Source organism: Vidua macroura, chromosome 2, assembly GCF_024509145.1.
Source record: "Vidua macroura isolate BioBank_ID:100142 chromosome 2, ASM2450914v1, whole genome shotgun sequence".
In the NCBI taxonomy this organism is placed as follows: Eukaryota; Metazoa; Chordata; class Aves; order Passeriformes; family Viduidae; genus Vidua; species Vidua macroura.
The window spans coordinates 70910855-70982792 of NC_071572.1; the positions used below are offsets into that span (position 1 = coordinate 70910855).

Consider the following 71938-nt stretch of genomic DNA (forward strand, 5'->3'; position numbering starts at 1 on the left):
CTTTTATAGGTAAAGAGCTGCATTTTCCTCATCCCACATTTCCCTGCTGGCTGTGTGGATGGAACAACAAAGAAATTCCCCTGTTGTTTCCTTGCCTTCAAGCTTTAGCACACCAAATGCAGCCCTCACAGCAGCGACAAAGTCGTCCTCCAACCCAGAGCCAGACAGTGCTGCCCTCTCCAACAGGATCCTGCCTCCTCCTCCCTTTGCCTGCCTTGAGTACACACCATTTCCTCCTCTGCCATCCGGGCCAACAGGCAGCCCCCTCGTGTTTCTCAGCCAAAACACCTGCTGGTGGCCATGACACTCCTCTGTCTTCCTACTACCCCTTCTAACTCCTCCTGCTGTTTTTGCTTCTGCACCTTGTCTCTTTATCTTCTTCACCTTCTTGTGCACCTGCTTATTGTTCCTCCCAGCTGTTAGCATTCCCCACTTTGCTATCCCCACAGTTGTGCTGGACTCCTGTAGAACTTCAGGGACGGAGGATAAAACACTCAGGGCTGAGAGGCACTTTATGATGTATATTTACTGCCATAAAATATTTTGCATGGCAGTGACAAGTAGGTTTTCTCAAACTGTCTGTGCACTGAGACTTTTCCTCACCCTAGCTGCCAATAGCAGTTTGACAGGTTTTATTATACTCCATTATTCACAACAAGCCAGGTCGCTGTGCCATATGCTGTCCAGTCCTGCTAAAGCTAACCATGTGCCCATGTTGGCTGCAAACCAAGGCTGGTTAAAACCTGCTCCTTTTTTGCATGCCATTTGTTTTGAAAGAATTGGAAACGGGCTTCATGTCAGATGTTCCAGTGTGTCTTATCACACACTTTGCTCACTCTCAGCAGCCTAAACACCAAAACAATTGGAAAATCAGGGATCCTGCTATAGTTTGGACCTGGGGTTCTTCTAGAAACATGCACTTTTCTGGAGCTGATGGAGTATAAGGCAGGAAAAGAGCCTTAAATATCTCTGGGGACGCTGGCAGTGTGTTCAGCTCGGAGTGCAGCTGTAGATATGGCTTCATGCACTGCTTAGTAGGACCCACAGCAAAGAAAAGTGCAATGTTTCTAAGACTAAACCTGTGCTTCATCAACACCAGCTGTTTTAGAGGCATTGCAGTTACAACAATCATTGTGTCTGCATGTGGCTGGACAGACTTCCTACTGCATTCTCCAACGCCCAGTCTGCTCCAAGCCTGCACTCACAGCTCCATGGCCCACACAACTTGCTGCTTCTTGCTTTTTAGCTGCTTTTGTTGGTCTGTTTTGTTTGAATGTTTGCTGCCTTGCCAAACCCTGCAGTTACCAACACACAGACCCATCTAGAAGAACATTTATTGCTGTCTCTCCAATCTGCCAGACTTTGGATCCCTCTCCTACTCATTGTTTGCACTGTTCCTGTTCTCAGATGGATGTTTTCCTTCCTCTTGCTGCATCCATTTAGCTGATCCTTCTTGCTGTTTCCACAGTCTTTTCTTCCCAACTCCCCATCAAGTAAGCTGATGGCAGAGGCTACTTATAAGTGCACCCATTTCTGGACATGGCTCTTGTCTCTTTGGGTGTGCTGTCTGCTGGTTCTCTTGCGTTGCCTTTGATGGTGTTCTCTGTTTTGGGAAATGAGCAAAACCTGAAAGTTTTTGCAAAGTGGTGCATTCCTTTTACCCTGCCCCATGTCCATCACCATCCTGTGATTTCTCTGATCACAATTACCAGGGACTCTTGTGGTGAGTGGCATTGTGAGGACCAAACAGAGGTCTTATCTGCCCAACACTGTGCACATAATGTCAGTATGATGTGCATGTGAATCATGGTGGCAGCCTCCAGCAGGAAATTGTATGTCTCCCATTGCTCACAGTGAAGGCAGACTTAGGTCTGTACTGATGACATGAAGTATGTTTGATTTAATTATATACCCAGATTTGCACTTGAAACCGAGTGTGAGGCCTGATGCTTGCATCTTCTCATAAGGTTCTTGATTTCCATCACATCCTTAATGTATCTCACTTTCTAAGAGTCCAGCCATTTGCAGAACTTATAATTTTTATGCTGTGTATGAACATGAATTGTAACAGACTGCATACTTCGTTTTTGTTATACAGCCAGGGACCTTTTTGCCACTGTCTTTTTCTCTTCATGTTGTCAGAAAACATCTACAGATGTTCTTCGTTGTTTTCTGGCTTTATAGTCAAGGCCAGCAAAACTCTCAGCTTCATTAGTCTCACAGATGGCACAAAGGGGTTAGGTTACTATCTAACTTTATCTTAGTGTTGAAGGGCTTTCAACTTCTTGAAGTATTTTGGTACAGAGCTAGATAAGATCTACAATAATCTCTTCATCCTCACATATGACAAGGATGTTCTGGCATTCCACCATGAGCCCATACAATAAACTGAGTACCAGCATCTCACACAGCCTTTGTTAGGCTGTCTGCCACCAGCCCAAGTTAAGCTCTGGGCACAGATGCCCAGATCTAGACTGAGCTGTACCTCTGCCTTATCCTGCCTTACTTTCTCGTTTTCCAGACCTGTGTTGTAACCAGCTTTGTCCTAGCTCTGACCCCATCTCCTACAGCTTCTAACTGAGCTCTCTGACCTCATTTCGTCTTGCCTAGGACAATCAGTGGACTGCCATTGCTCTGCCCTACTCCAGAACTGTGAGACCATGTAGGTGAAGGTGCTGTTCTGCCTATGTTGAGGTCACCCTGAGCTTCCTGCCTGCCCTCCTTAGCAGAGCAGCTCTTATGCTGCTCCTTTGACAGGTATTGTGTTGGTACTGTCAGGCACATCCTGTTTGGTCAACGCCATAGCAATAAAAAGCAGACAGCTTTCCAGGAGAATGGAAGGAGCCAACTTATCAGGAGAAATGGCCCAATGTTGTTGTGGTAGATCTAGAGAGACAATTAAGTCATCATGTCTATAACCTGCAGGGAAATGTTGGCACCCAGGTAACCTTACTTTATTACACTGCACAAATCAATACCGAAATTCTGCCTGCTGTTGTGGGTCTGCTCTTGACTCTTCTAAAGCACATTTGTTGCTTTCTTTGAATCTTTCCTGAGATCAGGATGTTTAGCTGTTTCAGGAACATAATAGGTTGCTGTTTCTTGTACAGAATAATGCATTTTCTACTATGAATTGCATTTACCTTCCACTGGCCAATGCATAATCAGCACACAGATATATTTCTCCCAGCTCATTTTCCTGCTTATCATTTTTCTTAGTATTGCATGGCAGCTGGGTCAGCAGTCCAGCAGAAATCACATTCGTCATTGATCTTAGAGCAGAGTTACTACAATGGTAGCTGAATGTCAGCCTTCAGAGATGTACCTCACATATGTGAATCTGACTGGCTCTGTTGTCACACTACAGAAATCTTTTGCACTGGAAGTCTGTGTCATGTACCTTACCATCCATTACACAGCTGTGCTTTCCTTCTGCAGAAGCGATCCCAATGGGAAGTGAAATGGTGCTTTTTCTCCAGCATCTTCCACACCTGCTCATGACCTGTATGTTATCCACCTTGTCTCTTGAATTGTTTCTGTGGGATGTGTCCTGGATTATGATTTATTATTTGGCTTCCCTGCTTAATGAAAACTGTTAGCTCTGGCAAATACACATGTTCTTCTACATCAGACATTGTTTTGATGCTACTTTTTGCTCAGTTCAGCAGCCCATGCTACACTTTCCCTGAGTTTTCTCTGGATTTGTGTCTTTGGGCAAGCTGGAGTTCTCTCAGTTCACAGGTAGGATCACTTGCAGGATCTTTAGTGAGGTTCACTGAGAGTTTTGTTGTTGGTGGTGTTTCTTCCTCTGCTATGTTAATTCTGCATGGTATGTTTGTATAAGCATCAAGACATTGTAACTTCCCTAAAAGCAGCTCTCTCAGTTCTTATTGCACTGGGGTTACTGTGCTCACCAAATATATTTCAGGCTTCCCTATATCATGGGAGTATGGGTGTGTTTTCCCACAACAAGTGTATCTCATTCTACTTAACCTTTTACTACGGTGAGATGTGAAAGGGATAGCTTTGATTTCTGTGTCCATGTGCCCCATAACCAATGATGGTTAAAAAATCAAAGCAGGAACACTTCCTTGCAGGCTAGGGCACATAATTTTGAGACTTGAAGCAGACTACCCTGTGGGATTCCTTAAAATTAGAATTAAAAAAATTAAATCCTTAAATCCTTTAATTTAATCCTTAAAATTAGGATGTCAAAAAACTTATAAAGTAAGTTGTAACATTAAGTTCTTTGCTGCCAGGGATGTGAGCTGCTAGCATCTTCCCATTGTCATAACCATGTAATGAGACTAATGCTAGAAAATAAACAGCTTGAGATGCGTTCCTCAGCAGTCCTGTCCCATTCGTGATTTATACATAGATCCCCAGCTGACAATACTACCCCTACACCCTTTCTGCAAGTTGCTTTCCTTCCATGTAGTCTTATTCTTGCTGTAGATCTCACAGAATTGCAGACAGTCACCCTCTTCTGTATTGCTACATGCTCTCTGGATAAGAACCAGAAAGGTTCCAGCTATAAAAGAGTAGAAATCTCCTTAGGGATTAAGACGTCTTTTTACAAATAGCATTAACATACATGTGCAAACTGACTTAGCAGTTCCTCCAATATTTCCTTCCCACTTCGACACAGACTGCTACACCAGAAAAGATGTCTTTTGCTGGATCCTCAAAATCACTCCAAATGCTGCCCAAGGAACTGTGAGCCCTCAGCCCCAAACAACAGATGGATAGGTTTCAAAGGCTGGAGTCTCCACTTTGTCTAGCAGCTATTTTATTAGTGCCAAACAGATGTGTGCGCAAATGCCTCCTGCTGGAAGCAATGCCTTTGATCCCTGATATCTAAACTACTCACTGGTGGAAGGAGTCAACAACCCAGGTTTAATAATGAGTTATTGTTACCCATTTCTTTCTTATTCCCTGGATCCTCTCCAAGATGAACCAATGGTTTTGGTAGATCACTTGATAGACAGAAATAAGACATTGGCATCTTCTACAAAATATCCCAGGCTACAGAAACTGAAATCTTCAACCTCTGCCCTTCAACCCTCAAGGAACAATGATACAACACACTATTGTAAAAGGATCTGAAGATGATCTTACCTATTAACAAATCACAGAAATGTGCCCTAAACTCTATTGATTTCTGACCTTTATCTGACCATAAATGCTGCCCCTCTTGCCCAGCCCTGGGAAACACCTTGAGGAGTGGTATGACTGACCTTCCTTGCTTATCCACCTGACATGGTGTATTTGCATGAGCTTACAGAGGATTCTCTGCACATGACACCACTTCTAGGCCAGAAAGAAATGTCTGTTGTATATTGTGTAACTCCAGAGTGGCAATTCATACTTAGGAACTCCTACCTCTGTCTTTTTTGACAAGCAATATTACAGGGTGAGCGATCCAAAGAGCTTTCTGAGTCTCACACACAGGTCAGTGCCTTTGTTTAAACATTCAACATGCTTCTTCCAACTGCCTGGCAAAAGGAATGTGTTTGGAGGTGTAAATGATTTTGACAATTCAAGTGTTGTGTGTTAATACACTGATCAAAACGCTGAGAATTTTCAGGTCAGGGCACATCTGTTCATCTCAGTGATCTTGTTAAGAGGTAAACCCTTATAGCCTGGGAGACGCTGAGGAAGCATTGCAGGATTTCTCTGTCTGGCGGGATTCCTCTCCAGTATTAACTAGTGCTGGATCTTCACCACAGAAAGATTCCTGTCAGGGCCTTAAGCACTAAACAGAGACCTGAGCAGATCAGTGTTAAACCAAATGGGACCGAAAAGGCCAGAAGTACCACCATGCTGTTTCCCAGCCTCAGCACTGACGAATGGCGAAAGTCGACAACCATTCATCAACATGGCTAAATGAATGCAAGGAGTTTAGACAATGCTAAAAGAAGGAGCAGAGTCATGGGGCCAATCTGCAGAGCTATTCTTGCTCATGTGAGCTTTGGGTCAGCTCCCTGTCTATGCTGCCAATTCATTAGATAAATCTGGGCACTTCTGAGGCTAACAGGAGGTTTCCTGTTGTCTGACAGGAGTTTGGCTTTAAACTGTCATTGCCTTCCCCGCTTAGGAAATATGGATACTTCTGCTCACTAGGGAAGCTCCTTTTGGCTTGCACGGCCTAGGATGTAACAAAAAGCTAAATTTCCCCGCCTGGGTGCAATGCAGCTTGTCTATCAAGAAATATCCCTGAGAATAAACACTTCTGTTGAGTTGCTGCACTTCATTCCTAACAAAGCAGAACAATTTGCATTACAACTCATTTGTTTCAGAAGACAATGGATGAAATCTGGAGCTTGACACTTGGCTTTCACTCAGTCTGTCTTCTGTGGGACTATCGCCAGCTAAAGAGGGGACAGAAGACAGTGTAAGATGCAGTAGTACAAACAGTGCATTTTTACAGTGCTATTTGTCCAAAGGCTTTAGAGTGAGTATAAACTAAGTATAAAGCTCAGGGAAATCAGTTGAAATCTTTGCACTGATCTTAAGTAGCTTTTAGATCAGTGACAAAATAAGGAAATGTGCAGGTTCTGGAAAATCCTAGCATGTAGGCAAGAATACTCTGGTTCCTCTTGGAGGCTATGGGGAGGAAGGGAGGCACAGAGGTGAAATGGCTTGTCTGGTGCTGCTTGGATAATCTGAGACTGACACTAGGTAAATGCATAGATCTTCGAAGTACTGAGCATGGCATGAGGATGTTCAGTTGATGTGTTGCGGCGTTATCCCAGGATGCAACAATGTGTAATGGGAGAAACTTCAAAATGCAAATTCAAATTGCTTCAAGAAACTTTTCAATCTAAAAAAAAATCCCAAAGTCTCATATGGATTTGGTATAGCATGAATTAAGGAAAAACTTCTTTTAATTGAATCTAAAGAGCTCTCTTGACTATTCTCTCTTCCATTTCTGCCTTTCCCCTGCTTTGGTGTCTTTGTAGCTGTTATGTTTTATTTACAGATGACTGGAAATGGAACATAAATGATCGCAACTGGAACTCTAAAGAAATCAGCAATTTATGAGTGTATTTAAAATAGTCTTGCTTAGAGGCATTAATGATGGATGGATGGATGGATGGATGGATGGATGGATGGATGGATGGATGGGGTGGCAAAAAGTATGTTCTGACACTTGGGGTGAAAATATCTTAGATTATATATATCTGGCCCCAGATTTTCCTGGTTTAGAGAAAAACTAAATCCCCAGATCTAAAATCTAGGAACTGACTTTCTCAAGTGTTTTGGTTTCTGTAGAAGATTGATCTGCCTCTGATCACAGCTCTCAATTGACTCAATTAACAAGTCTTTATTGACTTTCAAATAGCTGAAAATATAGATCCTTGTCTGAACTATGGAGTGTGGTTCCTTATTTTGGTATTAGAAATATAACTTAATTGATCATATATAATGTAACTGGCAATATAATTTAATTCGTCATGATGAGCCTGAAAATGACAGAGGAGGACATAGGACTCTGGCCAGATGACTAAAGTTACAGCACATTTTGAAGAAGGGGGTGTTGCTTTTTACCTCAAGTGTTACATTCCCTTTCCTGGGAGGTGTTTCATCCATGCTGGCTGATTACTAGTTTTCCTGTCCTCCCCATGGACAGATCTATGGTTCTCACCTCTTGACTATTTGCTTGTAGATTTAACAGTGCATCTGTGCCATAAAAAACCCTCTCAATTTCCATTTTTGCTTTTTCTCTCTCAGTCTACATAGACATAGATGTAACTTTTCTCACTTAACTTCTTTCTGTTGATTTCTTTATTAGCAAGTATTAAACTCTAGAGAAGTTTGTATTGAAGTCCATATGGCACATATGATAAAGTTGTTTCAAGTGGCACTGTGGACTAATCACTTCCCAACTGTTCTCCACTCACGAAGAGCAAGAGCAGCTCTGCCTGTATTCTTAGCAAATCTCTCCTTGCTTTTATTGGCAATGCTTCTGTTTTGGCAGCAACCTGTCAAGTTTAGAGCTGGCAACCACAGTTTTTTCGCATTCTCAGATGGAACGTAGGCAACATGTTTTCTATGAAAACACCCTTCCTTCTCTTCATTAGTGCTTCCAACATTATTGTTCTTGGTACAGAAAGCAAACATTGGTAGCTTTCCCTCTCCCAGCACTGTAACTTGAATGGAACAGGGCTGAATTGACATGAAGTTTTTGACTGAGAAAAAAATGTTCAGTGAAGAAACAACAAAGTCCTGCTTAGCAAGGCCAGAATGGCCAAGTCTGGTGTGCATATCAAGTCTAAGAGTTGTAAGCTGGCTTTGAATGAACTGCCAGGTCCACACTGTGCCATGCAGAGATACTCAATTCAGAGTACTGGAAATGTTACTGTGTGTTAGCTTCACTGCACCATGTTCCATTCATGTCCCATGCATGTCTTTCAGCTCCACAAACTGATCCTTAGAAACACATTTCACAGGAAGCAAAGCAAGTCAAGTCTAAGCAGTCGGGTTTCTTTTTCCACTTGGTATAAAAAGCGTGGCATACATCTGAAGCATGAACAGGATAGGATACTCTTTGATTGAGAAATGAGCTTGTCCCTACAATCTTTGTTTAAAACCCATCTGGCTCCCTGTGCATCTCACAAATTATTTGAAATCAAAATCCCTGTAGGGACTTTATTTTATCCTCCTAGATATCTGTTGTCCTAATGCGTCTACCCTTACTGTGAGTTTTCTACTGTTGGTCCCCTTCTTGCAGGAAGGTTGCCAGCCCAATCTTTGCAAAAAGACCTGGGATAGTGGCAGTCCACTTCACAGCTGTATCTGGAAAAAGATCTCATAACATCTTCCAGCACTGCTGCTGACTCCCTGTGCATCTCACAGAGCTTACAGAAATCAGCTTTGCTCATGGCCTCCATTTCCCTAAGACTCCTAAAACTGACTTTTGAATTCTTGCTCCGCTCTAGCCCCTAGGACATCTGGTAATTTAGGGTGGGATTCAGTTCCCCATACTCATACATGAGGATTTGAAAAATAAACTGGGAGGCAGAGAGGAAGTTTATCTCTGCTGAGAAGCTCAGAGCCCTTTCTCTTGCCCACCCTGGGGTTAGGATGGATATCCCAGTCTCACTGAAGAGTAATGCAGCTGTTGACACTTGTGCTTCCTTTATCCCTCCAAATGGAGCCTTTGCCCCCTTGACACAATGCATTTCAGTGACTGCAATCATTAAAGGCGTTGGAAATAGGGTTTGAGACTTATGCAAACTCCTGCCTCAGGTGTCATGACCAACGAACCGATCAAAAATGCCAGCTCCTCTTAGAATGCCATCCCTGAATTCATACCCCACGGCAGATCTGTCACACAGTAGCCAAACATGTTAATACAGCTGAAGCCTTTAGGTACACTTGTACCCTCAAAACTCAGTGGAGTTGCTGTCATTCTCCAACTGTTCAGTGGCCTAGATGAAATTAGTTAGAACTCTAAATGTAGCAGCTAATAAAGACACTGTATTTCCACCTCAGAAAAAGCAGCACCTCCCTTTGCTACCAGATATCCTCCTTGGCAGTTTGAGTCAATGAGGAGCTAAGTGATGGAGAATGAACCCAGTATCCAAGAGGAGGCCTCAAGCCCTGAATGCCAGCAGTGGAAGCTGAGGAAGGGAAATTCTCTATTGCTGCTCCCTACTGGGGCTTGGAGTTGATGTCAGTTCCTACTGATGCTGTTTGTCACCAGAATCTAATATAGTTGCTTGTGTGAACTGTCCCCTGCTCTTCTTTCCTTGGCTCCACACAGGTCTCCTGGAGATCAGTCTGGGGGTGGATCAGCAGAACAATCCCATTAAGAATTGCAGGGTCTGAGGCCAACTGACAAGTACAGCTTGCGGATAACCAGATTTTGGGGAGAAGAAATGCGTATCCTACCCTCTTTGCCTGCTTGTTACTACCAGAATGAATTAGACTGGGAGACCAAACTCAGCTGGATGGATTGTTCTCAGTCCAGAGCTCCCACAGAAGGAGGAAATTGAGCAGAAACATTGTCTGCAATCTTTTCTGAGAAGTCTGTAGATATGAAGGCTCTGCATAACTTGAATTCAGCACCACCACCACCTTTGACAGCAAAAGTGCTCTCCAGCTTTTACTTCATTTATGTCAACAGTCCTAAATCAGATTGCTCCAAACGGCCAGTTCTGGACTAAAATAAGTGCTTTGAGAGCTGGTTACAGAAAATCACACATCTAAGAACCTTTTATACACTTTCTCCCTGCATTTCCAGCTGAGGAACTTTCCCAGGTAATTCTTCCTCTGGGCACTGTCCCAAAAGAACAGCAGATGTAACAAAGTAGACAATCTCAGAGAGTTGGGGCTGTTCAGCCTAGAGAGAAAACGCTTTGGGGAGACCTTAGAGCACCTTCCAGTACCTGACGAAGGGGGTCTAAAAGAGAGCTGGAGAGGGACTTTTCACAAGGGCATGTAGTGAAAAGCTAAGGGAGAATGGATCTAGACTGAAAGAAGAGAGATTTAAATTGGATATTAGGAAGAAATTCTTTATTCTCAGGGTGGTGAGGCACAGGAACAGCTTGCCCAGAGAAGCTGTGGATGCCCCATCCCTGGAAGTTTTCAAGGTTGGGTTGGGTGAAGCTCTGAACACCCTGGTCTAGTAGAAGACCATGGTGAGGTAGTTTGGAACTAGATGCTCTCTAAGGTCCTTTTCAACCCAAACCATTCTATGATTCTGTGAAAGTTTACAGAACAACAAGTTCTGTAGTGGAAGATGCAAAATCTCCAATTTCACCAAATGAAGAACAAGGCATTGGCAGGTGGCGGGTGTCAGGATAACAACAGGAGGTCCTCTTTCAAAGAACAAGCAGTTACATGGTGGAAATCCTTGCTACAAGGCACAGTGAACAAAAGAGTGGGCAGGACTTTCAAAGGGGACTGGACAACGGAAAAGAACCTATCCAGCCATACTAGGCATGAAGGTATCAGCTGTGGCTGAACCAGCCACACATTGCAAGAAGACTGGGAAAGGGACCTGGGAAATCTTGGGGAAACTTTCCACCTTCCCTATAGTCTTACCTTGGTATCTGCAACTCATCAGTGGTAGAGACAGGAGTCATCTTTGTTGAGACACACTACAGCTACTTCTATATGAGGTGCATACTAATGACACTGGCAAGGGTCAATGGGACTAGTTAGGTCTTAGAAAAAGCTCATTTCAAAGTCAGACAGTGCACCCTGGCCAGCTTAGGTACAGTGGGCTTTCCCTGTGGCCATAAGACACTTACAGGAATTGAAGTGCAGGCCTTTGACTCTGGATTGAGGAATTCATCCAAACCTACCCTCACAGAGCTGTGCAACAGCTTTTACTGAAATCCACCCAGAACAGCAACACGACATTTTGGAGAGGCATCCACATTTCCAACAGACCTACAGAGTACAGAAACTGTCCTGGAATGAATGCAGCAGAGTCACCAAGTTTGTTCAGGGAATCACCCACAATTTTCCAGGATAGAAATACTAGTGGAAATAAGATCTCCCCCTCCTTTATCATACAAATCCAGAAAGACTGGAAATGTGGTTGCCTCTTGCTGAATGTATTTTGAATTCCTCTAGAACACGATTCAGAAGATCATGTATTTTTAATGTGGAGAAATCTTTCTCTATTTGGAGGACAAGGATGACTCTCAGATTTTAGCATCATCCAGATTTTCTAAAAAGTCTTTGAGTTTGCTGCATAAGACTTGGATTCTACCATTTCAGTTCTCTAAAAGGATTTCTCCCATTCAGCCTATGCTAACTCAAGACAAATTTGCTTCTGTGCAGTATCCCAGAGACTTAAAAATGTATAAAACTGCCACATGCATTTACCTCCAGGAATTGAGCTGATGTGATTTAGACTTGGGAAGGGTCTCATTCTGCCCTTCTCCTAGGTTTTGCTAACATAAACAAATGTTGCAGCTACTCTGTACCTGTTATGGCAATTTAAAACACCCCAGCAGTCTGGAAAACGTGACTATCATGGCCAAGAGACAATATACTGGTAAGAGTGGTACTTATCATTGCCATGTTGAGGAGGTCAACCCTTTGTAGAGTAGCTGCTGCTCTCCCCTCTGGTAGAAAAATGTTCTTTGGTTTTTGTTGTATATCACAGCTCCATGTAGGTATAATGTGATGTAGTGATGGGCACAGTGACTAATAGTCATAGCAATTAAGAACTAGAGCTTTACAAGTCTGAATGACAAATTTGCATATGTTTTGCCAGAAACATCCAACGAGACCGCTTTCATATTCTGTCAAAGATTAATCCAGGCTACAGCATCCAACCCCAGATTTCAGCCGTCCTTATTTAAATAGCACATTTAAGCAGCAAGATGTGCAAGTTGCTGTCATGCCCTATGCTTCAGGAGACACACCAAGAGGGCTTATGCTCGAGTGCCGCCCTGCATAAGCGGCTTGCAGGGAACTAATTAGCAGCGATGCGAAGCCCCGCGCAGCGCGCCGCGGCCCCTCCGCGCCCCTCCGCGGCTTCGCCCGGCGCGGCAGCGCTCGGCCGCCCCCTGCGGGCCCCCGCCGGCGCCGCAGCCGCTCTTTGTTCCCGGCGCGCAGGGAACCTCCGCCAGCTGTTCATTTATTGATGGGTTTTGTCCCGTCCTGAAAAAAGATTTAGGCATCTTCCTTGGCTCCTGCCTTCTGTTGGATGGAAGGGTTCCGCCCTCCCGTTTGTTTCACCCGCGTCGGGCCAGAGTTGAGGGCCGGGAGGGAGCCTCTGACCACAGAGGGGCTCGCTGTTGCCTTCTTCCCACCCTGCTCTTTTCCCCTAAGTGCCAGTTGCTGAGGGTGCCGAGCAGAAGCATGAGAAACGTGGCACCAGGTTAGGTTTAGATTGGATATTAGGAAAAATTTCTTCACTGGAAGGGTGGTCAGGCATTGCACCTGGCTGTGCAGGGACCTGGAAGTGTTCAAACCGTCTAGAAGCGGCACTTGGGCACATGGCCTTGTGGTGAAGACGGCAGTGCTGGGCTAATGATTGGACTCAATGATTTTAGAGGTCTCTTCCAACCATAACAATTCTATGATGCTATGAAACAGTGCTCTGTGTGTCTTTTTTTTACACATAAATGAATTGTGATGTTGGAACACAAGGATGACTTGAAACCTCCTTCTTCCTTGGGTAGCAAGGGAAGTACCTGGGATTATCTTTTTTGACTGCCTAGCGGCATAAGTTTCAAAAGTGTTCTTTGCTGCAAAACCCAGATTGCGTTACTGTCCCTTCCTGGTATTATTGAGTGAGGGTCTTCCCTTGCAGACATCTTTTGTAGATGCTCTACAAGATCACTTTGAGAACTACAGCTCTTTGGAGAAACAAAGGCCACAAGACCTTTGTGTCTTTGGAACTCTCCCAAGCTGCAAATCTGTTTGCTGGAGAAGTGCCCTACTACTACCTATAAAAAAACCCTTTGTGGAATTCTGTTTATTCACATAATGAATATGTCTAGAGCTAAATATACAGAATCCCATCATCCATGGGTGCTTCCTCTGTTTTGTGCAGAAGCCTAAGGTACATCTACATGGTTCCTTAGATCATACTTTGGATAGACCTGAGCTAGTGCCAGCCAGAGCCTGGAAGTCCATATAACACAGTCTGTGCCTACCCATCAGGTCCAACAAGCAGGTCCTCGTCAAACTTTCCATGGTGCTGCCACAGTGCTCCTAGGTCTCAAAACGTCTGATAATTTTGTCTATGAGCTTCTCCCTTATACACAGCAACACTTGCCTGGTGTCTGGCTGTCTTTACACCTTCCTTTTTGAGGGGTGCTCCTAAATTATCACACTTCTTTTGTAAGAGCGGGACAGGAACAAAAGCCTTATTTTTTCAGTTTGGAATTGCTGTTGAAAGATATGTTACTCCTGTGATAACCTGCAGCAGTGGTAATTAAGAAATTTAATGGGGGGGTCAAACATACTGAGCAGAATACCAGTACTGCACTACATGGCACACCTGGGATAGAAATAATTGCTGAAATCCATGAGGTTATCCTTACTTTTTGCATTTTGAGGGAATTGTGAAAAAGCTATCATTTTCCGAATGCCCTCTCTGCCTCCAAATCCAGAGTGCTGTTGCTTCTGCCAGACAAACCACCTGTAAGTGATTCTGCTTACTTCTGTGGGATCTTCATCAGTCTCCAGAGCAAGGCATGGTCCAAACAAGTCTTTTGCATGCTGGTGATATGGCAGAGAATGAATGGTGTAAATGTCAAGATTATGAGCAGTACTGCAGCCAAATGATGACTGCTTGGAAAGAAAAGAACCTACAGAGAACACATGGGTTCTCTCAAAGGCAGTGTGGCTCAACTGTTCAAGAGAGCCATTTAGAGGTACAAGCATTCACCTTTATGTTCAATTTTGTTATCTCTGTCCCAGTCACTGCTGGGAGGCCACAGAGGCCAATCCTGCTTCTTAAGACTACCCTGGTTTTTCTTTTTTTTAGTGTCTAAGATTTTAGTATGTTTAAGCACAGAGGTGTGCTTCATAAACTCCTTTGCTTAACCTGAAACCTCTGTCAGTGTTTGTGATGAAAGCAGAGCTCCCACCCCAGGATGGACACTGTGGGCAATGTCTAAGTGATGGGAAACTGAGCAGGATTGAGAGGATTACAGAGGCTGCTGGCCAAGAAGGTGTTGGTCACAGATGCGCACTTTTGGGCGTGACCAGGGGAAACATCCTGAGTTCAACTATCCGCTGCCAGAGATAGTGATATGTGAGCAAGCTCAGATTTCTCAGGAACCTGAACTGGATCTGTTTTGCAACAGACAACTGTCCATCTAGGAAGGGGAAGGGAATCAGCTTTTAACATCATTCACAGTTCAGACAGAAATTCAGTATCCCCAGGCCTCATCTAAAATTGAAAAGTGCCTCCAAAGGAATTGTTTGTTGCTTTGTTTGCAAAAAGTGCAAACAACACATCAGAGAAACAAAAATGCCTTGGTGGATTGTTTGGCTGCACACTTAGTCAGGGTATATTGTAATGAGCCATATGCTAGCTTTGCATAGTATTATGGGGTAAGCCAGCTGCAACGAGCAGCTGATTAGTCTGGTTGGAAAAAAATCTTCATTTTCCATAACAGGGGGCCAGCAAAGGCAAGCATTCTGGCAGATACTATCAACCCTCTGAGTGCTCCTGTCATCGTGCTGTGGACCAGATGAAGTTAAGAGATCAAGAGAACCTCTGCTTTATTTTCATCCTAAAGGAGGGACCCCTTCTTAGCTCTGGGCTTTTTTAATAGTGATGGGTTTTATGAACCACAACCCTTTTATATTCTTGTGGAAGAGATTTCCACCACTCTTCCCACAGCTGCCATTCTCACTACCATAGTCAGACTTTAGTCTTTTGCCATTCAGCGTTCAGCATTCAGCACAACTGATGTGGTGGAAACCTCCTGTGAGGTAGGGGGGTGGAGGTCACGAGGAGATGGGAACCTGATGAAGTGCAAGACCGCAAAAGTGGCAACAGGACTGCAAATGTACTTTCTGCCCCAAATGTCATCTCCTGTGTGGCCAAAAGCTAATGTCTACACAGGAGTATCACAAGAGAAGGTAAATATTTCCTTCGGATATCAGCTTTGAACAATTTGTCTCCGGGGGGCTTTTCAGAGTCAGAGGTGTTTCCTTTGTTAGATAAACCTCAGAGGAATTTTGTACTTTTTAGTACTTGTTTATCCTTCACTTAAACCCACTTATCATCTGTCATCTACAGCAGCCTGGCTACAGAGTTTCATATCTAACTCACACTATCCACCCATGGATGACCTGTAACTTCCTCCATCAGGAACTTCTTTAGGTCTCATCTGTGCCAACTGCTGAATCAACAATTTGTGTGGACACCTTTGAATGCATAAGCAATCCCCAACCAGAAGATAGGAACATCAAAAGTTCTTTTAAGGTATTTTTTAAAACTACTATTGCTTGTGTTTCCAAAGAAAAATTACTGGCCACTATCAGAATCTACTATAGATGAATATAGCAAATCTGGAAACAGAACAGCAGTGAACCAGCATGAGTTTTTAGTGCTAAAACTCTAAGATATCTGATTTTTTTTTTAATTTTTTGTTTATTTGTTTGTTTCCCAGAGAGGAACGTAGTTTAGGGTTGTCCCTTTGCATTTACATATATCTAGTGCTTTGAATGCTCTGGGTCATCATTACATAGAGACAGAACAGGGCAGAATGTATCTGGAACTATTATTTCAGAAATGCTGAAAAAGAAGCCACGCAGCTGTCTCAGTTTTGGGTTGCCCAGATGAATTTGATGTGTAAGCCTCTAATGGCAACAAACCCATGAAGCAGTAGTAACAGAGAGAGGGTTGGGAGTGATGTGGAAAAACCTAGGGGGCACTACATTTATGACTGAGTAATATGCCTGATTTGCTCTCATTAAAAGAAAAATTCCTCACAGACAGGATTATTAAGAGTATTCTTATTTGACATGGTTATTAATGAGGAGGAGGAGGGAGCAAATTGGACATTAATGAACTTCACAGACAATAATTCTCTGGGAAGATCTCAGGGCTCCAGCAAGGACAGATCATTGGCTAAATGGAGTGCAGTGCTATTGTTGACTGAAACCTCTAAACATTGCATCCAATCCTCTTCAAAACCACTAGCCTCATGGGACAGCGGCCTTTAATTGCCAGTGAGTTTTTTTTTAACTTGTCCCCACTCCCTCTTGTCCTGTTGGAAGGCAGCACTGAGAAGAGCCTGGGCTCCTCCTCTTCATTGCTTTCCATCAGGTTATTTACACTCATTGTGAAGTTCTTCCCTGAGCCTTCTTAGCTTTAGGCTAGACTGTTCCAGCTCTCAGCTTTTCCTCTCACAACAGATGCTCCAGTCCCTTAATCACCTTCATGGCTCTTTGCTGGACTCAGTTTGGGAAGCAGCAGCACAAGAGGAGACAGCTCCCCGACAGCTGTTTTTCCCCAGGCACAGGGCATTGTTGCACGGTGTTGATACATGTAAGGCCAACGCTGTAACTTCACTATGGTCGGGACTGGAAGCTGAATCAGAGGTGTTATCTCAGCAGAGGCGTGGCAGGAGCAGAGCAGAAGCATCATCTGGAAGGCAGCACCCCATGGAGGGGAATACAGAAAGCTGACAGTTCTTAATTGCTGTCCCTATAGCAGGCAGAGCCTGGAGCTTGGGTGGCTGTAAGCAGGCAGGGAGCATAGGAAAGAAAATCCCCAGGCGGGAGTGCTGGAAGTCCTAAGTGAGACAGAGATGAGAAGTGCCTGGGAAATGCAGGGTGCACACAGCAATTTGGGGGACAGTACAATCCTGACAGGGAGACACGTACCACCTCCTTCCTTAGGGTCTGTTCACCTTGGATCAAGAGTCAGGGAGGAGCTGGGTGTTGATGATAAAGCTCCCTGTTACTGGACAAGCTGGAATAAAGCTGTGGCTGCCACAAAGTGTGGCTGAATTGGCGAGAGCGGGAAGGATGCTGGGGAGATGAGTGCAGAGCTCCCAAACACAAGGACATGTCCTCCACATCTTAGCTGAGCAATAAAATGAGACAACTGCAATTGGGTGAACAGCAGAAAGGTCCTGACATTTCAGAAATCCTTTGCTGTTTTGCCTTTAATCAATCTGTACTAAGCCTCAAATATGAAAAGAAGTACTTAGGGCAAAGGTGAATTTCATTTTAAGAGTAAATTGCTTTGATGATTGTCGATTTGCCAAGATTTTTTCAGCACAGAAATGGTATTATTTCCCAAGCTCCCAGCATGGTCCTAAAGGTCACAGCTCACAACAACTCTCTTCCTTTCTATTGTTCTTACAATAAAAGCCACAAACATAAAGATGTTGCTGCTGCTTCTTGGTAGCACTAGATAAAAAACGTCTCAACAATGTAAGTTGTTTCATGTTCCTGGAGCTTTATTGTAAAGGTGTAATGAAAATGGACCATGAAAAGCTCATTGCCATTTTGCAAGATGCCTATTTCACTTGCATTTATCTCCCTTCCCTTCTCTTTGCAGTAGAGTTCATGCTCTTTCCCAAACCACTCCCATTACTTCTAAGTGAGAACTTCTACCCCATGTTCACAGTGAAGGCTCTCAAAATTCCTTTCATAAAATACACTACAACTACAGTTTTGTGGAAACTGGTGTAATGGAGAGAGGCACGTCCTCACCAGGCATTAAATCAAGAACAGTAAGATTTGTGTGGGTGCCGAACTGACCTCTAGTGACACCTACACAATAGCCTTATGTCAGATTCGGCTTTTTTTTTTTTTTTTTTTTTTTTTTTTCCCCCAACTACCGGCAGGTAGGCTATGAAGTATCATAGTATCATTACAGACTATTCCACAGCTGAGGTGTGTCAGTATTTTGGGGTCCGCTGTGAACTGACAGAACTTAAGCAGCGTACACTCTGTGGGTACAGCTTCCCACGGTGCAAACCCGCTGAGCGCACGCTGTGACTCCGCTGTGCTTTGTTGGACGAAACCGGCCGGTGGGAGCCCAGCTGCTGCATGGACAATGCCATCAAACCAGGAACACCTGGCCAGCATGGACCCGGCGCAGCCTTCTCGCCCAGCCCGCAGGGCCAGCGTGCTGCCCTGCTCTAACCAGGGTGCAGAGGCAACACCTCTGTGCCCTTTCCCCTTTCCAAGAGCTCTGCCCAGGTGAGACCTCAGGAGGCACGTCCCCCCAGTGCCGAGCCCGCTCACTGTGAGGGCCGCGGCTCGAAGCCCCTCGGCGCTGCCCCCCTGACGGCGCTGCCCCCCTGACGGCGCTCCCTCACAGCCGCTCCCCCAGCACCGCCGCTCCCCCGCCCAGCGCCCCACACGACCCCAGCCCAAACCACTGAATCCCGGCCCGTGCGCCTGCGCTGAGGCCGCGCGCGTTTCCGCTTCCACGCCGGCCGCCCGGGAAGGAGGGAGGCGGCCGCATCCCGGCTGCTCTCCCGGAGCCTGCGCATGAGCACTGCATCGCACCTCCCTCCCTTCCCTCCTCCTCCCTCTCCTCCTGCTCCAGCTCCGCGAGGGCCCGGCCGCCGCTCCGCGCCCCGCCCCGCCCCGGGAATGCGCTGCTCGGCGGCCGCTCGTAGGAGCTGCGCGGCGGGCGGGGAGCGGGATGGAGGTGGAGGAGGCGTTCCCGCTGGTGGGGCAGATGGGCCCCTATCAGGTGTACCTGTGCATCCTGCTGGCCGTGCTCCTCCAGGTGAGAGGCCACCCTTCCCGCCCGCTCTTGTCCCGAGGGGAAAGCGGTGCCGGGAGGGGGATGCTCTGGGTGCGGTGGACAGCTGTTCCCAAAGTGTTGGGTGGATGTCCCTGCGGTGAGTGCTGCCCGGTGCGAATCTGGTGTGGGAGGGCTTCTGCTGAGAGCTGCTGGTGGCACTAACAAGTCTTCCCCTCTGGGTCTGTCGTGCAGCAGCGTGCTGCGCTCCTGGAACACTTGGTGTCCTGGTGACCTCTGCCCAAAGGCAGCGCTCAGTTCTGCAGAGTGAATTTGGGGCAGGCAGCTGATGCTCTCTGTGCCGCATTTCCTGGGCGGTTACACCTTGTGCCACTCGTGGAGCACATTAGGAGCTGATCAGGTGAAGGGCTGGCTGAGGTTGAACTGAGGTTTCCGTGACCTGGGCTGGAAGACGTGGACTTCTGTAAGAGTCTCTGCTGGGAATCTTGTGCAACCTGGAGTTAATGGACTAGACTAGGAATTTCTAGGTTGCATGTGTCTTGATTGTCACTGATAAAGTGACAGGTGGCCACTGATATCTCTGTGTGCAGAAGCTCTCCTGTAACCAGTTGACAGATGATGTTTGCTTATGGTGTTTTGATTTGCCGTGCCTTAACTCTTAGAATAGAAGGGCAGTGTCTCTCCGTTAGGTATTGGATGAGGCCCTGCATTTTGGGTAGTCAGGTTTGTGAAACACAAAGCTGGAACTCTCTTAAGTTTCGTGATAAAAGTGGAGTCCAAAATAACAGTAGAGTGCTGGAAGAGAACACTCTTCTAGTCCTTTAGAATAGACAGACTCTCTCTGGAGGGAGAGTTTCAGAGACTGCATGTGCAAGTGATGTGCTCTGCAGCCATATTTGTCGCCTTTCAATTTTGCTTCATCTTTGTGCATATTGCTGTGAGGACAGGGAAGGAAGACAAGAATAATACATGTAGTGTCACAGTCAGGTGTAGGACTGAAGTACGGTATGAATCTTACAGAAGTCTGGTTTACCCCATGTTAGCATGGGTTGTTGGGTGAATTGTCATGAATTCAGCTAAGCTGACAGGTGCTGGCTTACTTCCACTGTGGAAATGTAATAATTGCAGGAAGGAAGAGTGAAACTTCAATGTCCTCCCTCCTCTGCTGACCCATATTTTGTACTAATGAAGAACTTCAATCATGGGCTGTGAGACTGAAGATGTCTTCTCCTGGCAACCCCTACGTTCCCTAGACTGACCAAAATATTCAGAAGCTTTATGAGATGACTAAAAAAAAATTGAAATGCCCAGTCCTATTGGATGGGAACTCTATATTTGGTTACAAAGTTATGATGATAAACAGCAAAAGCTTTGTAGGTTTCTATTTCCTTGTACTATTTTTTTTCCTTTCTTTTATACTGATTTAGCTGATTAATTCCTTAAAATTAGGCATTGATTGTGCTGCTGACCAGCTGGCTAGAAAATGTATATGTTCACTGAAGATGAAGAATTAAGGAAACAATAGTTCTTCCAGTACTGGTCATTTTCTGCAATGAACTGCAAACCATGACAAGTGCTCTGTGTTTCCAGAATTTTTAGTATGGGTCCTCTGTTCTGCAATGTTTGTGTTTGTTTTGTTTTAAATGGATTAACTTGGATTTCTCATGGGAGAAGTAAACAGAAGGATCTTTGCAAATCCTGGAACTAATTCAGAATAACTTAAGAAGAAACAATAGCAGGTTTGCAGGTCTGCTTTTTTTCTTCTTATGTTATCTTTAATTGTTGAGCTGTACCAATGAGTATCATCCTCTGACTGGTAGGCTTTCTTTACTTCAGATTACATTACTTCATGCAGGCACAGGAGTCTATAAAGAGTTTAGATGTGAAGCTTGTTGTCTTTCAGTTCATGAGTAGATGTGGATTTATTCATCTGGTTCCTGCTTGGGTGGTTGATTGCTTTTTGTGTTCCTTTATTGGTGCCAAGTTACATAATGTGTCACTGGGATGTGTGAGAGCAAGACTGAAGGCAGGTTCCACGACTGGTGTTAATCTTTTGTCTTGTTTATCATCCTTTGGAGAATGGACCTAAAGGTAAGTAATGTATTTGTGTGTATGTGATGTAGAATGTAGATCAAGGTAATTGTGGGCTCCTGTAGTGGATTAGATGCAGCATATGACAGCAGAATGGGAGCTCCTGGTAATCTATATCACTGGCTGTGCCATGATTATTCCATTTTGTTGCTAGTTTCCTTCTCCCTTTCCATGTGCTCCCTCAGCTGGCCTATATTTTTATGTTGGCCTGTTGGTATAAAAAATATTTCTACATTCTTAAAGGTAAGACTACCCAACGTGTGAAAAATACTTGTCTGCTTTGTCAAGTCCCTTCATCTTTGTAGCCAATATCCAGAGCTTAGACTCTGTGCTTTCCCTTCCCAGTAAGATTCCCAGCAAGTACACTTGCTTTCCTTGTAGGCTTTTATGCTTTTTCATCTCTGCATGTTATTAATCACCTTGAGTTTCATACTTTATAAGTATCTTCCTTCATTTTAGTGGGGTTTTTTAAATATAAATTTCTACAGTAAGCTATTCCACCAGGTAGCCTTAGTGATACGCCAGTGTATCTGGTCTCTGAATTCTAATTACAGACATAGTTTAGATCACAGAACTTCTTTGACTCAAGCTGTACCAAACACTTCTGTCTTACTAGGGGTGAGACTTGCCACCCCTAGTCAATGAGTCAATTTTCAGGTAAGCTTGGGTGAACTGGTACTTGATATGTGGAATGCGCTTACTGACATTCTGGCAAAAACCTCCAGGTTGCTTCTAATTAGAAAAATGTTTTTTTATGTTATCAGTGTAAAACTAGATTAAGTGTGAGTCTTGTGGGCTCCTTCTTTCATCTTTCCTGGTTTCTATTATTCCTCTGCTACCTGCTGCTGTTACTATATAAGGTATGCCTGGCTTATTCACTACCAAGTTAATAGAAATTTGGAAGATTTTTAGGCATATTCTGTAGCAATGGTTGCTAACTTTATAATGGACTGACAACAGCTGACTGACAAAAGAGAAATGTTTTTCCAAATGACATGGAATTACAGAAAGACTTATGTGAAGAATGTGAATATTGACTAATGACGTGAAATTAAGGCTGGATTAGTCTTGCATTGCTAGTGTATCTTTAAGAAAGTGAGGAAGAAACAAAGGGAGCTGATAACCCTTAAAATACTTAGGACTTTATTTTGAGCTTAAAGTACTTGATACCTGTTGATTACTGGCAAAGTTGTTGCAATCTTTTGAAGAAATTATACTCAAGTATTATTAAAGAATAGTCTTTTGGTGTTTGTTTAGTGTGTGTAGCAACATGAAACAAAATCCCACACCTTGATCAGATGCTTGAGAGCACACAGACATACTTAAAAAGTTTCTTTGTCTCGTGGTTCAACATATCTGGTTGAACAAGTCTGGCCTGTGCCAGTGAATTGGAGCTACAGGATTGCCCAAGCCCAAACTGAGAATGGAAATGTGCTCTTACTGTATCTCTACTGAAAGGCTTTAAAAAACATGGTAAAATTTAAAAGGGAGTTCTTGTTTGCACAGCTGAAAAAGGTTTTGCTTTAAGTTGAGTAATGTGCATTGCACAGTAATATGGATGATTACCAAGGGTGGTTGTTCACATCCATCTTAGGAACTCCTTACTAACTGAAGGGAGGATGCAAAAACAGTTAAGATAGTTAAATCAAGTTGCTTGAATTATACCTTTGCCTTAAACTGTGTGTGATGCATTGCAGCTGTAATGAGTGGTGTTGCTAACATCACTTTATTGTTGACAACAATATCATGTATGACATGTCATTACAATATCCAATGCAGAAAGATGGTCTTTAATCATCCCATCTGCACAAATGTTTTGAAGGAAAGCACATTCTGGGGCATGTGGTTTAAATAAGGCAGGCTCATTCCAAATCTCTAGAAATAATTCAGAAGAAATAAAGTCTGTCTTCATACAGCATGCAGATGTGATTCCCTGTGTATTCGTGCTTAACTGTTTCTTGACATTTCTTATCTATGCCCTGTACATACTCTACCTCTTTTAATGGCATGAGACATCACTCTGTAGTTGCAATGACAGTAATGAAATACTTGGTCAGAGAATCTTCTTTTAATACTTACATTTGGTTTAAAACTTTCCTTTGAACCAGCCAGAATCGATCAGAATTGATCACTGAACATCTTATTCCCAGTCCTTGATGATGTATACTGTTTGGACTTTATCTGATTAGGAAGAGCAAAACAAATTGGAAATGTAATGAACAATTTAAAATTAAGAAAGGAGAGGGATATTTCACAAATTACATTACAACTCTGGTATAGTGTGCTGCAGTTTTTCTAGGGGCATAATGACAGGTATGGTGTTTATCCAGAGTTACTTGCACTGTAACTTAGACACAGGTCAGGTGTAAGTGTCTGTAAGGTAAGTGAGCAAGGTGGCAGATGTAAAAAGAATTTTCAGAATTTCTTTTGAGTTTGATTACCTCAATGTTTGGAGTTTTTTCTGTATGTGGGAAAAGTATGAGTTTTAAATCTCTCTGATTCTCAATAAAGCAGAATGTATGGCAGACATGTGCAGCCACTTCCGTGGAGGAGAGTTTTCAAATGTGGCATGAATATAAACATAAGAAGTAGGGACCCAAATGTTTTTCCTGAGGAAAGCTTTGTATTCCCACATATTTTTGTGCAATGTATCCTACTCAGAACATGTTTATGCTGAAGGATGGTGTTGCTTTCCATGTAAACATGATGAAGGCTTTTAGAGTACTTGCATCACTGCATATAAATCCTTGTTCTGGTATAGCATACTCCTGTTTGGGAGGACAAATAAATGAGGTAGGTGTGAGTATGTAAGCTATTGATGCATAAAGATGTGCTGCTACTCATTTAGCTAAGAATATTTCCATCTGAAAGTTGATGGAACTGCTAAGTTTTTAGTAAACTACCATTTACTTCAGTCGAGTGGGGGGAAATCTTTCAAGGAAAAAAAGTAGTTCCTGGTTCACACATGACATTTGATTTCAGTGGTGCCGACCAACAATCCTTGGTCTCTTTGTCCTTCTTTCAGATCCATAACTAACTTCCTTAAGAGAGACAATCACCTGCCTTTAATGTTATTACATTTATAACCTTAAAAATATGAATGCACCTGATGCATACACTACAGTATTTTCTGCAGAAAACCTGAAATAACAATGTTGGGCTGTGGCATGCCTTATTAGCAGTGGGGTCCTTAACTCTCAGATATAGTGCAGAAGCCTGGATACCAACAATTGCTTCCTTACTGATTAATTTTAAAAAGCTAACATGCTTCTGTTTGTTTTTTTCAAAAAGAATCCCTAGTGGAGAGAAGTTAGGAATACGAAATCAGCTGCCTACACCTTCATCTTCTCTTAAAGTTACGTTGTGTCTTAATCAAACCAGTGCATAATTCACATACATTTATCTGCAAGAGTATGGTCAGAGCAAGTTGAGGTAGAGGAGAAATGTGAGCTGTAACTTCAAGACCTTCCCTTCTTTAGCTGTATCTGAACTGCAAAGCGCGTGCAATTGAGCTCATATTTAGGTGTTTTAAATGCCAGTTGCTGTATGTTCTTGCATTTTTAATGATCACAACATTCACTCTGACACTAAACCATACATTCTGTGCATGTCTATCTGTATAAACATCTCTACTCAGCTTCTGCAATTTAACCTAAAAGGCTGACTTCAGCTTCTGTGCAGTTCAGTCCAAGAAGATGCCTGTTCAATGTGCTGTTGTGAAGACCTTAACAGAACTACTGCTGATGGGCATAGCAAGAAGCATGAGTTTTGGGAGAGGCACAGAGCAGACATTCTGAAGGCTTACCAAGAGCGGGAAGGTAGTAGTGTTCTGCCTGTTTAAAAAAAAAAAAAAAACAAAATCCAACTCTTTTTTTTTTTTTTTTTTTTTTTTTTTAAAGGCTACATGGTGTGTAGAGTGAAGTTGTCAGAAGGAACTTGCTCCGGGGGTATTTACTAGAGCTGTGGCTGAATGCCTTGATTTTTGCAAAGTCTTTTTAACAACAGGGAATGCAAGGTGCCTGCAGGTACAGTGTCAATAGTGATTGTCATCTTTGTATGGGCTGTGGGTAAAACATAAAGAGATGTTTTCAGATTAATAATAAAGTTGTTATTGCATAGAATGTTTGGTGCAATGGTATTTGGACTCAGTGGGAGCTGAAGCCATCACATCTTCTGCTATTTGCCTTTCAGTCTGGCAAACTACAATCCATCTAGCTAATCTGTCCTCTAAGCATCCTTGAAAGAGTAGCCTGGGAGTTAACAGACATAATTCTACTGGGTAGCACACACTATGGGTTAAAAATATTTGTATTATGACACATTATCTCCCCTTCTTTCTTTCCTGCCCCTGTGTATACACAGTCTCTAACTTCCCATGTTTTGTAGGCATTAAATTACCTGTGTTTTTCCACTAGCAATATCAAGGCACTCCTCACTGACATGTCTCCATTTTAGAAGCTTTAAATTCCTTTCCTCTTGGGTGAGAGAATTAGTAGGTGTGTAATTGAATTCAGAACAGTTGTTTCCCACTTGCATGAGACAGTTGCTCTTCATTTCTGATAAAGTTTTGTGTTCTCAAATGTCTTCGTTGTTTTAACTGGAGTAGTTAATATAACTGCTTCTTTAAGACAGTGCTTCTTGTGTATTGTTTACATTAAGTAAAACCTGTTTGCTTTTTCCAAGTGTTAGCCCAGTGGGACTGGAGTCCCTCTGGAGCAATAACATCTGTTTTCTAGGTCTCGTCTGTTTACAATATGATCTCTGACTAGGTTTGCAGTTTAACCTGGTTAAACGTTGTGTTTTCCTAATCGTGGTGGGCTCAGGGTGAAAGGGTGTTAAGAATTTGCCTTGGAAGGCTCAATGAAGGTTTTGAGATCTTCATGTAAGGAAAGATGGAGTGACTTGTTTGTATAGCTTATAAAACTTCGTGGTGTGATGTTTAGTTGCTGGTGTCTTAAAAATATATAAATACCAGACTCCTTTAATATCTTTTAATTTGTAGACCCTTGGCATACTTCCTCCTGAAGAAGTTATACCCTTTTACAGTAAATTTAAGAGTGCTGAAACAGTTCTTAATTATTTTTTCTGAGCCTTTAAGAAATAATTCATGGAATTCTGAGGCCTGTAGGCTGTAAACTGAAAATCAGTGGTTTAGCAAGTTCAACAATGAAACGGGAAAAATGTATTTTTTCAGTTCTGGAGCATCATGTTGCTCTGAAATAGTGGTAAACAGAAGACATTTTTCAGTTTAAAAAACCCCATAAACAAAACACAAGTAGATCTTCATTGCTTACACTCAGACAGGTCCTTAAAATGAATAAATAAATGAAAGTAGCTTATACAAATGTCAGCATTGTCTTTTAGTCCAGATACTTAAACAAAAACTTTGCAAGTAAGCAATAAATTAGCAAGTTAAATGCTTTAGCCAAGGATATGCTTTTCTTATAGTCTTAGCAGAACTGCCTTTCTGAAACCAAGATGCTCACCCAGTATTCCTTGGCAGTGTCCCAAAATGTCATGCAAAGATGAGGACTTTGATCTCTTAAAATACTGCCTGTGACTCAGATAAGTTTTTAGCCAACATGGGCTGGAAAGTATGGAGAAAAAGAGGGGCAGACATGAAACACAGTCCTGCTTGTGGAAACAGGACTAAACCCTGCCTGATACTTGCCAGCCCACAGTTCCTGCTTTTTTTTTTGCCGGCAGTTGCTGACTTTTTCATGTGACCCTGTAATACCATTGGGATGGTCCACTTCTGGGCTGCTTTATTATATTAATACACTGGAATAGGAACTTACAGCACTTCTTTGCTTTATTCTTTTCCAAGTCCTTTTCCGCATAAGAAGAGTGGAGTGGCACTTCTGATATGATATTGGTGAAAGTATGTAGCTGGCATTTGACTGAGGAGTTGTGGCACTTGATTGCACATTAATGTAGTTTGATTTCCTCAAATGTTCCTATTGAAGCAGAGGTAGTATTAATAGTGCTTTTTGTAATTTTGGTTCATATGTATCGTGTTGGTTCTTTAACTTACCAGTCCGTGAGCTTTCTTTTGACTTGTGTTTCTAAAGACAGAAAAATAACACTTCCTACTTCATGTTCAGAGACGTGTCAGCCTGTGATGTGAGTGAGGGTGCTGTGTTCCTGTGGCCCTGTCAGACAAAGGGTATGTACACAGGAGGTGTTGCAGAAAGCATGTACAATGAAGGTATTTGCTCTTCAGACACCAAACACGTGGAAAGTAAAGCAGCCCTTGTCTGTGTATGGCAGCAGTCACCTGGCTCATGGACACCCAGGCTGAGCAGGAGCAACAAACCCCTGCTGCTGCCACTGCCCACCAAAATAACACTGAGCATGAAATAGCTGAGAGGTGTGTGTTTGGGTATTTTGAACAGGTGGGGTAAGCTAGAGGGGCATTTTCCACAGACCTGTAGGAGGTCAGGCTCTAAGACTTGTGGTCTTCTGTGTTTGTCTCCATTGTGGATGTTAAAGAATTTCTAGAATGAAATTATGTAAGGTTTTGGACAGACTTTTGACTTTTTGCTGTAGATTCTGGAGGCCAGCAGTTTTAGGCTTTAAAACTCTGAACTGTGTGGGTTTTCTCTGTTTCTCTGCAGAAACCGTAAGTTCTTTCAAAATATGTGTCTGCTCTGTCATTGGTAAGTCGCAGGTAATAACCAACAGTGGTTACATTCTGCATTGGAAGTGATCTGTCAGAGTGGGTCTGGCCTTGGTGAGGAACTGAGATGTCATGTTCTTCTGCACATGGTGATTCTTTGCTTTAACTACGACAGCTTTTCCTTCTGTCTTACGGTGTTCTCCCTCTTCCTGTGCCACCAGAAAGGGAAGGATACTTTAATGGAGGAATGTGTTGTCAGCAGCAAATAATAATTTTGCAGCAAGAAGATGTTGTAGGGCTTTTCTACGTAGGAGCTATGGAGGAGAAAAAAATAATGTGGATTTAAAGCCAAATCACCCTTTGGAGATGACTTGGAGCAGATGAGATCATCAGATTTTCAAAAATTAGGTTGCCCTCCAGCTTTTCAGCTGCTTGTCATGGGTTCAGAAGAAATTACTCCAATCCTGAACTGTAACCATCTCCTTATCAAAAGCTTCTACCAGAGTAAGGTCATTCATTGTTCTTCCTTAATTTCTATCTTTCCTCAGGGTGCAGTTTTAATGTTTCTGTATTCAAAAGGTCAGAAGTTACTGTCTTACTCATTATTTTGTTGGGCAATGAATGCTTCAGCTGCTACTTGTCTAGAATGACCAGGCTAGTTGGGAATTGCTTATGAGCTGAGTAAAAAAGGTTAAAAGCTTCTCTTCCTAGAATTGAGGTCTTGCTTTTGTTTTTTCATTTGTGCTTCATAATGGGTAAATTATGAGGTCTAAAAGAGTTTCTTAAATTATTTTTGTGCTTATTTCACTATACACAAATGAAACTTTGAATTCATTCTCCCCTTTCCTTGCTATTGGAGGTTCTGTATGTTTCTTGGATGTCATTTATTATGAAAACGAACATCCAGAAAGCTGGTCACTTCTATTAATATTAGTTTTAAGTTTTTTTCAAAATCTGTTAGTGAAACAGCTTTGACTGGCTAACTAAAATTCCTTCTACTTAGCAGGGAATGTGAAAGTTTACAGGTTATTAGGGCATTGCCTTTTAATAAATCCCCTTACACCACAGTCTTCTAATTTAGGCAGACTATAAAATTTTAACCTAAAGAGAATATTAACAAATAGGAGAAACCTCAACTAACAGAACTCTAAGCATCTCATCATCAATGACTAAGAGCTTGTGCCTTGTCCCCCTGTACTTGGTATTCATCTTGATTAATACAGATCAGTGCAGGGAATTTGGTAGGGCACTGTTAACATCCATATAGAGCCAATTAAAATGTTTTATAAACAGGAACTAAATACTAAATGACATATATTTGACTTCATTTGGGTTATAGAACAAATGAAAAATTAAGGGCTTTGTTTGCCACAGTGCATATAATATAGTAATTTTATATTTTATACACTTGTTATATAATATTCCTATTTGATTTGTTACTTTTTTGTGTTGTTCACCAGTCTGCACAAGTATGTTACTTTTAAGTGCAAGCATTTAGAATTCTTAAGGGAGAAATCTTCAGATTCGTTAACACAACTCTTACTTAAATGAGAACTTTATTTTGTAATTAAGTATAGAGTTTCCTTCATCATGATTTTAAAATCACTTCTAGAAAATGTTTCTGACCTTCAGAATTGTCACTGAATTTTGGGGGGTGTTTTGTGGGCTTTGTTTTGTTTCCACAATGAAATTAATAGGGTTTACTGAACCTCTTACCCAGAATACAAGGCAGGCGTCCACTAGGAAGGAGAGTTTTGTGTCAGCAGTGACTCAGTGAACTTGAATATAGAACAATACTATTTGATAATATCAAAAAACACATCTCCATCTTCATATGGTTTGCTGATTGCACAAATCAATTGAAAGTGTTTCTATCTTTATGATATCCTTAGTTGCTGCACCCACTAGGATGTCAAAAGCTGATTGTTGGGGGTTTTTAATTGAAAAAAAAACAGTGTAGTGTTTCTGCAATCGCTTATTTTTTTCTATTCAGTTTTCTGTAGCTGGTTTCACCTCATGCAAAAATGAAAAGTGTTATGTTTTCCTTCTTGAAACCAAATGCCTTGAGGATTTTGTTTCTTGATCTACTTCAAATATATGCTTATTATTTCACAAGACAAAGGCAAGGATGTTATCACTTAGTCCTGGCACATAATTGTCTGAGTGAGTCAGTGTAGGGGGATGCACCACATGTCATGACCTGTAATTCTAATTTCTCAGTAATTTCAAGCTGTTCTTGAGAGTACTGTATCCACACATCCCTAGCAACACGGTCATTCATTTTTTAATACCTCTTTTCCATGTGATCTTAGTCATTGCCTTCTTTCCCAGATGAGTTCTTTTACTTTTCATTGTTGTCGATCTAGAAATTGTTCTTAAACTCAAATAATAAGTTAACTGGTTTTTTTCCAAATTTCTTCTGATATTTAATGATTTTAATGGAAAAGTGAAAAATAATTATTTTAAAATATATTTATCTACCTCCTGCCACTAAAGTAGTAGCTTATCATGTAGAATACAAAGAGGAGCTGATGGGAAAAATTGCTTCCAGGTAATAACTCAGGGCTCTGTTTTAGTATAGTAATAATTTTCATTTAGATCTGGGTGTAACTCCAGCTGCTCAGCTGTTGTAGAGAACAGAGCAGTATTATCTGATGTTGCATGCATCAGAATTCAGAGGTCCTCAGGCTGCTTTTTTGCACCTATGGTTCTCCCAGTTTTGCGAATTACTTGTGAAGCAGCCTTCTGAGAGAACAAGCTTCCTCTGGATATGTTGTTCCCAAGAACATGGGGAGGAGATGCTGGGAGCAGAGCAAGGACTGTTCAGGAGGTACCTAAGTAGGGTTTGGAGAATGGAGAGGCATGAATGAGGGGTTTTTTATGGAGGAAGGGGTTTGTTTGTTTTGTCAAGAACCACTGTGCCGAGTTCAGTTCCTCAATAAGGGCTTGAGATGAAGCAGTTTTATTTGGTGAGCGTGTGGGGCTGTTACTAGCAATGCGCTTTGTCCCTCTGAAGACTTTATGATCCATCTTCTCATGTGGAATTTGTGCCACTTCTGTGTTCAAACAGGTCTCAAACCATGGGGATTTAAGTGGTAGTTGTAATGTGACCTATGAATGTTCTTAGCAAGCAGCAGCAACCCAGCTCTGGACCAGGCTTGAAATGTCTGGGTTTCCAGGAGTTTTATTTATTCTTTCCTAAACAAAAGCGACTGTTGATCCCTATTTAGACCTTGTGTGTGTCTGTAAATATGTAGGTATATTAAAAATGCGTGTGTGTGTTCACATGGTTGTCTGTGTCTCTTCTAAGAGTAAAACAGGTCCACAGAAGGTAGAAAACCAGCAAAGAATTAATTTTGTCAAAACTGGGAAGGATTAGATATGAAACCATGAGGAGGAGATCTAGTCCAAATACCAAATTAGAGGAGTGAACAACACAGGAGGAAGGAGAGCATAGAAGAGTAATATATTGCATTAGAGAATAGGGTTTTCTCCTCCTTAGCACATCTAATAGCTTTTCCTCTATCCATGATCTGTACCTGCTATGACTGGGAGTTTGGGGCCATCTGACTGAGAGAAAGGTGTCAGGAGGGAAACTTCTTTTCTCTCAAATATCCAACACATAAAAAAGAGCAAGAACCACTTTTGTTAAAGCTGTAGTTCTTCAGTGTGTGCTGTTTGGTAGACGGGCTATACGTAACATTTCATAGTGGTAGAAGGCAAATAAAAAAATAGGAATGTGTTTAATACTGATTCGATCCAGCTGTGGAGGAGACATTGCTTGCATTCAAGCTGAGCATCTCTGATGTTTTTTGTCTTTCATGCCAGCTCTATGTGGCCACTGAAGCCATCCTCATCGCATTGGTGGGTGCAACTCCTCCCTACCACTGGGATCTCCAAGGGCTCTCAGCTAATCAGAGCCATGGTAACCATTCAGTGAGCGAGCAGGGAGCTTTTGGGGAATGGCTTCTGACTGCCAACGGCAGTGAGGTGCGTAAGCACGTACACTTTGGCAGCAGCTTCACATCCATAGTCTCTGAGGTAAGTCTGAGATGTGTTTTGCAGCCTCGTGTGTGAGTAGTAAATCTTACTGAGATGGTTTTGGGGGTCTCCTTGTACTGCGTTTTTCTTGCATACTAATGCATGTTCTGATTAGCACATGAAACATGCTACCTCCAGTTAGAGCCCAGGTAATGTGCTCATGTCTTTACCAGCAACAAAAGCTAGCTTTATATTGCTGTGCAGATCTTGACCAATGTTCTGCTCCAAAACTTCTCACCTTTTCGGTGTGAAGGTTACATATTGCATCCTGCAGCCTGGTTCCACATTTGAGCTGGAATCATGACATTCATTTTACTAATTTGCTCAAAATCCTTTATGGACTCTGAGCTCTCTCTGGCCATCCCCTTGCAGAGCTCCAGTGCACCCATCATGCAGTTAGCAAGCACTGGAGGAACTGGAGGGGAAGTGGCTCATGCAGTCTTTGCAGCTCCAGATACAAGAACATGGGCAGTGGGGAGTCAGGTGGACAAAGCAGCTCCCTCACATTTGATTCCAAAACAAGCTTTGGCTTCGTTGGCATGGCCTCTGTGTTTTTTAAGTGGTTTCTTTCATGGACTAGACACAGTCCCTACAGGAATGATTCCAGACTCTGCACTGATGTGTGCAACACCTGCCCTTCCTGGGTCTGTCAGTATCTGTTAATGTCAAATTTTTCTTTATAAGAGCTCTGAGTGCATTACGTACAAGGTCTAAATGTAGAGCTGAACTGTGGAGTCCAGTGTAGTACCATTTGATAGTTTGTGGCTATTGTCCTGAGGTATTAATGCTGTCCAAATTACTCCTGTAAAGCAGTTTATTGGTTAGGAGCATATTAATAAAAATGGCCAGCTTTGGAATAGTACCAAGCTGTTGTGTACAAAAGGCATTGCTTCTTATTCTCACAATAAAGAGGATATGAGTACTTATGATACCATTTAAATTAAAATTTTAGTGGATGGTGGATTTCTTAAGCATTATTTAAAACTCAGTAAGGTTTTTGAAATTTCTCTGGGGTTTTTCTTTTTTGGTTTTTTTTTTTTTAACTTGCTCAAGAATCTTTTACTCTCTTAAACTTGACAAGTCAGACATGATTGTAGAGCCTAGCATATGACATAGATTTTATACAGATCTTTATACATTTTGGTTGCATAAATAAGAAATGCAGGTAAAGAACAAAGCCTGCTTGAGCAATAAAAAATCCTAAAAAAACTCCCAAACCAAAAAAAAACCCCAAAAAACCCCAACCCAAAGGCAACTTGTCTAGAGTCTGCTTTCTAACTCTTTAGTACGTGTTTCAGTAGAGGCCCATATGAATAAAATCTTCATAGCTTTTCTGTTTCCCTCTATTAAAGTACAGTTTTTATGAATTTGTTAGCTGAATATTTGGTATATTTGGAGGTTATTGCTAAGTATGAACATTTTGAGAGAGAACATGCATATCTGGAGAATATTTCACCACTAATTCATTATTAATCTGATTTCATGATTGATTGTAAAGAAGTTTTTTCCTACATTTAAAGAGGGTGTGTCAGTGCTTAATCTTGTGGCATCATTGATAACATGAGCATTACAAATTTACACTGGAAAATATTCTGATGTAAAAAGCTTGATTTTGAAGCTTCTTCATATATGCTTTTTAATAAACATATATGTAGCATGTTTTTATGTAGAAGAGAAAAGCCTTGAGCTCTCTAAAGGGCTTAGACATTGAAATAAATCTTGAGGAGAAATTTTGCTTTGCAACCAAATTATCCCTTAATTCCTGAATGATTCAGAAAGCATTTCATGTCAACAATTTTCATGTTGGCAGCTTTTTAAATTTTTATACCAAAAGTTAGGGCATGATTCTTGTAGCTGTTATAAAACAAACTGACCGTGTTATTTCAGGATAAAATTAATCACATATGCAATTATTTTACAAATTTATTTTTCTGGGAATTGTTTTTGAAGTCTGCAGACACTTCAAAAGCTGATTTATGGTCATGTGGTTGGTTTCAGTTGAATTTTGTCAGTCTTGGCACTTTATGGATGCATTTCCTACTATTATCAGTAACTACTTTCCTGTTAAAGTAACAATTCAGAATGAAGCACATATAGAAAGTAAGCAAGTTATTTTCTTGGAGCTTATGAATGATGTTTTGTTAGCATCCTAATCTTTGTGAGATTTAATTGCATGGCTCTGTTCTCATGATGAGGTAGTTTATAACTGAGCTTTGAAATAATATAAGCTTTGCTCGAAAGGATATTTAATGAGATTTTGGTAGAGGAAGAGAAGATTATGAGGAGAAGATTACATAGAGTTATTGCAGGGATAATGACATAATCACCAGCTTACCAGCACAGGAAGAAGAGTTGGTTGTCACTAAAAGGAAACATTATCTCAAGGTGTAAGAGGAATAGAAAAAGAAAAGAACAGAAGATGTGGAGTGTTTAGAATATGAAAGGAAATAACTTTTGAACATTGAGAGCATGGCATATTTTCATTCTGCACTTCTGTGGGGCAAAGAATTTTGTCAGGTTCAACTTGAGCCATTAAGTCTATAAGAATCAAACATTACAAGATGTATTTGTATTGGAATTGAAGAGAACTGGAAATGATGAAGTACGCTGTAAAAAAGATGAGTGTGTGCAGAAAACCTGACTAACTTGTCTAGTGCTACCAAAGTATTGCTCAGGGACAAGACAATTCATAAAGAGCAGCATGTGCAGGAATATCTTCAGATGTAAACCACAACTATTTTTTCACAATATGTGTTCTACACACATGCAGTGACACATGTCAATAGGTAGAGCTGAATCTATTTAGGTTAACAGCTCTATGTAAAAGAAGGCAGAAGAAGAGAAAGTGGGAGAAAGCTGCAAAAATTAGAGTATTGTGAGGAATCTGTTCTTGATTTCAGAACCAAAGACTGCATTTGATTTAGGAGAACTACAGTGTTAGTATCCTGCGAGGAGTTTGGGAGACAGCAGTGGGGACCGGTGATTTACTGAATATGATGCTTGGGAGATTTATGAAGAGCTTGATCTTCTTTAAAATTTTTAACATCCCCTCCAGCTATTAGCTGTTGGTGAACTGTTTGGATTCTGATTAATTTGCCTTTTTGCTGGTTTGTTGTTTCTGTTTTTTTCTTCCCCCTCCATCCAGTGGTTTTTAATTGGCAATGCATCATACAAAGTCAGTGCTGCCAGTTCTTTTTACTTCAGTGGTGTGTTTGTTGGAGCCATCTCCTTTGGCCAGCTGTCCGATCGCTTCGGGAGGAAGAAAGTCTATCTCACAGGTAACCCCTTGATAAAATTAATGACATGAAGGCCATTGGCAATGGCCTGAAGATCTGTGGCAGCGGCCCAGTTTCTGCTGAGAACTTGATGTGCCGCTGTAAATCATGTGCTATGATTTTGTTTGTTTCGGCATTCCAATATACTTGTGCCATAGAAGTTGAGACAACAAATCAATATCTCACTCTTCAGTCACCATTTGGATTTCTGTGAGTTATGCCGTAAAATGCTTTCACTTGTGCAATGTTGTGCTCTTGGGATCTCTGCAAGTTGCCATGAGTATTTTTAGTAGTTTTGTAACAGCATTCTTACCTGTATAACCTGTTAGGGATTTGTTGCACCTTTTATCCCCTATCTGCATGATTTAATTTTTATGTATTTGTGATCCTCATACTGTTTTGAAGCTCATAAGCTTTCTAACTGTCCCTGGATCAAACAATATTTGAAACTGCATGTTTTGTGTAAGTATAAAGTTATGTGTCAGTGCATGAGCATGTAGAGTTTAAAGAAATGTTTTATGCTTTTTGTTTCTCTTTGAAGGAACAGCACTTGTTCAAAGCACAAAAAGGTGGGCCTGCTCTGCATACAAACCCACCATGTATTGTCCGCTGGTGATGTTTCTCTTCTCTGGTTTCTATACACTGGTCTCTAAAAACAAGGAGAGATACTTGGTCGTATATTTAACCTGTGGCTTCTGTATCAGGGATAAATATAAAACCATCTTTAACAGGAGTCAGACAATGGTTCTGATGGTATAAAAAAATTGTCTGCTATGAACTGAATTTAAGGTTCAAACTGCAAACTATGTAACAGAAGACCACTCCTGTGTCCCCTCCTTTTTGATATTGACTCTAGGTATTTAAATTTCTTTTCAAACCTGTGGTGCTGGTGTTTACTATGATGGCTTAGGACAGATGCCAGTGGGCATCAAGTAAAGATACCAGTAAGTGCTTCTGTTCTTTAGGCACCCTTCTAAAATCAAACTTTTTGCTTTATTTTCCAGGTTTTGCACTTGACATCTTGTTTGCCATTGCAAATGGATTCTCACCGTCGTATGATTTCTTTGCCGTTTCCCGATTCTTAGTAGGGGTGATGAATGGTGGGATGTCACTGGTAGCCTTTGTTCTACTGAATGAGTGTGTGGGTACAGCCTACTGGGCACTAGCAGGTAAACTGCCTTTATTGTCAGAACTCATAGATTTCACTCTCACACACCACTTGAGGCGCACAAAGCAGTTGCAAATTTAGCTCCACTTGAGCATATCTGTGATCACAGTCTTTGAACTCTGCTTATTCAATATGAACCTTGGACAAGCGAGGTAGATGACTTGGGGCCATTCAGATCTCTGCATCACTCAAGTTGACAAAGATCCAGCTGAAACCTCTCCCATGAATGTTACCAGCTAAATACTCATCCAAGGTTTGTCATAACTGAGCTCTACTAATCAGAATGTTGGACTCTGTTAAACAGAGCCAAGTGTTCGTATGCTAAATATAGATTCTTTCCTTCCTGGCAGTTCTTAAAAAGAAATGAAAAATGTTTTTATATCATAGGAGGATGAGAAAACTGTTGCTTATATATTATTAAAAAAAGTTGTACCATGTAGTAATTACCCTTAGGATTTAGAAGACATAGACACCCTTAACTGTCTTGATTGCTAGTATTGGACCTGTCCTTCAGAAATGTGTGTAACCTGTACTGCTACTGATGCCTTGTCAAGGCTGACCTAGAACAAAGGCTAGATGGAGTTAAAGAATAAAGTAGCTATTTATTAAAAGGCCTCAGTGGATGCACCTTAGGCAGTACAAGAACCCAGCCAGGTCTACACCCAAGATGAACCAAAATGGTTGCAAAAATGGATGACTGGTCATGAGGTCTCTCACTTTTATAATTTCTGATACATTTGCATCAGAACTTACAGCTTTATAGCTTTAGCTTATGAAGTCCCGTCCTTGTTTTTCTCTCTTCAGTTCATGTTGTTTATGCTCTTGGGCCTGAAATTTGGATCAGTTGTCCTTGGTCCCAAGCTAGAAAAGGAATTGTTTTGTCTAGCTATTCGGTGAAAAGTGCTTACCATCCCTTAATATGAAGTTCAGAACTGCACACTAAAGCAGTACAGAATCTGAAAAATTTGAAAGCTAAAACTTAAGGCATCGCTAGAGCTCCAGGGCCTGACTTAGAAAGCCCAAGAAGTGCTATGCTGAGACTGTTTTAAAATAGGGTGTCTTATAAATCATAAAAGCTACAAATGAATACTCTATATATTCCTAAAACTACCAGTTTTTCAATGTTTTGTAGTATTTATTTTTATACATAGAAAGGTTCATACTTATGCTGCATACATACACATATTTGGAATTAGAAGACTTCATTTTTCACAGGGCTTTGTTGGGAGTGGAGGATGTAGAAGGGGTTTTTATTGATCTTTGCAATTAGATGTAAAAGTTCTGCTCTGCATGAATGAAGGACAGGGTGTTCTTTGGCCAAAGAGCTGTGACTCTGCCTGAATTGCTGAAGGAATTTTTGCTAGTAAAGAGTTAGTTCTTGTCTGATCCCATTTGTTGAGATTTACTAATGTTTCTTACAGGAGTGATAATGTTTTGTTTTGTTTTGTTTTGTTTTTAATTGTACATTAGGTTCTATTGGTGGCTTGTTCTTTGCTGTTGGAATTGCCCAGTATGCTTTATTAGGGTATTTCATTCGTTCCTGGAGGACTCTGGCTGTTGTGGTTAATCTGGAAGGAACAGTCATCTTTCTCCTCTCTCTGTAAGTTGTTCAAACAGAGGTTCATAAATAAAGATGTCCAAAAAAAATCAAACAAATAGAGTATCCAAACTATTAAGTCAAGTTGTCTTTCTAGGATGGCATGAAATGATGTAAATAAGGTACTTCTCTCAACTTGTATACCCCCTCTCCCCCACATAGTCTGTGGTTTCTTCGAAAAGTAGTGCTGCAATATCTGAGCCTGTAAGTCTACACTTACTGTGCTGTGCGTGCAGTATTACTGTAGAAGGGAACAGTCTTTAGGGTGGAAGAGAAGAGAAGCACATCCTGTTCTTTAGCTGGTGTATATAGATGACCTAAACTGGTGTGCTATGAGGCACTATGAATACATGATAAAAGATACAGGAATGGTTTAGTATTTATGTGATAACATGATGCTTCTCCTGTGTTTACATAGAGGGAACAGCATCAAAATTGCTTGTCTGTCCAGTCCTAAAAGTGACATGCAAAAGAAAAAATGGGCAGGTCCCTTTAATTTTTCAAATGTGATATTTTTGGAGATAGTAGGGGCTTTGTGAATTTCAGCACTGAAAGCTCTGTGATGCAGTGCGGTCTTCTTTTCTTACATACTTTCTGATATCTCAATCTCAGTAAATAAAAGAGCGAAATTATTTTAGATGCTATTTATACTAGAGGTCTTTTCCTTTCCAACATCTATTTCACTTCAGTAACTCTTTGAATAAAGCTTTTTTGCTCCTCAAAAAATCCCCACAACCCTTTCAAAGGAAGCATCAGAACTCAGGGGAGGGTCCTTGAGGCTGTTCATGAGGTGAAAGGCAGAGATGACACATTGGATATTTCAAAACCTTGAGGTGATGGGCACCCTTGGGAAAAAAAAATTAACTTTCAGATTGATAGATACAACTTCTTGAAGTGAGTTATGCTTGTGATTTCAGAGCTGTGCTCAGAGGCCTATCTTTTCTGTAAGAACAGGGTTTTTTTAAATTCCAGATTTCCCACTGCCTCCCTGCCACATTGCTTAAAAATTACTCAATGTAGAAAATACTATCAGATATGTTCCTTTCTAAGTTCCTTTTTTGGTGAAAACACAGAATCACATTCTTTTAAACTTAGAGGAAAAATATAATTTTTGGTCTGAGGCAAAGAATTTTTAAAAGCTTCTGACCAAAGGCTAAAGTTTAAATTAGGTCTGGAAGCCTGAAAATAATAGATGATGTGTGTAGTAGACATAGTTGGAGTTACAGACCTGTCAAGTGAAGAATGCACGTGAGGAACATGACCTTTGCACAGTTTCTGCCTTTTGTCTGCAGGAGAGAATTTGGCAAAAAGCTGAAAAATGGTAAGTTGAAATTGGTCTTGTCGAAAATGAGAAATGGAACTAGTGGCTCTTACAAAAGCATCCTGTATTACCTGTATTAATGTGTGCCTCCTTAAATCTGAATTCTCCAGAGACAGAATCATAATAATACTGTAACTTGTAATGTTGCTCTTTCTATGTGTGTATATATGTATACACTCTGTGAAATTTCTTGTTATCTAAATTATGTACAGCTTATGTTTTCTTTCAACATGCTTTGTTGCTGTTTCAGTGCATGAATGTTATACCTGAAGGGTTGTTTGAAAACTCTTTATTATACTGAAGTGCATTTCAGCCTTGCTTCTTTAGACAAGTCCAGCCTCACAGAGAAGAAAACCCCTAAAGGTGTCTGTGTGTGTGTGTGTGTTTCAGATTCATTCCTGAGTCCCCCCGCTGGCTCTATTCCCAGAGCCGTCTGAACGAGGCAGAAGATGCCCTCTACCTCATTGCAAAGAGGAACCGCAAGCAGAAATGCACTTTTTCATTGAAACTGCCAGCAGAGAGGAGCTCCAGAGAGGCTGGCAGCTTTCTGGACCTGTTCCGATACAGGATTCTCCTGGGACGCACCTTGATCATGATGTTCACCTGGTACTGGAAATACTTTGTGGGCCCAGCTGTGCTACTGCAACCTCTTTAAGTCTTTAAGCGAATGTGGTGCTGAAAATTGCCTCATCCTACAGATTGTTAGGGACGCTGTACCTAAAAGGGATCCTTTCTACTATTTAAGTATCTATTACAGTATTTCCTTAATACATTTCTAGCAAAAAGCCATTTTTACAGTCCAGTTCTGAGGTGTTTTATCTCTGCATTTCTGTCTCGTGTTTTGAGTCTCAAAACTGTTCTGACCCACAAGGCTGCTGAGATTAGTCACAATGTCCTCCTCTTAGGCCCAGAGCTGTCAGTATCTCTTCACATGGATTATTCCTTGTTTTGTGTGTAAGGAGCCCATTAGCAGGTGGGTGGCCTACCTTGTCTAATGAGTCGACATTGTAGGCAACAGTTCTTAAGAGAAAGTGCTGGCTGTTCCTGCAGTGAGGGGCAGGAGTCGGTGATGCTCCCTCTAGTTACTAGCAAAAATTTAACTCCAAAAGTGCCTGGTTTTTTTCAGGTATCTCGCTAGCCCTGAGGTCTTTCACTGATTCTTTAAAAAAAACCTTATGTGTGACATAAGTATGCAGGTCTTTGGGCATTACTGCTCATGTAGCTGCTTTTATAATTTGGGATATATTTGAATATATTTGGGAAAGATGTGTCAAATAAGAATAAAACAAATGGTTTTGTCAGCATACAGCACTGAGCTTTTTTCATGTTGCTTTTCCAAGTGCTTACGGCAGAATAAATAGTTGATTATTCTGTTCCTTAAATGAGAATTGCCGATTTGCTGCAGAATGCTGCAGAATGAATTAATGACCAGTTTCTTTCCTCTCTGTAAAGACAACTCCCTTTACAGGGGTTAACATGACAATAGGGTTACAAAAGAAAAGTTAAACAGAGTTGGAAAATGAATGAAGAAAACGGATCCAAGGTGTAGAAATTAAAAGACGGTTGAAGTGTTGTTTGAACTGCTTGAGAAATTTGATTTAGACACAATTGGAAAAAGTGTGGATGAAAGTGTAACCTGATAAAAACAAAAGGGACAAGGACATTTATGAAATTATATAATATAGTCATGATTGTATTTTAACTTTATACTGGTTTATACATGTTGTTTGTAAGTGTAGTCTTAAGTTTTACTCAGTAGTAAGTCAGGAATTGGGTCTTTGCTGGGACAAAAAGATTTATTTTCCTAGAAGGCATCATACACTTACAGAGAAACATTTTAGACCTATATACTGAAACACTAGATATAGTTTATAGTGTTTTGTGCCAGACCAGTGCTTTGATTTGGCAGGCAAAGTGTCAGCTCTGATTTCACTGTTTTTTTCTCCTGTCTTTTGCAGGTTTGTGTGCAGCTTGGTTTACTATGGTCTTACCCTTAATGTGGGTGACTTAGGCGGAAGTATTTATGCCAATTTAGCCCTGTCAGGCTTGATAGAAATCCCAGCGTACCCAATCTGTATTTACTTGATTAACCAAAAATGGTAAGTATGGAATTTATTAACCCATTCAGGATTTCCTTATAACTTTTCTCAAAGATAGATTTTCTGTGTATCACGCCTCCTAGCTTGTATCTGTTGTGTGAGGCTTCCCGCTTCAATGTGAAAGTGGCATTGATTTATGTCTATTTCAAATAGCAGTTTAACTTGTTTTCAGTCGCTCACCTCATGGTGAGCCATCCCTCTGCCTTGGGTGAGGTTGATGTAGCTCGGAGGAGCCTGCGCTGCCTCCAGGCTAGCACTAGATAACGTCCTTCCCACCGCTGCCCCGTGATCCCGTCCTCACTTCAGGCACAGAGCTATCCCGAGTCCACTCTGCCCAGGCCATCCTGTGGTCTCAGGACCTGCAATAGCAGTACCTCTGTGAGAGCAGAGCAGATATTCAGCCTTTTCCTGAACCACGATACTCTGGACTATGTGTCTCAGTTTTTGTAGAATTTCATCCCAGTCTCTGCTCTGTGTCTCCTGAGGAGGTTTACAAATGTCACACACAGCGGGAAGCAACCCCAAATCCTAGAAATTGTCAGTCGCTGTGTAAAGCTGGCACTCATTTTGTTAAGTGTGCAGGAGAAGCTTGTTTAAAAACAGTGTGAGAGGAAGCGTTGGTGGAAGATGGAATTCAGAATTCCCAGCTGCAAAGAAAGAGTCAGTGTGAATTCAGAGGGTTCATTACTCTGCAACCCACAAACCTAATGCAGAATATAAACCTTTGTTATCTTTGTATATCAGGTTTGGTCGGAAACGAACGTTGAGTGCATTTCTGTTCCTGGGAGGATTGGCTTGTCTTATTGTCATGTTTCTGCCTAAGAAGAGAGGTATGTAGTTTTTTGTTTCTGGAGTATGTGGTAAGAATTGGTTAAAACAGCATCCTACAGCATATCAATTTGATGGCTGCTGGAAGATGAGGCTCATATGACATATGAGTCTCAATTTTTGAAGCCAGAGAGGCCAACTCATTAGAAAAAAAGAATAAGCATTAGCCTCCCATAGACCTTAGAGAAAACTTGTTAGTAAGGTTTGGATTTGAATTTTTGCCTTTGGATTCTGCCCTTTATTTCTGTTTACATCAGTTGCTCCTTTCCAGTGTTTTTGACATCATCCCAATGAATGATATTTCTTCTAGTATCTCCAATAGCTAGATGATAGGTTAGTGTAAGTAGTACCCCTGCAACTTGGATATATCTCTCTGAGTGGAAGATCAATGTCAGAAGATCTGAAGAACTGAGTGATGGAGCAAGTTTCCATCTTTCCCACACTGCTCTGTAATATTCAAAAGAAGTGTGGTTGTGGTAATAGTAATGTGGCTACACAACTTAGAGCTCGGGAGAGCATTCTGATAAACTTCTGAATTAGGGGATCTTTAAGAAATGTGAAATTAAACATCTCTTGTGTAAAGATGCGCTAATGATAGTTTTCAGATTACATAGCAATTTTTCTTTTTAAAACCAGATAGATAAATTCACCTTGCTTGTAAGATCTATGGATGTATATTACCTTTCATAAAGTAAGAGAATGTTTCAAATGCTTTAAGACTGATTCAAGAAATTAAACATCTATGACAGAGTACAGAATTTGCTCTAGATGACAGTAGGTCTAATAGGTAAAGCTTTTTTAAAGGGATAAGTTTTCAGAATTATTTTGGGTGCTTGAGCATGGACATTTGTAAATATTCTGGTTTGACTGGTACCAGTCACCAAGTATTTCTTTCATGTCATTCCAAACATAAGATGTGAAAAGAGAGGACAGAATTGTGAGACCCCAGGAAATCAGCTGTGTACTGAACTGCCCAAGTCAGGCAAGGGTGATGTGCCTGGGGAAGTGAAAGGGCTCACTGGCCAGAAGCAAGCACCTGTCTTCACTGGGCATGAGCTCTGATTTGCCTGTTAAAAGCAAATAAGCACTGGCTCTTCTGACAAACTAAGCTGGATGGGATATTTAGTGTGATTCTTCACAGCATCTTCCTTCCAAAGTAATAATGTTAGAAGAATATTATTATACTATTGAAATGACAATGAATAGGACTCTTGTTAAAAAAAATGTGCTCACTTTTGGAAAATATATCTGTTATACTCTTCTTCAAGTTTCTGATAGAAGTAATTTAGTATTTAATTAGCGGTAGACTGAAAATACTGAGTTGTAGCTTCAGCTTTTAGATTCTCCACTAGATTCCTTTTCACACCATACTATTGTGTGATTGAAATGATTCGAGGTGTATTGGAATACTCAAAAGCCTTACAAGGGTCACATTTTCTCTCTCAGATACTGGAGTGTTTGCAGTGGTGAATAGTCGCTCTCTGTCTTTGCTGGGAAAACTGACAATCAGTGCTGCATTTAATATTGTCTACATCTACACATCAGAACTTTATCCCACTGTCATAAGGTAACACAAGTTAATTTTAAGTCTTTAATTTTTCTGGTTCTCTTACATTATCATCTTTTATTTGTCTTATTTTTCTCTATCAAATATAGTTTTTAATTTGATTTTTTCAGTTACATATAATGGTTAGATGTAGTTATACATTTGAAATTTTTCCCTTATCATCTTCTCACTCCCTCTTCCATCAAGTTTGCAGTGTCCTCTTCAGACTAACCATATTTTTATGTAACAGTAAAATAGACCTTTAGCTGCTTGGCCTGTTTACAACACCCCTTCTACTAATGAGGATAACTATAGCACTGCAGATACTTCTCTTAATGAGTGCTTTATAAAACCAGACAACTCTAGCATCATACATGCTTAACCAGGAACACTGAAGATGACTGGTCAATAAACTTTGTAAAAGTAACTTGATGCTTCACAGGCTGTTTATGAGCAACAGTAGGGGCAAAAGCACCCCCTGCTTGTGCTGACAGAGAAGACAGAAGCTTCTGCCATATGGGTGCATATGATGGTCAGCCACCAGTGAAACTATACTATGGTGTTTTTCACGAGTGGGTAAATCTGATGATAAGTAGGATTTGAATAAATTAATTTGGCCAGAGTTTCAGACACAGGCAAGATGCATGAACTGAAATCACACTTGCTTTGCCTAGGTGTGTATGTAAAAAATTCTGAATGTAAAGGGGATTTTTACTTGATTTTAATCGCAAAAACCATGTTTCATTCCTGTCTTGGGATGCTTTCAGTTACATTTGACTTTTCTTTGCTAGTTAATGTGCTCAGGGTCATGACTAATGAGTCTTTTTCCTTGCTCAGTAACACTTTTCAAAAGATCAATTATTTTTGGTTTTTCTCATAGGAATGTTGGAATGGGTGCCTGCTCCATGTTTTCCCGTGTTGGTGGAATCATTGCGCCTTTTGTCCCTTCATTGGTTTGTCTGAACTTCTGTTACGTATATTTTTGTTTTGTGGCTCTGGTGTATCAGAGGCATACAGAGATGGGAATATTTGGGATAAATTTCATTTATAAATTAAGATACATAAATTGCCTGTCTTAACAGTATCATGGTAGGCCAAAAGCATTGCAGTATCTTCTGTGTGATTAGAAAAAACCTCTGCATTATTTAATTTAGAAGTTTTATTTAATTTAGAAGAATTTATTTATTTATTTTATTTAGAAGTTTTATTATTTTATTTAATTTAGAAGTTTTAACTCTGTAGGAATTTTGGGACCTATCTAGTGGACCTTAAAATATAATAATTTCAAATTACCAAGATGGTAATGGCAAATTTTAAATCCTGCACAACCAATAGCAAAAGACCCATGTGGTTAAAAGAACTACTGCATCAAAATTAGGCATATGGGCTCAATAACTCATTTTTGAGAAAAAGTTTGTTTTACTGTCAGTGCACTTCATTAAATATCCATGGGTTATAAATATCAGCAAAGTAGTTCGTCTTTCAGTAAATGAAGGTGATGTGGAGATCTGATACACCCTCAAGGCAAAGAAAGATTCTGAAGAACAAAACATGGGGATGACACCATTACTTTCCTGTGCTTAGAGTATTACATGTATGCAGGTTAAAAGTGTGCCAGTTTTTCCCAGCTGTTTGCTGAGGCCCAGTGACAATTCCTTGTATTTGACAGATTTCATCTCAGGTAATTTTCCTCTCTGCCATTTGCCATTTTACATGTGAGGCAGAAGGTTAGGAAAAGGGCAGGTGAGCGCAGGGAGTCTTTTAATATGCAGAACGAAGCACTGGGCAGGTGAGAGGGTGAGCTCCTCTGGAGGGCAACAGGCAAAGCCAAGACTGCTGCCAGTCTACCAGGTGGATTTAATAGGCAGCTTATATGTAGCAGTTGGGGCATTCATTATATTGTGTCTGCCAGAGATTTGATACTGCATGAGACACAAATCTTGGATCATAATGTTTGAAGGGGTTCCATAAAAATGAAAGCAGTTCTGGTTACATGTCAAATGAACCCTTATTTGAGAAAATGATCAAAAATAATCAATAATTTTTGTGTTTCATAACTTCTTCCAGTATTTTAAAGAATTTTCAGTGTCTGGAGATCTTATAATAGTAAAAATAGGAGAAGTTAACAGCTGAGATAAGAGATGAAATGTTGGTCTTTTATTTGATCACAGCCTGTTATTTTTCTCAATTTGGAATTGCTCTCTACAATGTGAGTTTTTGAATCAAACAGCTAAACTCTTTCCCTGTTTTAAAATAAGCCTTCTTTACTGTGAAAACAGCGACAGGCTGTTTTCAGAAGAGGAGTATAAACATTGCTTGGGCTGGCACCGGTGATGCCAGGAATGCCAAAGTTCAATTGAAGTTAAAACTAGCAAGGAGCATAAATAGGGATTCTGTCAGCTAAAGGAAATATGCCTGTTAATGAATGGGAGGGGCATCCCGTCGGTGGGTGACATGGAATGAGCTGAAATACTTGTGCTTCAGTCTGGAGAGACAAAGCTTCTCTCCAATACTCTGCCTATCAGCACAGCTGAGGAAGCAGAAGGCCAGCAAACAGTAGGAGGAGCAATAGGTTCAAGAACACTTAGAGCTGAAAGCTTTCCATTCCATGGGGTAAGATTCTATGAGAATGGTTGTGATAGTGGAGCAAGTGTTCATCATCTGTGGTAAACCACTATTGTAGTGAGGGATCACTGGTAGCTGTGGGAGGTAAAAAGCTAATCCTGTGTCTCTCTTCAGTATCAGAAAGTGGAAAGTATTACAGGCTGAGCACCTCTAACTCACTCTATGGGAGGATTGAGACATGATCTCCCACAATCTGTTTATAAGCATGTGAAGGCAAGAAAGGTAATCAGGATCAGTGAACTTGGATTTGTTAAGGACAATTTCTTTTCAGCCAGCTTAATTTAATAGTCAGCCATTTTATCATGGAAGACAATATGGATGAGCAAAGGGAGGAGAGCAGAGAAGGCTTTTGACACTATCCCACATTGTTAGCATATGTTTATCACAAGTTTTGGCGTGGGGGTTAGATAACAAATTTGGAAAATTAAGCTTCTTGAGAGGCTTAATGCAGTCTGGAACAATCTACTTGGAGGGGAAATCTCCATCCTAGGAGTTTTTTCACTATTTGATTATGTGAAGCAGTGATTGACCTTATCTAACTGAGGCTGTAATTGGGCTTAGAGTAGATGGTTGGCCTAGATAACATGAAGAGATCTCCAGTCAGCACTTCTGTGTTTCTGGGGTATCTATTCCCTTCTACAAAAGGATGTTGCATTTGTTAAAAAGTACGTATGTTAGAGGCAAGAATTGAGTTCAAATTCAGCAGGCATTTCTTTTAAAATTCATGACAAAATCTGTGGGGTTCTAATAGTATTGGCAAGAGACAATTGACAATACTGGTAAAAAACCCAAACAAACAAACAAAGAAACCCATGACAGAAGGATTGGTGAATTTTGTGCTAAATAGGAGCACAAACACTGCCAGAGGGAATGGCTGTAAAGGCTAGGTCCTTTAGTAATGGAACATGAACTACAAGGAACCAATCTCAAGCTAACTCTGTTATTTTTTCCAGAAATCCGTACAGTGGTCTCTGCCTTACATTGTGTTTGGAGCAACTGGTCTGTTGTCTGGGTTCTTAAGCTTATTGCTGCCAGAGACCTTAAACAGCCCTTTGCTAGAAACTATTTCAGACCTGCAGGTGTGCTCCTACTGGAGGCTGGGTGATGAAGCCATGTCACTGCAAGCCCTAAATGGCTCACAGGTATACTGATTTTTTTCCTAGTACTTTTCTGTTGTGTTTATTTCAGCTGTCAGCTTGAATCTGTCACTCTAAATAGATTAGGATAGTGATTCTTGGCCTGTGGAGGATAGGCCCCAAGGAGAAGATAGTGTAGCAACCCTACCATCATGTCTGAAATGTTTTCTGGAAATGCAGGCTGAAATACAGCTGGATTGATTCATTCCTTCAAGGCCACAAGCTTACAACATTTCCCTTTGGGATAAAGTGATGTCTGTGCGTCTCTGATCTCTAAGACTGATTGCTACAGTGTGCTTCAGCCAAGGCTGGACCCTGGAGCTTGAGAAAGCCTTAGATGTTAACAATACCAGGAGCCTGTTTGTGAAGGGCTGCTCTCAAAGGCAGCACACTACTTCTGACTTGCCCCAGCTGAACTGCAGTGGAAGTTACCAGGTCTGCTCTAGACAGGCTCTGAATGAGTTAAAGCCAGACTAACCTCTGAGATCTCTCCCACTATTGATTCTGGCAAATGAGATTCATTGAAAACATTGGAACTACAGAACTCCCAGGTATAAGCATAAATAAATGTGGCAGCACGATGTTTTTCAATGAGGTTTCCTTGAATTGTGTTTTTCAGATCACTTTATTTTGTTAAACTCCTGGACACCTCTCTGGGTGTCTGTCTTCCACTCATGTGGAGGTTTTTTTGACATGGTTAATTCCCTGTGAATGAAGTGGGATTAGAAAGAAGTAGCTAGAGAGCTGGGAGTGGGTGTTTGAATCTGGGTAAAGTTTTAAAGTTTAAATCCTGGTCCCAAAACTTTAAGTATGGAGGGACTTAGAGAAATAGAATAAGTGGTCAGAAGGCTTGAAGGGAAACTCCTAACAAAGCGTGTTAGTTGCCCCATTAGGCTGAGATGAGACAAGATCCTTTTAACACCTTTACTATCATTGAATGGTCAAGCACTCTGACATTCACAGTTAGTCATATTTATTTTCACAGAAATCAAATACTTCTAGAACAGGGACATTTGCTTCCTATTAGAAGCTTCAATATATTGCCTTGTTTACCAAGTTTAGCTGTAATAGTTCTTGATAGGACAGCACAGTTCAGTGACAAAAGCATTGAAGAAAGGCTGAAAAAGGCAGCCCTGTAACTGTTAATTTTATACTTTAGCTACTTTACATGTTATTTTATAAACATTTTCAACCATACTGGATAATGTGTTGTGGCACCACATTCTTGCTGACTACACAAATCCGTCATATACGTTTACATCAGCTGTTATTTTGGTAATTACATGATTATTACGTCTTAATTGTGCAGATGGTTTACCAACAAAAGCAATTTTTGTCAGCAGTGCAGGTGTTCCAGCTTACAGGTGGGAAGTCACATTTTTATTTTCTTCTTTAACCAACTACAGTCAGTATTACCCTTTGAGGTGACAAGTATTGTCTGTTAGTATTCCCACAAATTGGTTAGCTTATGTCAGTCAGTCCTCTCAGGTTTAAATCTTTGCTTGTCCTTCTGTAGGCTTAAAAATCCCAACCTGAACAGGACCCACAAAAGGGGGTGTTGTTCCAAATGGTTTTCAGGAACATTTTGCCCAGATGGATTAAAATTATTGAATCTGAATGAAAAAGTCATTGGTTCAGGCCTTAACTAATCCTGTAACTTCAGTGAAATTATATCGGAATGCATTAGGGATTTATTTTAAAGCTCACAAAGCTGATAAAATGGAAAGCTGTTAAACATTAACCCTATTTGACAAGGCTGTGAGAGGTCTTATGAAGCTGTTGTGAGAAAGATTTAGAATTTATTTGGCATACCCTGAATTCCCCCTGTGGAATCCATTGTCCTTTTGTACAATTTTCAAGATAACATGTGTTCTGATTGCCCAGAACGGAGGTTTTGTTCCTGTTAACATACATGAATGTGATATTCAAGTTGGACAGCATCCAGTGATAGCCTGACTTTCCTCAAACAGTTTTAGAAGTCTAGGGAAAAAAAAGCCTAACATGATTCCCTTTACATCTTCTGACAGGTCGTAGTGCTCAAACTGCTTGAAATTCCTTTGCAGTTAACACACATTGCTGTAGCAAAGCTTCTCTAAAGAGAGATCTAAAGCTACAGATTTTGCTTGCATGGTACTGTCGGTCAGGAGCACTATTTCTATTTCTCTCTTTTTCACCCTCTCTCTCACTCTTCTTAGCATATGACTAGGCAGGCAGAAGTCTTAGGATGGATGCAAGCATATTGGGGAAAAAATCCTGAATAATCAAATTAGATGGAGTTTATTCTAGCAGGAGAACCTTTTTAACTGGAATCATTTGTGTCAGTTCCATGGAAAAATGCTACACTGGCTAGATAAAAATCAACTAGTTGTAATAGCTGACTTTATTTTGGGTATGTGTATAAGTTATGTTGTGAAAAGGATTCTGACTGGGGTAGGTATGCCTATAATAGGCATTTTACCTTCTGAACATACAGCATGGTAATGATTTTCCCTTTTCCATAACATTTTGATTTAGTATTGCAGGGGGGATCTTTTTAATTCAACGTGCACAGTAAAATGTCTGTGCTACCCAAGGATGTGTGTTCATTATGGACGGAGAAGCTTTACCTAAACAATATGTCTGTTCTGAGCTGTGGTGAGCTACTATGTTTCCAGTAGCTCTCCACAGAGTAGGCACCTTAGATTTAAGAAAGTTTAGTAGATAACCACTTCAGAACCACTCTAGCCAGTCTCTCCTTCATATATTCTCTAGGGTGCTGGTGGAGCAGAGAAACTCCATCCTCAACAACCCCTTGTCTTTTAAAGATACTTGGAGGAACCAAGGATTTGAACCTGAATTCACATGTCTTCTACAAAGTTTTAATACAGTGGTTTGATCTGTGCTTTCTTACTTTTTCTGTACCAGCATTCCATAGAAGTGTTAATGGTTCCTGTTCTGTATGTTGAGATTGATTTAGTGGCTTCAGTCTAACTAACGACTTCCTTTTTGCTTCTAGTCTGGAGACAAAGACAGCTCTACAGGGAGTGAAAGTGAAGATGAGGAGTTCTATGATGCTGATGAAGAGACTCACATGATCAAGTAATGAAAAGAAGAAACACTGGCCTATTTTATGCCTCTTCTTGCCCAGTCAGTCCAGCCGTATGACAGCTACTGGGGACCTTGCTTGTCAGGCAATGTAATTGGGCAAGTGCCTGTGTTTTTCCCTACTTGGAGAGGGATTTCAGTACTGTTCAGACCGATTACATCACTGATGCTCTCCGTACGAGGCAGCCATTCCAATTCTTGTGGTTCAGAATGACAGTGCATGGACTGCATTTGAAGCCAGGTGAGACAGCAAGAGTGGGATGATGTATTTTAGAAGCCCAAGAAATAACCTAGGCTTAGACAGATTTGGACATATCATCAGTGTATGTGTTAGTATTTTATTTTCAAGGTGGTGGATTTTATTTCAGTACAAATTGGTAAACTTTGAAACAACCACTATGTTTTTCCACAAGGGGGAAAGTGGTTGGAGAATGTGCTGTGTGCTTCTCCAGTGGGAACAAATTGCTGAAATTGTATGTTAAAATGGCTTTTGCATATTCAGTAGAGGAGAGGCAGCTGTGAACAAAAGGTTTCTCTGTGTGCACACCTGTGCAGAGTTACAGGTGCAACTGGTTAGTCATGAGCTGGGCTTTACCTTAGTGATAATGGAAGGCTAGGAGGAAAGGCTACACAAAAGAGCAGCCACAAAGCCTGCGAACATAAGGAACGTTACTGACTTTTTTCCTTATTTTCATACACAAAGCTTTGTCTTGGTCTGTCTTGTGCATACGTTTGCCACATGTTCCCCACATCTCAGCATGGCTGTTTATAGCTTTGCCTACTTTTACCTTGTCCTCACTTTGCCATAACTATTGAAGCTCAGCAGCTTCTCTGTGGAGTGAAATAATTCTGTGGTGGATGTCGTTTCCTGGGTGCGACAAAGGTGAGGTATTTCTCGCATACCGTGTGTGTGGTGTGATAGAACGTATAGCTCGCTTTTGTGGACCTATTTGGGTCTTTGTTTCTGGAAAAGGCTTAACTCTGAAGTGGTAAGAGGAACTGTAGAGTGCTGTTATATTTTGGGTGCTATTATCAGGAAGTTGCTAGTGTTTTAAAATCTTGTGTGTAGCTAAGGTTTTCATTTAAAAAGACAGCAAATCTCTTTGGGCCTTTTTGGTTACTTGGTGTTTTTTAACCAATGCTTGCTCAAGCATTTGGTTATTGACCTTGTTAAGGAAAACAACTTCAGTTTCCTGTTTCACTGAACTTTCTGTAAGTGCTTCATTAGAGGGATATGGAATCCTGAAGTATGAAACATGAACATGTGGAATGTTCCAGCTACAAAAATGATTCCGTTTTCTTGATGACACTGTCATCTTTATCCTCTGACCTGTGGCTTTCTCTATTAAGATTGGTATCCATACATCATTAGTCTTCCTACTTTGAGTTCCTAGCAAAGTGGCACACAATGGCAGTAAATATATTTTCAGGCTCATGAGTCATTTTTGCAGATCTTAGAATTAAAAAAGGTGGGTCTGAAAATATCAAAAAAGCTGTCTGTTGAATATTTCCTTGTTAAAGTGGGAAGTTCCTTTACTCTGCAAGGAAGTGAAAGTAACCAGCATCTGAAGTTTGCAGCTAGCTGCTTGAACTTTGTTCACTGGGAAGTGTAATACAAAGAGCAAAGAGCAAATTGCAACTGCCCTGGTTGGTGCAGAGAGTAGCCCAGAGTCTGCAGTTTCACACATGCAGCATTCCAACTGGGTCTGAACTTGATCCAGGTGTTGACTGTGAGGAAAGCTGGAAACTTCAGTCCCTATGAACAGTCTATCAATATTGTTGTGATTTTTGCCTGTATTGTGAGTGTCACTGGAAGAATTCTCACTCATGGTCTTCACTTCCCCCCTCCCCAGACTGTTGAGTAGTTGTTGTAGATGTGGCACTTTTTAACCCAGCTGGGTAGTCTTTCGCCTTATTTGGTCCTGTTGTGTATAAGAAAATTTCACCAAATAAGGTCCTCCAAAATAGTTGGAAAAGTTGAAGCTATTAAAATATTTTTAAATTTTTTACTGACACTTTAATTTATGGACAGCTGGGAAAATTACTTTTTATTGCTGATGGCAGACAGCTGTAAGCCTGGCAGTAATAACACGTTGCCAAGAACCAACAGTTGTTTTAGGTGTTTGTTGCCTCTGTCCCTCTTTGGATGTTGGGTGGAATAAGTCAGGAGCTGTCATTATCTGCTCCTGGCAACCTTGTGTAGTGCCACAAGACCCTCAGTAGAATTTTCATCAACAGTAGAATGCTCTAATGGTTCAGGTGGAAAAGATTGCTCTTTGCAAGACCTGAGCTAGATTTTGTGAGTCTTCAAGTAAAGTCGTCTTGTTAGTCTTCAACTAAAAATTAAATTTACCTCTCCACTCATGCACTTCTGTATCATTGGTATACGTATGTAAAATTGCAAAAACAAGAGTGAAGACAAAATTAGCAATTTTTTTTTGCATAGGAATTGCTGCTCTTTTTTTTAACCTTAAATCTGTCCCATGTTTTCACCTTTAAATTTTTAAAGGGAATCTTTTAAAAGGAATTTTAAATCTTCTATTGTTACTTTCCTGTATCAGTTAATTCAGAAAGTTGAGAGGAAAGAATCCCTACAGGAGGAGCTCAGCAGGGTAGCATTAGACTTTCTTCTCCAGCTTTGTGTTCTGAAGTTCAAATCCATTAGGTGCATTAAGTTTCTTTTCTGAGGCTGTTCATTTTTAGTATGAGCTGGCCTTCTGGTACAGAAACCTTTAGGATCACTTTTCTTCTTACCCATGATATGTAATGCTTTACAATATTGAGATACTTGTATCTCAGTGTCTGGGTAATAAGTTTGCCATGAGGAGCTACTGGAAAGTAGAACACTGGGTACATCAGTTTACTGCATATTCTATTGCTAGGAGTCTGAGACCTAGGTTCTTGCTATAGTTTAGTGCAGTATGATAATTTTCTGCCATGTTTTTTGCTAGAGTAGCAAGTATTGTTAGCTATTTTCATGTTGTGTAGGCACTAAGATACTACTTTTCCCAAGATGGAATTTCTTCTCTGGATTCCTTTGACTGTCATTTTTTCTGGGTGTTTTTTTTTTCTCTCTTTTTTTTTTTTTTCAGGTAGCTCACTTAGTGGGATTATGCTAGAGAGAAGAGAGCCTTTCCCATGGTGCTCATTAGTCAGGTCTCAGCAGAATCCCAAACATGCTTCACCTACCTGGGGAGCTCACAAGTGATAAGTGAATACAGCTAAGAGTGAAGGAGAGTGACAGGTCATGTGAGGCAGCATGGAGGAGAATAAGCTGGAGGATTCAACTGAAACACTTTAGGGCAAGGGTAAGTGAATACACAAAATAGCAGCTGTTGGGTAGAAATACCCTTTGATACAATACAATTTTAAATTTCTCCTGAAAACAAAGCTAGTGCTCTCTATTTAGGAATTGTGATAGTGCTGTTCAGAGACCCCTGACATACCAGAAATGTAGAAGCTCTGTGTTAAAGGAGAGCCAGAGATGACTCTGTGTTTCAGGTCAGGATGCTGAGTGAAGAACCTCTCCAGAGACACCTAACTAACATGAAGCAGGTTGCAGCTTGTTTCCACCATAGTTACAGTCGAGGCTTTAAGGATGGGAGCCACATGCTCATCAGCTCAAAGTGTGCAATCCATGCTAGCTTTTCCAAACTGTGTGGATGTTCTGAGGTTAGTAGGATATCATTTACAGAACCATGGGGAATGCAGTTGAGCCATACATTTTACAGTGTATTTCACCTAAGCATATAAAAGCAGTTTGCAAGAGAATGTTTTTCTTGTACTCAGGAAAAGGGGAAAATGAGGAATTTTTCCTGGAGTGTGTTAAAGGGAACATTAGAACTAAAGCTCTTGTTCTTGAGTCTTCTGAATGCAGATAATAATCACTGAATGCAGATTGGGTGAGTAGTATTTTGTTTTAGCTGAAGGTTGTGTGCTATTTATCCCTTTTCCCACCCTGTGAGCCCTTCTCTGGTCATGCTTTATGACACAGCTGAATCTGTGACTGCAAACTGTGAGCCTTACAGTAAAGATGTCAGAAAAGGCAAGAGCAGTGCCTGTCATTTGATGGTGGAAGCTAGTCTGGCCTGACACAAAGCTTGTATCAGAAATGTCTATATTCAGCTGTTAACAAACAGCAGACTGAGGGTATAGCTGTATTTTGAGTCTCATTCATTGTATCTTACTGCAAGATACGTGATAGAATAGAAAGACCTATGTAAGAAAAGAAAACCTCTCTGGCAGATCTAAAGGTGGAATTGGAGGCCGAACAAATTTATACATAATTTTTTCATGCTGTGTATTTTAATGTATTTTAATTTTGTCTAGTCTGTTGTAGCCTTCAGATTTTCCAGGTGCTACTGTTAATGAAGGCTAGTAGAGCTGGGTAAAAATTTTACCCAGGTAGTCTGAATTTACTGAACTTTCTCATCCTAATTTTGGTACTATTCTCTGTTTCTGTCATTCTGAAAAATGCTCCTGTATTGCCTAATAGGGAACAGATTTTTTTGTTCTAATTTGAAGTGCCTGTTTTATGAAAGTAGTCTTTAATTTCCTCCGTCAATGTTATATGGGAATATGTGTAAAGTAGCATCATCGAGTTGGATTATATGAGTGCCAAAGACAGTTTTTGCTGGAAAGCAATAGTCCAAAACTAGTTCTAGCTGCCTTTATTTAGACTTAATCCATGCAGAACTGGTCCGTCAGATCTGGTATTTACAAGCATCCCTGAAACTATAGGGACAGAGTGTTACCTTTGTTTGCTTGTCTTTCATTGCTCAGTTCACTTAAATACTTTTGTTTCTGAGAAACCAAATAAATTAAATGAAGGATTAAAGTTCTATTAAAGTGTTCTTTTTGTAGAACATTCAAAGTTTATACCATGTAGCTATTACAGAGAAATCTGCAGAACCTATTTTGATTCTGAGTTGCAAATGTCAAAGTTTACTCTCTAAGACTGATAAAGCTTAGTTAAAAACTGCACACTGGAATTTGTTAGTTCATTTATCAATTTTACAAATTAGCATTGCTAGTAAACAGTTTGCCTGGAGCTTCATGGGATCTAGCAGGTTTTTATAAAACGCACACTCCATTGCTAAATAATAATGTATGGATTTTAATCCCTACTACAACCAATATTCACAAGTCAGCCTTGTCATGGCTGCATGTTTGTCAGCAAAAAAGCAGATGGATAAAACTTTCTGCAGCAAGGGCTGATTAGGCCCAGAAGAAGGATTATCTCTTTCAAGCTACTCTGTTTGAAAGAGATAATTCTCTATACATTCTCTGCTATGTGTACAGAATAAAGGGGGACCGTGGGGTGTATACAGCAAAATTGTAGGATGGAGTAAGTTTAAATACTTGCCTGTCCTCATTCACTAAAGGTTTCTAGAGGAAATCTGTCTTTAATATGCATGTTTCTGCTTCCCACCAGCACATCTGAGGTGCTCATATTGTACCTACTTTGTTAGGAGCCAGGCAGAAAGTATGGTGGTAAGAAAACCTTTGCCAGTGTTAGAAGTTGTATTTACTTAAAATATGCTAGGAGAGGTATCTGGTACATCTGGTTTTCAAATAAAATCTTTTAAAATTATGGAAGCCTGATTGGGAGACAGGCATTTCTGATGTTAGTCTGTAAGAAAAATCAGTTTTGCAGATACTGATGAAAATTGTTACAGGGCGAAAAATTACTAGATGATTTGTGATGAGAGTTGTGTATGCTTTGATTTCAAGTAGGCCTCTAAAATAGTGGTTTCTAGTATTTGATCCCTTTCACTCCTCAAAATCCAACCCAAATTTTATTTTGTTCTTGTTAAAATTTAAGTAATGTGGAAATGGGAAGTATATTTTTCATAAGGATACTTTTATTGCACTGCCTTTGCTTCCTGAATCAAATAGTATTTTGATTTTTTAAGCTACCTCTTCTATGTTGAGCTTTTTTTCGTCACTTTTGTATTTAATTGATTTTGAGGAAACTAAAAAATATTTCCTTTTTTATTTGTGTGGGAATCAATGGCTTAATCCTCAAGTCATCCTTCCCTTTTAAAGGTTTTGTCAAAGGCCTTTTAAATTTAGTTAAAAGACTTAAAACTTCTGAGGAGCTTCATAATTACACAGTTAGAACATGGCTTTTCTGTATATATTGTTTGCCTTTAAAAGGGACAGAAAGCCCTTAATTTTATACTTATGTCAGCTGAAGGCATGACTTTTCAGGGGCAGTAAGTTTTGAGTCGGGGGGCTTTGATCAATTTAATTTATTGCCAGTTAGAGTTTTGTTACTGCATTGGTGTTGGAATTAAAAATAATTATGACACTTAAGGAAAATACTGCTGCTTTTCTGCAGACACTGGTCTTCCTTCTCTCTACCCATGCCATCCACCAGTTCCTTGGCTGCTTGTCATGCTCAGTCCCTACAGCAAGGCAACAGACAGCACAGGAGACTGGAATCAGTCTGTTGTGCTTCTGTTTATTCACTGCTCTGTGTTCCTTGTTCCGCTGCTCTCTTGTGGGTTTCATCACCAGCCACAGTCCATTTAGAGTTGTAGCTCCTTTTGAGTCTACTCTCAGCCTCTGCTCAGGCTGATTTTCCTTTGATGTTTCTCCTGCTCAGCTGTCTGTCAGTTTCTCTTGTGCTGGTGTGGGCTTATCCTTTTTCCTCATCCTGTTGTATCACTGTAATCTCTTTTTCTTGGCATTTACAGCCCTGTCTTAAACATTCTTTTGTCCAAGTGCCTTCAGCTCCTCTGACAGTGTTGGAGTGCAGTGGGTCAGTGCTCATAGGGCCCAAGAGGCAGTGGGTACTACCTGAAGCACAGGAGGATCCATCTGAACATAGGGAAGCACCGTTTTAATGTCAGGGAGATGGAGCACTGGCACAGCTTGCCTAGAGAGGTTGTGGAGTTTCTATGTGTGCAGATACTCAGGAGTCACTGGGACATGGTCCTAGGCACTCTGCTTTAGTAGTTGGCTCTACTTGAGCAGGGAGGTTGGGCCAGGTGACCTCCAGAGGAGGTGCCACCTTCTGTCCTCAGCCGTTGTGTGATTCCTGTGCTGGCTGCTGCAGAGCTGTCTGGGAGCAGCACAGGTGTCCCTGGCACCTTCCCTCACAGGACACCCTGCACCTGCTCGCTGCCCAAGCCCTGACAGCCATGCTCATACACCACTCCACAGGGTTTTCTTGCAAGTCAAGTCCTTGGCCTGGGCTGACAGATGGCTGGTATTGTATTGCCTTTCTGTGTTGCTGTTGTCTTAAGTCAAGTAACTGAAACTTCTAAGGACATGAACAGACATTTATAGCCAAGCTCTGTCTGTGTGCATTTATATCCTTGCTGATTTCAGAAGACAGAACTTAGACCTCCTCTTGACCAGAGGGGTAAACTACTTTTTTTGCTGCTCTACCTTTCATCATCATGAAAATAAATCTTTATGTAGTCTTTATATCTTGTAGACTTTTGCATTGTTTTCTCATTCCTGTTTAATTTGAACTAACAATCAAAAGTCATTGCCAGTTGAGAGCTGAGTAACAGGAAATTGGTAACGGGGGCAGGGAAAGCAGATCCAGCTCAAAAATGAAGTTGTATATGGTTGATGTGTGTACTGTTAAATATTTAATTTGGATTAATGGAATACTGAGTGTTATGAGCCTTCCCATGTTAAAATGAGGACTGATATATTTCAGAAGTACTTTCTCATCTTTAACTGTATTAGTGTGCTGTTGTTAACTCAGAGCTGTACTGCTGAAAAGTCTGTAGAATACTTCATCTGAGAAGTCACAACTGAAGACAGCATAAGCTTTTCCACAGTAGACCTTTTATGGTGATATATTCATATGTTCTGTGAACAGCTGTTGGATCCATCTTTTTAAGATGTTCTTTGCCATCTTAAATCCCCATGGTGACGGGCCATAACAAATGTTAAAATATTCAGAATAATTGCACTTATCTATTCTGTTTTCCTAATGTATTTCCTATGCATACCGCCTTACCTGTATGTATTGTACTTCACTGGAGGTACGAAAAGTAAATATCAGGTTCTTAATTTACAATGTGTTAATGAGTTTTTAAAATAATTCTGTAATACTAAATATTTTCCAGTGATCTCTGTCTACTAAGAGAGGGTGATGATGGGTAAGCCCAGGTGAATTTAGTCAAAAAGTTAATATTGGTTGTCTTTACTTTCTCTTTTAATTTCTGAATTATTTCAATAATTTTAAATACATATCTTCTTTTAAGAATTTTGTAGAGGCTAACCTATGTTAGTAAGCCAACTTTTAGGTGATTTGTAACAGCTCTGATACTGCCTCTGACTTGTACAGCTCATCCAATGTCTTTGTAAATTATTTTGTGCCTTTTCTTCCCCTGACACAAAATGTCTCAATAAAAACAAGTTGATTTGCAACACCACAAACCTATTTTATTGTACTGATTTTTTTACTTGCCTGACCCTTTTGTTTTGTTTTCTGGAGGGACGAGAAGCTCTCAGAATAGAATAGATATTTCTAATGGACTCTGCAGAAGAAAATTGACAAGGTGGAAAGCAGGTCATTTTGGAAAGGCAGTGCTACAAAGCGCCTGGGAAACTGGGACTGTCAGTACTAATCAATATATTCCACCATATCTATCACAAATCATTTCTAACAAAAACTGGCACCAGTGGAATGTGAGAATCAATTTACTACTGGCTTTACTTGTGCTGATTGATGTTGAAAGACTGGAAACACTTTGGGGGGTTTAGCATAGTGAAATGTCTGTGGTGGTGTTACTAGCATGTACTGGGGGAGTTCCCATGAGCTCTAGTTGTCTCTTAAACACCCCTTCTTAAAGTGGATACAAATGCACAAGGCCATAGTCCCTGTCCTCAGTGCTCCTGCCAAAACATCTCGTCAGGGAATGGCAAAATTTGAACATTTGTCTTCATTATCTGGCAATGAGGTGATAAATAGCTTGACTGCATTTCCTGTCCCCTGTCCAGTGGCAAAGAAAATACTGTCAGAATCTGGAAAAAGTGACTGTAGGGGAATAGGGATCAGTGCTCTGTTCTAAACTGCCATTTGATTGTTTTCTCTGCCAGCCTTTGCTTTGTTAGAGAACAGTTCATGGAGTCCCTGGTAGCAGAAACTGAACAGCCCTGTGCTCCTGTGAATGCTGTTCTTCCCTCCTGCACCAAACTGTCCCTCTCCCACCAGATGACTGGTAGCATTATTCACCTCATTTTCCATTTGAAGCACATCTGCTCATTTCCCTCCCTCCATGAAAACCCAAGGAGCAGAGAGATTGCTTGCTCCTTCATGCATGAGCCTGGCCAAGCAACTTGCTCTGCATATTCCCAGTGGTTTTATTCCATTATTGTTTCTCCTCCCGCACTCTGGTTTTCAGTGCCCTTAATCTGCATTTAACTAGTTCTAGCCCTGAATATCTGTCCTGTGGCCTGTCACTGCCTGGAGCAGATACAGCACAAACGATTGACCCTCTCCCTTTGGCAGTTTGGCTTTGACTGCACAAAACAGCCAATAAAGGGGAAAGGGCTGGGCAGCTGATTATGGGAATTAGCTTGATGCTGTATAGTTTTATGGGTCTGAGATAAAGGAGGAAGTGTTTGCTTGAGAATTAAATTGCTTTCTCTCTGTATTTCTCCTGCTACCTGCTCTTCAGATGACAAATTTTCAGAAGTTATGGACTAAAAGAATAGTATATGTATTAGCCAGACATAGCTTGGACTGGAGGCTGTTAGCTCATCTTCCAGTGACTGGAGCTGGAGTGTGTAGCTATTGAGGTCATTATCTGATGTGTCTAGAAACTCTCTGAAAAGACTTGACTGAAGCCTTTGTAGAGGTTCTGACAAGGCTTGTTCTCACTAATTTGCTTATTATCTTGGTCTGCTTTGTGGTACATACATCATACTTCTAATAAAAAGCAAATTATTTCTCACTTCTGCTTGTGCTCTCATTGTACAGTAATTGTTTCCCTCTGGGCCCATTACTTGCAGAGTCCCAGTGACGCTCCTCTCCTACTTTCTTCCCACACAAAGCATGTAGTTGTCTGGGCCTTCCCCTGTGTTTTTCTTGAGACACTTCTACAGGTATATTGGCAAAATCTTCCTTTAATCCCTACTGCTTCTTCAGCTTCTCCTTTCCATCCTCTCCACAGTGCCATGTTAGCCCCGGGACACAACACTGTGTCCAAGTTGACATATCCTAAGGATCACCTGGGAAGTTTGGGATCTTTGACCTTTGGTGTAGTGTGGCAAGCTGAGGAGTTTGATCAGACAGCTTTTATAGTAGATTGGCAATACTGCTAACCAAGATCATACAGAAACACACCTGCTTTTCATGTGGTTACGACAGAATGTGGTTGTCAGCTGTCTTCACTCTGTTGGGGGCTTTTTGTGAGTCTTTGTTTGTTTTTGGTGGGAGGGGATGGGGGTTTTTTGCTTCATTGTTGTTGGGATTTTTTTGTTGTTTTGTTTTAGTTCAGCTTATTTTAAAATCTCACTCTCTTCCCACACAAGTATTTCTTCCACCACTCTAAAATAGCTCCTGAGGACCAGGCTTTTTTGGGCCTGGAGGCCCTTCTCAGTTTCCTTGCTCAAGCTGACCTGTTTGTTCTGCAGTAATTGTATTTTGATCAAGAAAAGGCAATAGATCTTAGGGGTGTGTGCCTGTTATTGGCCTGTGATATATGAGACCTAGTTTCTAGCTCTGGCTCCGGTGAACTCTTGTACATTTTTTATTAGTCAGTGCTCCAGTGAACTCTTGTACATTTTTTATTAGTCAGTGACTGGATGAAGCACATAAACAGAGATGCCAGTCTGAGTCTTCTCTCTCCCAAGTGAGTTTGTGTTGGAGTGACTGTTCTCACTTAGCACTGGTAATTTACTCAATTTACTTCAAACTGCTGTGGACTCAAGCAATAAGTTCTGAATCGGGTCAATTTGGACACAACAGCAAAGTGTAAAAATAATACAGGCTAACATTGTGCTCTGAGAGCAGTCATGAAAAAAGCCACCAGCTCCTGGAAATGCAGTGATCCAGTCTCATTCAGCCCCTCTTGTTGACAAAGCATCATTGCAAGCATGCTTCTTGGTTTGGCTCTTGTAAATCTTGGACTTGGTCTCTCTGTCCCAAGTTACTGTGCCCCTAAATTTAAAATCCTTTTTTTGGCGCCTGAAAATAACCAGCAAACCTATGCTGACATCAAAAGTGAGGCAGCTTTTTCTCACCTGAAAAGACTTCCAGTGCTAAAAGTTTTCCCAGTTGCTCTGCCAAACATGTTTTTTCCAGATGCTGTTTTTCTAACCATGTGTTTAAATCAGTGGTATCAAGTATTTCCTTTTCGGCATGCAGGCTATTTACTTAGGCATATAATAAAAGTGCTGGAAGGCTCTCATTTTTGTGGATGTTGGCTGCAGGTAGGTTTTCAAGATGGTGGGACATCCTGATTGAAATAGTAGAACAGTAGTTGTAGTTTAGTGATGGATAAAATATAGAGGAAAATTATCCTTAGAAATGGTCTAGTGGAATATTTTATGTTTAAATTATGATGCATTGAACTTACACTATTTCAGTGAACTTTCAGAGGACAGTACATAGATTCAGAACTCAAAATGCCAGTTTTCCTGTCCCACATCTCAGTAAGCTCTCCTGGAAGCCTCAGAGATGATGCAGCCAGGACTCACAGCTTCCTGCCTCTCCTGCAATCTTCTGAGTTGACCATTTTAAACTTGGAAATTCCCAGACCCTGAACACATCACCACACTAAGTCCCAGCAATGTTGGCAATGCTAGAATCACTGCTGTGTAATTTATATTTGCTGCCCAGTGGCTTGATGCTTAATAGCAGCTGCAGAATGGACTGGATTCTGGTGAATTTCCTAGTTGAGGCTGGTCAGTGGTGGGTAGCAGCATTAGAATCTCAGCATGTTTCAGAATTTCCCACATCCTCAGCTGGTGATCCTGGAGTGATCACTCTCTTTGGAAATACTACACTGCAGCCTGAAAATATTCAGGTTGTAAATAATTTGGGGTTTCAAATCTCTTCCCAGATTAAGAGAACTCATTTCTACTGCCTTTTTCTGACGTGTCTGGTATGACCACGAATGGAAAAAAGGTATTGGGTTTTATAAATGACTGGACCTAATCCAATCCTGTGCTTAGTTTGGAAAGGATGTAAACCTTTAACTTACATGATATGAAGTGCAGGTCCAAGGCTAATGTGAGAACGTGTGGCAGTGAGAACAAGCAGCCATAAGCATTCAGAGCATTTTTGAGCCTGCCAAGTATTGACTGGTGATGAGAGGGAATGAGTGGAGAAGCATTTGAATTTGGCACCCATATGTGATTCTGATGCTGTCACAGTGAATTAGCAGGACTTTCTTTTCCCTCTAGTCCATCCCAGGCTTTTGTCATTGAAGTATCCCCTTTACTCATATCAACTTGTTAAAAGACAGAGTGGAAAAAACCCAAATAAATTCCCAGAACTTTTGGCCCCAAAAAGCCTGATTATGTTATGCTGCTATCCTCTGAAAGGAGGCTGAACAGTACTAACGACTGTCATAGCATAAATGTTATAGGGGATTCAAGCTACAATTACTCATTTTGCACAGTCACTTAATCCACTAATGGGGAGAAATGGGACAACAGTTTAAGAAGGCAAGAGAACTGTCAGAGATTATTAAATCTGTTGGGATCATTTGGTTTAGTGGTCTGTCTTGACCCAAGTACGTGGTTCAGCTAATGCAACAGACTTAATGCCTCCGGTAATTAGAGCAAGAAGAGATGGGTCATCATTAGCAACTAGAAATTCAGGGTTGTATTTCATCTGGAAGGCAGCATCTTCAACAAGGCTTATTTGTTGCCACTGCAACATCATCTGTGAGTCACAAGTGATACATTGGTCTGACTCATTTGTGTGATTTAGCAGAGGCTTTTTAATACATGCTCACTGTTCCGTATGAATAGTTTTTCTAAATAGTTGCCCAACAGAAAAAGACACAATATTGGACAATCCTGTGCAGTTAATACTGCTGCTCTTATTTACAAGATGTTGGTGATTTCTTTATTGTTGTGCAGTTCACAGTTCATATTACTTTTGATTGTAGGTTTGAAATGTCTTTGTCAGATCTGTGAAACTGAAGAGTGAAGAAAGGAAAGCCAAGCAAGCATGAAAAGCATCAGTAATTGGCATCTTCAGAACATACGAGAGCCAATCTAATACCATTCAAGGCATATATTCACAGAATACTTTCACAAGAGTTTCACAGATCCAAAATCAAATTCAGTCCTGCATATTGCCAACAGCATGAATGAAAGTTATATACCACAGATTCAGTGTTTTTGCAGATACTAGGAAATTTCTAAATCCTCTTCAAAGAGTACTACTAAGTAAATGAAGATGCAGGTACAAAGGAAATTATCCACAATCTGAATTCCATTACAAGATACTATGAAATGGGAACTGAAATAATATAAATGGGGTGATGTAATACAGCTGAGTCATTTCATATGATCTTATGCAGATCAGCAGGCAGGGAACCGTGATTTGAGAAGAGCAAAGTATTGAAGTGTGGCTTGAAAATGCTTGAGAGAAACTGTATAAATCAATGGATGCTCATCTAGCAGAATTTGGGTGTCTGTGGTTGGCGGATTAGATATGTGATGCTGAAAACCTCCTCAGAGACACCACCAAAGAGGTAAGGAAGGTTACAGTGCTTCAGCAAGAACTGTCTGGAGAAAATGTCTCTCAGAAATATGCCCATACCCTAGCAGGGGCTTAAGGCACATCTTAAGGCTTAAGACAATCACTAGAAAAGAAAGAGGATTCAGAGGTGTCAAAAAGATAGCCATTCTCAGTGTGGATGGGAATCTCCTTAGAAACAAGTATACCTGGGAGTTTAATTTGCTGAATTAAGCAAATTCAAAAGCTGTCAATAGTGCTCATGTCAATGATATCTGATGGATTGTGAGCTAACTAGAACTGAAAAGTTGTTTTGTCTTCATATGGTTGCCTGGCTTCAGCAGAGTGGTTTTTATCTCCATGAAGCTGTTGTGAGCTTTTCACAAAAGAATGGGTCATCTGGTCCAACCTCTCTGCTCAAGCAGGATCATCCCAGAGCACATGGCACAGGATTGCATACAAACAGTTCTGGAATATTTCCAGTGAGAGAGATTCCACATACTCTCTGGGCAACTTGTTCCAGTGCTTGATCAGCCTTATATTTAAGTTCTTTCTCATATTCAGGTGGAACTTCCTGTGCATCAGTTTCTGCCCATTGTCTCTTGTCCTGATGCTTGAAACCACTGAGAAGAACCTGGCTTCATCCTCTTGATGCCCTCTTTCTTTCCTTCTGTGCTCCTTGAAGAGCAAGGAAAAAGAAATAGCCATTCTTCACTCCCTCTTGCTGGCATGCCTGGGGAATTAAGTAGTTGTAGGCTCAGGGGAAATATTTTCTCAGGAGATTGTATTTATCAGCCGTTGGAGTTTGGATCCATCTCAGATTTTCTCCACCTTTGTCTTACTTTATACAAGCACTGTCATGGTAGAAGGTTCCTGAGAAGGACCCACCTGATGGAGGTTTCTCTGCAGTACCACTGCATCAGCTCAGTAGACCTCACTGGAGAAGCCTGGATTCTTGCCACTTCGTGTCTACATCCTCTTTAATCTATGCAGATGTTTCATTTCTGCTCTGTCCTTTCTCTTTACTCTTTCCTTCTGATGCAGGCTTTTCCCGCAGTAACATTCCCTCTTCACACATGGCCATCTGCCTCTACTTTTCTGCTGCATTCTGTGCTATCTGCTCCTCATGTGACAAACACAAGTTCTTGTGAGGTCAACACTGTCTGCTGCTTCTGATACCACTCTAACCTGTATTTTGCTGGTGGTGTAAAGGTTTTTATCAATTGTAGTATTTACTGTCAGCCAAATAGTAGCATAATATGTGCTACTTATAAAATGGAAATAATAGATGGATTATAATAATAAGGATTATGAACATAAGGTATGCTATGATATAAAAGACAAATGACTAAAACCACTTAATCTCTCTGCCAGCACCATGTCTCTGGACAGCTGTCATGAGGAGAGACCTTACAGGTGCAAGAAAGAGAGACCCTTAATCTCTCCTTGCTTCATAATACACGTCTGAGGTTCTGAGTATTAAAGTAATGTATAGTGGTGTCAAGAGTGTTAAGGAAGTTGTTTGCTGTATGTGCAGCTGACTGTCTGAGGGAGCACAAGGGACTTAATGTTTTAGGGGCATGTTTTTAATGCTCTCTTGTATACTCTGCTTGGATATAATCCCATCCAACCAGCGCCTACAAGTTCTGTTCCAACTCCACTATTACTCCACTTGCCTTCTTTCAGACCCTGCCTTTTATCTGGCTTCCCTAGCAGAGCTCACATAAACTGCTGTCCCCTCAGAGGAAAGATAGCCAGTAAGTCTTGAACTGAGCAAAAACATGGTATGAGTCCCTAAACATTGGGGAATCAGGAAAATCTTTTTCAGTGCCCAACTCTAGTGGAAGCTGGTTTGGGAAGTAAATGCCTACACATCTTTGTGAAGGAATCCTCAAGTCAGCAAAAAGATATTGGCAGCTGTCTGTCAGAGAAAGGTTTGCTTTGTAGGTGCTGGGAAAGCAGATGTCCTGCAGGTATTTGTGCTCCAATCAATTACATAAATTAATGTACTTCGTATTTTACTTAATGAAGGACATAATGAAGGATAACTAGCAACAACAGTACCTCTCCTGAGGTAGCACCCAGTGCCCACCCATGTGCTGCCTTTTGCCAACTGTTGCAGAGGCAGTAAATTGGTCAAGGGATGTCAAAGTTCATTTTCTAGGGAGAAATAGTGATCTTACCCAAAAGTGGAGTGTGCCTTCCTTAATAAGGAATGCTTAGCAGCATGTGATCTCATGTCTATACTCTGTCACTCCCTTCCATGTGCTGATGTACCCTTCTTTCTAAAAGCAACCAAGCTTCACTGGATCAATGAGGCCTGATCAATTGTTTTTGCCTCTGAATCATCCATATGGGGTTGTTAGCTGAGCTGCTGGCAGAAAACGAGAGGCAGCTTTCTGTCTGTTTACTGTAAAGAAAGCGAAGCAAGCTGCAGGAGGGGACAGGCTGCACAATATTTACTGTCAATACAGCCAGAGAGAGAGGGGAGATATAAGGAGAGGGGAGAAGAGGGGAGCAGGGGTTGCAGACTGCAACCCCAGTGAATGATCTGAGTGTAAAAATACCCATATGTTTTCAGATGGAAAGAGAGTGGATTAGTCAACAAGGAATAACTGAGAGCATTTAAGAAAGGGTGTAGTGAAGGGCTAGTGAGGCAGGGGCGTACTAGTGGCATGCAGAGTAATAATGCTGTGCATGTCTGTACTGAAGCTGCACTGCAATCTGCAAAGCATTTCCAGATCTGCCCTGAGACAGAGCAGTTGCTTGGATTTTTTTGTGTGTGCCTGCATGCAAGATCCACCATTTAAAAGTAATAAGATGAATAATAACAATTGAATGTAAAGAATAATATTTGGAGCTAGTTTTCTGAATGAGCTGGAAGTCACTGTTGTAGCTCAGACCAGAAAAAGAAAATTATTAAAAATAGGCATGCTTCCTTGCTTCTCTCTTCTCTTACTCATCCACAGCACAGAGGTATTAGGTGAACTGAGCTTCACAGGGCAAGAAGGCTTTGAGCAGCTCTCTCTGAGTGTTCCTCTACTTCCAGAGGCAGGTGAACAAGTGAAGAGTGAATTCACACTTTAAAGAGCAGCGAAGACCATCTTGCCATGAAACCATTCACAGATGAAGATGTAGAAATCTACATCCAGAGCAAGGTAAGACTTTATCTGACCAGATTTTCTGTCTCCCACACTAGGTGTTGATTCTGAAGGGTGCCAAATTTGACAGTTAGTTGCTCGCCTGCTGTCTTCATTTCTGAGACAAGATTGGGTGAAGTTTCATGAGAACTGTATTTCTAATGAGATTTCTAGGTTTCTGTTGCAGAATCTTATCTGCCGGTAGCCTAATTTTTCAAGGTGCTTGTCCTCTTTTTCTAGGTATCCTGAATTTTTGTTCCTGATCTGGAATTCCAGATGTGAGACTAGCTGTAATTGACAGCATTTAAATCTAAGGAAATGTCCTTGCCTCTCTCCCTGTCTGGTGGTCTTGGCTTGACCGAAACAAGACCAACACCAGAATTTGCCTCTAAAAAAGATTCATGTAGGAACTGCAGAGACAGACCAATATTGTTAGAATTCAGTCATCAGTCTGTCACCTCAGCTTAGGATACTTTTCTATATACCATGATTAAAATAACATGTCTCATTAGCACATGCAGACTGGAATCTCATTTTCTATTTTATAAGCTATTCCAGTACTCAATTTTTCCCCCATTATGAAATGAAATAAAACAGAATAAAATCTTCTCTGATACAATACTGTTTAATAAAAGATCTAAGTGAGCCATAACATTTTTTAAAGCTGACATGTTTCATGGCAGTACTTAGCTAGATCCTGTTTTATGGTCTGCTTTCCTCAACAAAATGCAAGATACCAAAGTGACAAATAATTTTAAAATGAGAAAGTGTAAGACTTTATTTTCTGTAAAGGATCATGTATTCTAGTACAATGAAGGGGCTGGTAAGAAAGGTTTGTTTTCTCTGTGGAAATGTTTTGGTGGCAAGTAGGAAAGTTCTCCCAGAAATATACCTTCTTCAGGCATGCAGTGTTGTGCACAGGAAAATCATTCCATGAGAATCTGTTCAGTGAGCTATAACAGAGAATGCTTCTGTGAAGATTTAAAAAGCAGAGCTACAAAGGAGGGAACAGAGGGAAGCCGTGCACAGGAAAACGCTCATATGACAGCCATAAGTACAAGGAACAGAAGCAGACTGTAGTCAAGGGAGGCTCATAGTTGCCAATATTTTAGGTTATACTGGAAGTCTGTTTTCTAGCAGCCCTCCAGCTCTGATGGATTCTTAGTTTCTGCCTGCTCCTGAGTCTCTTGTCCAACTTCAGGCAGTTCAGCTTGTCAAATGCTGCCTGTTTTTGGAAATAGGTCAACCACCTGGTGCAATGAATCTCTATAATACCAGAGATGTCATCCTTAAGCAGCTCATCAATGGAAAAATTTGAATGCATAAGGTGTGGATGTGGCTGGGTAAATAAGAGAAAACCCAAATGTTCTTAACAGTTCCTAATAAATCCCAATCCTGCTTCCTTCCCCCTTAATAAAACTTTAATTGACCTTGTTATTCAGGTTTTGCGCATTTGTTTTAGCGCAATTCCCTGAGTTAAGACCTGGTAAGGGGAATGCCAGTGAGTCACAGAAGTGACTGTCCAGCAAAGACCATACAATGTCTCTTCTCCCATTGAGTCTGTGCTGGTACTAGAAGTATCTGAGATAAATGCCTTGGCTCTTCAGACTCACCTTTTGTTTTCTGATTTTTTACCCTCCCTTTTGTAGGAAGGTTATATTTTCCAACAGGATGATTAGGGAGCTAATTATAGTTAGCTAATTATAGTGAGCACCCTCTGTCAGTCCCTTGCCCATTGTTTTTTATCCCTGCTCCAGTGATGTGGAGTACACATTGAAAGAGGTGTTTAGTGGCACTCCCTCAACTGGTTTTTTGAGTGTATACTCTTATAAAGAATTAATGACAACTGCTGTAGCCTACCCAGTAGGTGATGAAGGCAGAATTAAATGAGGCCAGGCTGGGTTGAATGGATTCTCCCTGGATACTGGAAGTGGCAAAAAATGTTTCCAGCAGGTGTCCCTTAGAGAGAACAGAGCATGAGCAATGGATAGCAATGGATACAGAGGGCACTCTAGGTTTCTGTTTGAGCTAACCCACTGTGTATACTTTTTATACTTTTCAGTTTAAAAAAAGTCTTTTTTTTTTTTCTTTTTTTTTTTTTTTTTTTTTTTGTCTAAAAGCTCTTGGACATGGACAACTTTCTCTGCTACTCACCATTCACTTGCTGGAAAAACCATTAGGTATCTTGTCAGGCTTATTGGACTGTTCTAAGGAGTTGTTCTGGATGAAAAAAAATAAGGTGGAGAAAATAGATACAGTGTAGATACAGATGGAGAAGTGCCATAAATGAAAGCTGAGATGAGGAGGTGAAAATGAACATGGGCTAAAATCTTAAATCTTTCAGTGTTTTTTTGTTTTGGTTTTTTTTTTTTTTTTTTTAAGTACATGTAAGTAGCTAAAACTGCTCTTAGAGAAAAGGGTGAATTGGAATGAGGAGGAGGGTGAATTACTAGGGAAATTAAAGGGCATTATATAAACATAGGGGACTACATGGTGTTAAGATAGCAAAGAAACAGAATGTCAAGGGTGGATGAGAGCCCAGTCAAGGGAATATGGGCTGACGTATTTCCCACTTCCAAAAGCTAGTCAGGCTTAGTAAAAGTATTGTTAATTTTATTGTCTGAGGGAGGAAGGTACTCAAACTCTGCTCATTTTCAAGTTCAGTTTTAGTCAATTGCTGTTCATGGGTTAATGGATGTGAGGCTAGCACTAGTCCACTTTAGTCCATTGAATGGTCCTTTTTGTGAAGAAGTGAATCTATTTGTCCTCTTCCAGGCCCTGGGGACAAATTTCAACACACTTGTGTGTTTTTGGCTGATAGTAAAAGAGAATAGAGAGTTGTTTAGATGCTGAAGAAGATGCTGAGTAAACAGGACACAGGAATTTTAGAAAGCCATAGGCTGGTTTGGGTTGGAAGGCACCTTTAAAGATCATATAATGCAATTTCCCTGCCGTGGACTGTGACACTTTCCACTGGACTAGGGCTCAAAGCCCTGTCCAGCCTGGCCTTGAACACTTCCAGGGATGGGGCACCCACAGTTTCTCTGAGCAACCCGTGCCAGGGCTTCATCACCCTCACAGTACAGAATTTTTAACTTATGCTTTTGCTTCCTTTTGGTCTTTGATAATAACAATAGACTGTAGCAATTATGTTTGACTGTGGCAATTATGCTTTACCATTCACTTTAGCCAAGTGATGAACTCTGTTTCTGTTTTTTTTTTCTTGCCTGCAAACAATAAGGTTTAGTAGAATATGGTGAGGAAAAAGAAGAATCAAGGAGAAAGCAAAAGCTGCAACCAAATGAGATGAAGCATAGGATCCAAAAAAGAACAGTAAACAGTCTTAATATTTCACTCTCCATAAGTAATTCTGGTTGTTTAAGTAATGACAAATATGTTAATGAATTTCATTAACAGTAGCTGAATCTCCTCACTCTGGTAAATGTGTAAGGATATTTGGGAAATATTAAATGTCCTTTACTAACATCGTTCCTTCATGTTCCTCTTGTTGAATCTCCTTGTTCAGATTGTGACAGTCCCCCTGTGCTTCCTTCATTTTTAGTCATAAGTGAAGGTTCAGGTTCATCTTATATTTTTCTGAGTTGTCCACCCCTCACCTTAGTTCTCCCAAGACTCAGACATTTCACTGAAATAATTTTCAGTAATTCGTTATGCAACTACTTCTTGAATTGAAAAACTACCCTTTAAGCCACACAAACACCTAGTTCTCAATGGAGCCAGCTTTAGTAAGATGTTTTTACACTATCTAGGAGTAGAGTCTCATCTGTACTTCAGCCATAAAGACAGTGTGGATACTTTCAGTGTAAAAGGTAGGCATCTAAATGATGCCACATACATCTACCACCTGACTAATGGACAGATCTCTTAAGTCTTGATGTCCTGTCAGTTCTTGGAATGGAACATATTCTGACTTTGAGAATGGCTACCATATGCAGGGGAGTAACTGGTATTCTGCATCAAATGGATAAAGAATTGAGACTAGAATTAGTTGATAACAAATTTATCTGTGTAATGAACTCCTTTCCTTCCATCCAGTGGTGTTGGCATGGAAATATCAATTAATGCTCAATAGTCTTGAATATTGACCCTTTGGTGTTCTCAGCTCTGTCTCATGGTAAATTGGTTGCAATAGACAGGGGAACAGTTTTTATTCCCAGTGCAGCACGAGCACAAATGTTTCAGGATGCTTTAAGCTGATTTGTCTGCTTCGCACTGGAGACAAAGACTGCAATTACCTGTAACATGAAGTGTCTTTCCTGGAACTGACAGGTGGAACGGCGGCATTACCTGGTTTCCAAAGCAGTGGAGGAGGTGCAGAAAATCATCCAGCAGCTGACCGCAGAAATCAGCTACAAGGCTGTGCGATTCCAGGCTATCTCCAACTCTGGCATTCACAATGAGAACATTAAGGTATGAACAAGAGCTCTAATGCACTCTCTGGCAGCCTGTAGGCAACCAGGAAGTGATTTCTCCATTATGTAAGTATTTGTATGGGCAGGTACCTCACCCAAAC

The 71938-nt window shown here is 40.8% G+C and overlaps 2 protein-coding genes across 2 annotated transcripts in view; both read left to right on the forward strand.

Annotated features, from left to right (window-relative positions):
* Nucleotides 1-19102: 19102 nt before the first annotated feature.
* On the forward strand, nt 19103-50593 carry SLC22A15 (solute carrier family 22 member 15). Its single transcript, XM_053969671.1, has 12 exons — nt 19103-19189; nt 31704-31916; nt 35062-35194; nt 36196-36360; nt 37830-37959; nt 39668-39883; nt 41236-41376; nt 42121-42206; nt 43651-43771; nt 44631-44703; nt 47329-47517; nt 50507-50593. Exons 1-12 carry the CDS (start codon nt 19103-19105, stop codon nt 50591-50593), a joined length of 1641 nt encoding a protein of 546 aa, XP_053825646.1.
* Nucleotides 50594-67339: 16746 nt separating this feature from the next.
* Nucleotides 67340-71938, forward strand: part of MAB21L3 (mab-21 like 3) — a 17313-nt gene continuing 12714 nt past the window's right edge. Inside the window, exons 1-2 of the mRNA XM_053969675.1 lie at nt 67340-67422; nt 71695-71835. Of these exons, the coding sequence (XP_053825650.1) occupies nt 67375-67422; nt 71695-71835 (189 nt within the window). The 5' untranslated portion in view covers nt 67340-67374. The remainder of the gene's footprint in view (nt 67423-71694; nt 71836-71938) is intronic.

What these genes read in the sequence shown, in the direction of transcription:
- SLC22A15 (XM_053969671.1), top strand. Translation starts at nt 19,103, where the DNA reads ATGGAGGTGGAGGAGGCGTTCCCGCTGGTGGGGCAGATGGGCCCCTAT. An exon ending in AGCCTACTGGGCACTAGCAG is followed by an intron (nt 36,361 to 37,829) that starts GTAAACTGCCTT and finishes ATTGTACATTAG; the next exon opens with GTTCTATTGGTGGCTTGTTC. An exon ending in CTTTATCCCACTGTCATAAG is followed by an intron (nt 43,772 to 44,630) that starts GTAACACAAGTT and finishes TTTTTCTCATAG; the next exon opens with GAATGTTGGAATGGGTGCCT.